The following is a 66,033-nucleotide window of genomic DNA, read 5'->3' on the forward strand; positions in this document are numbered from 1 at the left end:
CTGACAACCCGGATTCCCTCTAATCCCCAAGCAAATTAAAAGACCAAATGTTATTAAGCAATTAATAATGGAACAGCTGCTGCTTGGCTTCTGTGCCTCCACTAAATTTCTGCTTCAACCCCTAAGAACAAAATGGCCATTTCCAATGCCAAGGGCAAAGGAAAATGAGAAGTTCGTAGCACAGTGCCTGACACATACTATTTAGGTATCAATAAATATTTGTTAGGGCTTCCCTGGTAGCCCAGATGGTAAAGTGTCTACCTACAATGTGGGAGACCTGGGTTCAATCCCTGGGTCTGGAAGATCCCCTGAAGAAGGAAATGGCAACCCACTCTAGTATTTTTGCCTGGAAAAATCCCATGGACTGAGGAGCCTGGTAGGCTACAGTCCATGGGGTTGCAAAGAGTCGGACATAACTGAGTGGCTTCACTTTCTTTTCTTTTCACTTTCAAGTATCTGTTGAATGACTGTTGAATGAATGTTGATATCACCTCCCTTAGCCATCTCTGCCTTCTTCTCTCAGCCTGGAAATACACACAGGTAGACATCAGGGCTTCCCATGTGGCTCAGTGATAAAGAATCCACTAGCCAATGTAGGAGGCATAGGAGACAGGGGTTGATCCCTGGGTCAGGAAGATCCCCTGGAGGAGGAAATGGCAACCCAGTCCAGTATTCTTGCCTGGAACATTCTATGGACAAAGGAGGGTAGCCAGCTAAACTGCATGAGGTAACAAAGATTTGGACATGATCCAATGACTGAGAACACACATACATACACCACACAGAATCCACACCTGTTCACTGCAATTCCATTTGTAACCTTGCAAAATTAATGAACATAAGAATTACTAGTATAATACAGATTTCTGGAGGGTACGGACTATTTAAATTTTTTTTTCTTGGCTGCGGGGCATGGCAGGTAGGAGTTCAGTTCTCTCACCAGGGATGGAACCCAGGCCCCCAACATTGGAAGCACAAAGTCTTAACCACTGGACCACCAGGAAAGTCCCCAGAGGGCAGGGATTTTTGTCAGTTTCATTACTGATGTACCTTAAGCACCTAAAAAATGCCTGGCACACAACAGGCTCTCAATGAATATTTGTTGAATGCCAGAATTAAGGGCCTACGAGGTCAGTTTTCATTCCAATCCCAAAGAAAGGCAATGCCAAAGAATGCTCAAACTACCACACAATTGCACTCATCTCACACGCTAGTAAAGTAATGCTCAAAATTCTCCAAGCCAGGCTTCAGCAATACGTGAACCGTGAACTTCCAGTTGTTCAAGCTGGTTTTAGAAAAGGCAGAGGAACCAGAGACCAAATTGCCAACATCCGCTGGATCAACAAAAAAGCAAGAGAGTTCCAGAAAAACATCTATTTCTGCTTTATTGACTATGCCAAAGCCTCTGACTGTGTGGATCACAATAAACTGTGGAAAATTCTGAAAAAGATGGGAATACCAGACCACCTGACCTGCCTCTTGAGAAATTTGTATGCAGGTCAGGAAGCAACAGTTAAAACTGGACATGGAACAACAGACTGGTTCCAAATAGGAAAAGGAGTACGTCAAGGCTGTATATTGTCACTCTGCTTATTTAACTTACATGCAGAGTACATCGTGAGAAACGCTGGGCTGGAAGAAGCACAAGCTGGAATCAAGATTGCCGGGAGAAATATCAAGAACCTCAGATATGCAGATGACACTACCCTTATGGCAGAAAGTGAAGAGGAATTAAAAAGCCTTTTGATGAAAGTGAAAGAGGAGAGTGGAACGTTGGCTTAAAGCTCAACATTCAAAAAATGAAGATGATGGCATCTGGTCCCATCACTTCATGGGAAATAGATGGGGAAACAGTGTCAGACTTTCTTTTGGGGGGCTTCAAAATCACTGCAGATGGTGATTGCAGCCATGATTGCTACTCCTTGGAAGGAAAGTTATGACCAACCTATATAGCATGTTAAAAAGCAGAGATATTACTTTGCCAACAAAGGTCCGTCTAGTTAAGGCTATGGTTTTTCCAGTGGTCATGTATGGATGTGAGAGTTGGACTGTGAAGAAGGCTGAGCGCCGAAGAATTGATGCTTGTGAACTGTGGTGTTGGAGAAGACTCTTGAGAGTCCCTTGGACTGCAAGGAGATCCAACCAGTCCATTCTGAAGGAGATCAGCCCTGGGATTTCTTTGGAAGGAATGACGCTAAAGCTGAAACTCCAATACTTTGGCCACCTCATCGAAGAGTAGACTCATTGGAAAAGACTCTGATGCTGGGAGGGATTGCGGGCAGGAGGAGAAGGGGACGACAGGATGAGATGGCTGGATGGCATCATTGACTCGATGGACGTGAGTCTGAGTGAACTCCGGGAGTTGGTGATGGACAGGGAGGCCTGGCGTGCTGCAATTCATGGGGTCGCAAAGAGTCGGACACGACTGAGCAACTGAACTGAACTGAATTGAATGCGCCAGGCCGCTTTTGTTATTAATAGGTGGACTCCTGCGGGCGCCTTCTTGCCAATCACTTCTACCTGGAGCCAGAAGCGGTCTTGAGTCCTCCTGCCGCCAGGGGTCGCTGTAGGAAACGCCGGGCCTCCTCTCGTTACTTCTATCTCTGCGATACCCTTTGACCTCGTGAAGTATTGCCCCCAGTTAAGATGGCGGCGTCGTTTGCAGCCGCAGCTGGGCGACTTCGGCGGGCCATTCGAAGGTCGCCCTCATGGCGGGGCCTTCGGGCGCTCTCATCGGAGGCCCCTCCAACCCAGGCCGCGGCCGTGCGGGACGCCTTCCTGAGCTTCTTTCGGGACCGCCATGGCCACCGCTTGGTGCCCTCCGCTTCCGTGAGGCCCCGCGGCGACCCCAGTTTGCTTTTCGTCAATGCAGGCATGAACCAGGTAGGGGCTGAACCACGCAGGTCTGGGCGGAGTTTGCAGTTTTTTTCCTTAGAGAAACGCGTTGCGGAATTGGGCAAGAGATGCAAAGGGCGGAGCTCCTACCTTTCGGGGAAAGAGAGCTTGTGCGTGATTGGGCAGAGTTTGGGGTGCAAATTAGGGCTTGGGGAGAACGCGATCGGAAATTTCTGAGTTAAGATTGAGTTTTAGTTCCAGGAATGGCGGGTGAAGGTTGACTTTTATTTCCAGGAATGGCGAGTGTGGAGTCTCATGGGGGCAGACTGGTGGGGGAAGTCTGGGTTCATTTATTAGTTTTCTTAAAATAAAGATATCATTCATTAAAATAAATGTTTGTTGAGTACATGCTACTGTGCTAGCCTGTGTGCTCTAAGCTTTCGACTTTGAGCACCACTTACCCTCTGTAGACTTGCCCTGTTTCTAGCCATCAACACATTCGTTCTCATTTTACTAGCAGAGTCTTTCATGATTTATTTGTCTGCTCAGACACCACCAGAGATGGGTGCTCCCAAGTTGCCCCCCTGGCCAAGACTTCACTGTACTCTCAGGGGGCACGGACAGCCCTCAATCCGAATCACCATCTCTATGCCCACTCCCTGTGTTTCCCTTCTATTAGGATATCTCTCTCCCCCTTCCTGTGTTTCCAGTTCAAGCCAATCTTCCTGGGCACTGTGGATCCACGAAGTGAGATGGCAGGCTTCCGGCGGGTAGCCAACAGCCAGAAATGTGTGAGGGCTGGAGGACGCCACAGCGACCTGGAAGATGTGGGCCGAGACCTTTCCCATCATACCTTCTTTGAGATGCTGGGCAATTGGGCCTTTGGGGGTGAATATTTTAAGGTGAGTCCCCAGGAAGCCCTGGAGCTAGGAAAGGGTCAGTGGTCAGCCAAGAAAGGAGTCAAGGTTAATCCTGTCTCTACTGTTAGAGTCAGCTTAAGCAGGGCCTCATACCAGACACAGAGGCAAAGTGCTCAATGGACACATATAATAGAAATGTGTCTCGCTTTCCTGGTTCGGCTGTAAACTCCTTGAGGACCAGGACTATGCCTCCTGCCTAATGGCTGATCAATAATTATTGTAAAGAAATGGTCCAAATGCAGGAGTTAAAAGTCCTCTCAGGCTGAGGTGGGTAGGGGATTTCATGGAGAAGGTGGTGCCTGAAAGAAAATGGGATTTAGAAGCAAGGACACTTTCTATGCAGGAAAATCTCAGAAGCAGAAAGAGTCATGGCTTGTTCTGAAAACCAGGTGGGCAGTGGAAATGGGCTTGTCTTAAGCTGAGGGTGGAGCTCTTGTGGCTTGATGGGCACTTCAGTGGGGCCTTCTCACCCGTCTTCCTCTTCCCACTGGTTTCCACTACAGGAGGAGGCTTGCAGCATGGCCTGGGAGCTGCTGACTCAGGTCTATGGAATCCCTGAGGACAGGCTCTGGGTCTCCTACTTTGGTGGGGACCCCAAGGCTGGGCTGGGCCCAGACTTGGAGAGCAGGGACATCTGGCTCAGCTTAGGGTGAGTCCACTCCCACTAATGTCCCACTCCTGGAGCACAAGAAAATGGGAAAATAACCAACACCTGAGTTATTAAACGCTCAGAGTCTCAGTGTATCCTGTGATGCTGTAGGGTCAGCCTTGTTCCTCCTCCTGCTGAGCTTAATGGAAGGGCTCTCCTGGCAGATAGTGGGGGTGGGGTGGGGGAGTCCCCGGCCTCTGTCTTTGTCTCCCACCACTCGTCTGGCTTTCTTCTCAGGGTGCCTGCCAGCCGCGTGCTCTCCTTTGGGCCCGAGGAGAACTTCTGGGAGATGGGGGATACTGGGCCTTGTGGGCCCTGCACTGAGATACACTATGACCTGGCCGGTGGGGCAGGGGCCCCCCAGCTGGTGGAGCTTTGGAATCTGGTCTTCATGCAACACAACAGGTAAGGGGTTGCTAGAGGAGGAGGGAAATCCCTGACTGAAAGTGAAGAAGTTGGCAGTCAGGAGACTTTGGTCCATTTGTTATGAGAACAAATACTTAAACAGCATTTGCAATGTGGCAGGCATATTTCTGGGGGCTTTCCTGGTGGCTCAGATTGTAAAGAATCTGCCTATAATGCAGGAGACTTGGGTTCATTCCCTGGGTCAGGAAGATCCCCTGGAGAAGGGAATGGCTACCCACTCCAGTATTCTTGCCTGAAGAATTCCATGGACAGAGGAGCCTGGCGGGCTACAAAGAGTCAGACATGACTGAGCAGCTAACACTTTCACTTTCAGGCATATTTCTAAACACTTTTCAGATAGTAACCAATTTAGTCCTCTTCCTTGCCCGTGACATTGCAACTAGACACTGTGGGTCTTTGGACTCTGCTCTCTTATCACAAGATGGAGTTGAATTTGATAATCTCTTAAGGTTTTCTACCAGCCTTGACGTGCCTCTTTATAAAGCAAAGAACTATGTCCCAGAAAGTGGAGGTCTGGGTCCAGGTGAGGGCCCAATCACCCTTTATGAGAAAGGAGAGGACCCAAGGCTATCATCATCCGCTTTGGGGGATGAGGGGGGCGAGATGATACTGCCCGCTGGTTCCTCTCACTGTTGGCCCCCCGAATCCCCTCCTCATCCCTTTATGCCACTTGAGCATCATACCTGCAATCCTGTGGGGGGCCTCACCTGGCACCCCTTTCCCGTACACCTGGCCAGAGAGGCAGACGGAAGCCTGCAGCCCCTGCCCCAGCGGCACGTGGACACGGGAATGGGCCTGGAAAGGCTGGTGGCCGTGCTGCAAGGCAGGCTCTCCACCTACGACACCGACCTGTTTTCCCCGCTGCTCGACGCCATACACCAGGTAAGCCCGCCTCTTCCCTTCCAGAAGCCACTCTGACCTGCGGTCCTCAGGGCTCACCACCACTGCTTTCTCCCTTTGTTGAGAACTCAAGAGTATTCCCGCCTGCGGGGACAGTGAGCAGCCGAGAATGCGAGGGTGTCACACGTGAGGCTCCAGTTCACGTTTACAGCCTGATTCTGCTCCTCACTCTTTGCTCAGGAGTTGCGGTGCACGGACTTAGCTGTGGCGTGTGGGGTCTTAGTTCCCCAACCAGGGATCGAACCCAGGCCCCTGTATTGACCAGGGAAGTCCCTGATCGCCACTTTTAAAAGACATTCCTGTTGCTGTGCGGAGGATGCGCTGGAGGGCAACTGGAGTAGAAGCTGAGAAATTGGGAGGCTGTTTCATAGTTCAGATAAGACAAGGTGTGGCTTAGGCTGGTAGCAGAGGAAGTGGAGAAAAGTAGATGGATTTGAAAGATCTCTGGAAGTAGATGCAAAAGCCCCTACTGATGGATTAGATGCAGAGAGCAGAGCCAAGTCAAGGCTGGCCCCCAGGTTCTTGACTAATGTGAATGGCAGGGCCAGCAGCCGTGTCTCATCTCCTGCTTCCAGGGTTGCGGGGCACCCCCTTACTCGGGCCGCGTTGGGGCAGCAGATGAGGGGCGCACAGACACAGCATACCGCGTGGTGGCTGATCACATCCGCACACTCAGTGTCTGCATCGCCGACGGCGTCTCCCCTGGGATGTCAGGCGCCCCGTGAGTCTGGAAGGGCTACAGTGAAGGGCAGGGGTTGCTGCAGGCTGCAGGGGAGAGGAGGGAGGGGATGGAGAGGCGAGTGGGGTTGAGATGGCAGGCGGAGGAGGAAGGGAGCATACACTCTGCGTTTTGCCCTCCCTTCTCCCCTCCCTGCTGACCCAGGGCTGCTGGGGGCTCGTGTCTGGGCTCTGACCCCCTCTAGGCTGGTACTTCGTCGGATCCTCCGTCGAGCTGTGCGGTTCTCTACTGAGGTGTTGCGGGCACCACCTGGCTTCCTGGGCAGCCTGGTGCCTGTGGTGGTGGAGACGCTGGTAAGGGCAGAATTTCATCGCCTCCTTGGGCCTCCCAGGGGACTCGGAGAGCCTGTCACTGAACCCAAACAGTGGCCCTGCCTCAGTTCCCCACCCTAAGTGTCTAACCCAGAGTCTTCTCAGCGGGCTTCCAGAAAGCAGGGAGCCTCCTTGCCCAGGCTTCTGAGCCTTTGACTTCGGGACCCCCTTCTGCCTGTATCATGCCCGCCCCTCCCTAAAGAAGCTGATTCCCCATTTGGACCCTCTGCCATCCATCTGCCTCTCTGAGCCCCCAAGGCAGGCATCCCCAGGGAGGGACAGGGTGGAGGTGCAGAGTGTGCTCTGTTGCCTCTGACACTGCCTCGGGCCTCTGCGCTGTCCCCAGGGAGATGCTTACCCAGAATTGCGGAGGAGCTCAGCCCAGGTACTGGACTCGAGTGGGCGAGGGAGGGGCTGACGAGAGTGGTGGGGAGACGCTCTCCCTCTCAGGAGGCCCGGCTCCAGCCCTGCCCTGCCCCTGTTTAGATAGCCAGCCTGGTGTCGGAGGATGAGGCAGCCTTCCTGGCCTCCCTGCAGCGCGGTCGGCGGGTCATCGAGCGGACCCTGAAGCGCCTGGGGCCTTCTGATGTGTTCCCAGGTGAGCAGGACGCCTGGCCATGGTGTGAGGGCCCCACTTAAGTGAGCCAAGCCCAGGCCTCACATCCCCGGCCCGACGTCTCTCTCCCCTGCTCTCTCCACCACACCCTGCTTCTCCTCACTTCTCTACTGCCCAAGCTGGCCCCGCCTCTGGTCTCTACTTTCCAAGGCTGGCTGCAGGCTGAGAATGAACTGCCCTCCTCTGAAATGACATTTGCCAAGGGAGGACCCTGGGCTACCCCCAGCTCTTGCTTTGGAGCCTGAAGGTGACCCTTTTCTGGGGCCTGCCCAGCGCAGGGAGAGGGCCCGTGTGCTTGGCATCCGGTGGCTTCTGTGGTCAGAAAAGCCCTGGCCCATACTTCTCCCCACTCCCTCCCTCAATAGCCCTGACGCCCATCGTCTTCCTTCCTCAAAGCCGAAGTGGCCTGGTCCTTGTCACTGTCTGGGAACCTGGGGCTCCCCCTGGACCTGGTGGAGCTGATGCTGGAGGAGAAGGGGGTGCCGCTGGACACTGCTGGACTGGAGCGGCTGGCCCAGGAGGAGGCCCAGGTACTGGCTGGGCAGCCCCACCAGTTCTGTTGGGTCACAGCCCCTCCCTCAGTCCTGGGATCTTGTGGGAAGAGGGAAACAGGAGGCTGAGGTAGGGTCTGTCCCCTTGCTCAGCCCCCACCCGCAGCCCACAGAGAGGAAGGCCAGTGCAGTGGGCCACACAGAGGAGCAGAAGGGGAGAGGCCAACACGAGTCCTCAGAGGGGCCATCGGGGGCCGCAGTGGGTCCTGGTCCTGAGACCCCTGCATGAGGGAAGGTTCACCAGCCAGCCCAGGGCCTCCAGCAGCCAGCCCAGCCTGAGGGCTTATTCCAGAGGGGATGCGGGATGCACAAGCTGTGTGGTGGAGGCAGGTCTCCACACAACCCCTCCTGCACATATGCCTGTCCCACAGCACCGGGCACTGCAGGCCGAGCCGGTTCAGGAGCAGGGACTGCGACTCAACGTCCATGCCCTGGGGGAGCTGCAGCGCCGAGGGGTGCCCCCAACCGATGATAGCCCCAAGTACAGCTACTCCCTGCAACCAGGTGGTGGTTATGGTGAGAGCCTGGGCTGAGGCGGGTGGCCACGGGCTTGCCTGACCGCCACTGGGAGGACAGACCAGCCACCAGGCCTGTGCCTTCCCCGGGGGAGCCGCCAGGGGTCGCTGTGGGTCCCGGCTGGAAGTGCCCCCCTACCCCTGCCGATTGGCTTCCAGGGAGGCACAGGCCCAAGCCCCTGCCTGGCATTGATAAGCAGTCTCGGCCCTGGCAGAGTTTGGCACCTGTGAGGCCCAGGTGCTCCAGCTGTATACAGAAGATGGGACAGCTGTGGCCTCCGTAGGGGATGGCCAGCGCTGTGGCCTCCTCTTGGACAAAACCAACTTCTACGCTGAACAGGGAGGCCAGGCTTCCGACCGAGGCTACCTGGTGCTGGTGGGCCAGCAGGTGAGCCCCAACGCCCGCCACACAGACACAGACACACACACACACAGACACACACACACAGACACACACACACACACACACGTTCCCCAGTTCTCCTGAGCCAGAAGGAGCCAAGGGGAGGGAGAGGCGGCAGGCACTCAGTGCCTCGGCCCTGCCCTTCCCCAGGACGTGCTCTTCCCAGTGGCCCGGGCCCAGGTCTGCGGAGGCTTCATCCTGCATGAGGTGGCGGCCCTGGAGTGCCTCAGGGTGGGGGACCAGGTGCAGTTGCACCTGGATGAGGTGAGGACCCCACCCCTGCTGTTTGTCCTCCGTGTCCTGCAGCCCCTCCTCTCTCCCCACCCCACCCGCGCCCGGGGCCCTGGGTGACAGAAGTGTTTCAGGCCTGGCGTCTGAGCTGCATGGAGAAGCACACGGCCATCCACCTGCTCAACTGGGCGCTGCGGCAGGCCCTGGGCCCCAGCACAGAGCAGCGAGGCTCCCATCTCAATCCCGAGCGGCTGCGCTTCGACGTGGCCACGCAGGTGAGCTGGGCACGGAGAGGCAGCCTTCACACGAGGCGATGGGCTTAGAGTCTGGTGGTGTGGGAGTTTGACCAGTAAGAGGGCTGGACTCCCCTCGCTCAGTCACTGGGGGAACCTTGAGTGGGGGGGCTTCGCATCAGGCCGCTCCTGCGCCAGTGAGGGTCAGGCGAGCCAGTGTCCAGAGTCCTCTCTTGGCCTCCAGCCGCCCGGCTTCCTTGTCCTTGCTGTCACCCAGGCCACTCTTGCTCAAGCCGAGCTGCCCTCTTCCTTATCTGTCATCCTGTCTCCGTGTCCATCTGGCTCAAATCCTGCAGGAAGTGCTCATTGAATCCCATTCCGCCTGATGATTCCCTCCTTACTCCTGCGTCTCCCCTGTCCTGTATTTCTCTTCCCCTCTCTTGTAAGCTCCTGAAGTACAGAGCCTCTGTCTTCTGTTTTTTTATCAACTTTCAGTGTCTAGCGAAAGGCCTGCTGCTTCCAATAGGCCCAGTTCCCGGGTAGCTTTCTAAGGGAAAGGACTGTCTGCTCCACAAACGTATTGAGTACGTGTTATGTGCTAGGCACAGTTCACTGTTGTGCACTAGCTTGGGGCTGGTTCAGTGAACACTGACTGCTTCTTCACGCATCACTCCCAGGCACGGGGCTGACTGCCTGTCGGTCTATTTCCCCTACAACCCCCCAGGCCCCATTGACCCCAGAGCAGCTCCGGGCCGTGGAGGTCACTGTGCAGAAGGCCGTGGGGCAGGATGAGGCCGTGTACATGGAGGAGGTGGCCCTGGCACGCACTGCCCACGTCCCCGGCCTGCGCTCCCTGGATGAGGTGAGTTGGGGGGGCCCCGTTGGTAGAGATCGTGTGAGTGACCGCTCCCCCCCCCAGCCACAGGCCTGTTAACAGACCTGTGCCTCTCACCGCCAGGTATACCCAGACCCTGTGCGGGTGGTATCAGTGGGGGTGCCCGTAGCCCATGCGCTGGACCCAGCCTCCCAGGCCGCACTGCACACCTCTGTGGAGCTATGCTGCGGGACGTGAGTCACTCCTCTCTGCCCACTCTGGCCTGGGGCCCTGGACCTCCTCCCTTCCCTCGTCCCTGGAGCCACCAGCCCCTGGTTTGGAGCTCCAGCTGCTCTTCTCTCTCGCATCATCACCCAGACCTCCTGCTCCCTCCCTCTGCCCACAGGCACCTGCATCGCACAGGGGCTATAGGAGACCTGGTCATCATCGGAGAGCGCCAGCTCGTCAAGGGCATCACCCGCCTGCTGGCCGTCACTGGGGAGCAGGCCCAGCAGGTCAGCATACCAGTGGGGCCTGGGAGGCTTCTCTGGGTGTGGATGGGTCAGGGAGCATGCAGCTGATGCTCTCGGGCCAGGGAATGCCCAGCAGCAGAACCGGGATTCATACCTGTGCACTAAGCCATACCAGCTGCTGCCAGCTGGCATCTGTTGTCATCATTTGATACCTTGATGAGTCTTGATTGTTAAATGTTTCTAACTTGTCCCTGCCCAGCAATAGGTCAAGAACCCCTGTCTTGGGGAGAGCAGGTATGCCACACTCCCCTGAACATCCTGTGCCCTCTCTACAGGCCCGGGAGGTGGGCCAGAGGCTGGCCCAGGAGGTGGAAGCAGCCGCAGCTCGGCTGAGTCAGGGCAGCCGGCATGTGGCGGAGGCGCATCGGCTGTCCAAGGACATGGGGCGACTTACCGACGTGAGGGCTCCCCCACCGTGGAGCTGCCCCCTCCGCCTGGCCCTGTTCCCCTCCCCAACCCTGCCTGTCTCCCCCCAGCATCCCCAGCCCAGATATTTGTTGTTTGTCTGCAGGGGGGCATGTAGGGGGTGTGACCTCTTCCCTGGCCCCGCTGGTCCCTGCCTCAGGGACCATGACTCAGTGGGGCCAGGGAGTGATATGCTGCTTCTGACCACAGGCCGTGGACACCGCCACGATGCCCCAGTGGCAGCGGCGGGAGCTTCAGGCCACACTGAAGGCGCTGCAGCGGCGTGCCAACACTGCCGTCCGGAAACTGGAAATGGGGCAGGTGAGAGGGGGTGCGGTGCACCCCATGGGGCAGATAGCAGGCACACCTGGCGAGCATCAGAGATGTCTAGCACGCACGCTGAGACACCCCCAGGCCTGGCGGGGAGTGGGGGTGGGTGGCAGTTGCTGCCTCTCCTGCCACCTGGGTGCCACCATCAGGTCATTCCCACACTTCTCTCTGCCAAACTGGGTCTCTCCCCCAACTCCCAAGCCTTTCTCAGACTCTCCCTCCAGGAAGCTGACTTGATTACGCTATTCAGCCCTAATTGCTCCCTGACTGTGGCTCCTCCTCCCTCCGCCCACCTCGCCCATCTGTGCTGCAGCCGCAGTCCCTTCACCTTCAGCGGCCCAGGTGTAGGGGCCTGGAGCTATAACGAAAGGGAGGAGGGAGGGAGGAGAGGAAGGACGCAGAGGGGACCCAAAACAAGGCGGCCATTCTCGGCAGAACCCCTGGCACCTTTGCTGGGGGACGGAGGGCGTGGGAGGGGATTTCTGGGTTGGGGCTCAGTTCAGAAGTGAGGGCTGATTGCTTCCCAGCCCGACCCCTGCGCTGTTCTTCCTGCCTCCTAGGCTGCACAGAAGACCCAGGAGCTGCTCCAGCGGCACACGGAGGGGCCCCTGATTGTGGACACGGTTTCCACGGAGTCCCTCTCTGTAAGCGTTGGGCGTGGGGTGGGCCTAGGGTGTGGGGAGGGGAAAGTCCCGGCGGGGAGGAAGCTGGGAGTTGCGAGGTAGCCATCTGCCCTCCCCCACGCAGATGCTGGTGAAGGTGGTCCGGCAGCTGTGCAAGCAGGCGCCCAGCACATCCGTGCTGCTCCTCAGCCCCCAGCCTCTGGGGCAGGTGCTGTGTGCCTGTCAGGTGGCCCAGGTGAGGGGGGAGGGCAGCCCCCACCCTACTCATCTCCTAGTCCAGCTTGCTGATCCCTTGTCTTTTATTCCTCCCACATAAGAGCCACAGCTGGGTAGAGGTGATCTCTGAGGATACCCCAGGATGGGGACAGGGCCACCTCCTTGTCCCTAACCCACGCCCTCCCACCCCACCCTCAAAGGATTCCCTCAGTTCCTACCACCCCACCCTCCAGGCTGCATATTTCTTACAAATAGGTAGCAGCCATTCATCAACCTCTATACATGCATTCCCGGCCCATCCGTCTCCTGTCTCCTCACCCACTTACCCACCCCCACCATGTGCCCGGCTTGCAAGAGGGCTCTACTCGCTGTGACTCCACTCTCCAGGGTACACTGAGCGGGAGGGGCACAGAGGGCTGCTCTGCATCACTGCCCTTTCTGTTTCTGTCCCCAGAGTGCCACACCGGCCTTCACAGCAGAGGCCTGGGCGCTGGCTGTGTGTAGCCACATGGGGGGCAAAGCCTGGGGCTCTCGAGTGGTGGCCCAGGGCACTGGAAGCACTGCTGACCTGGAAGCTGCCCTCAGCGCAGCACGAGCCTATGCCCTCAACCAGCTCTGAGCAGGCTCATGCAGGGGCTCACACACACTGAAGAGACTGCGGCCAGGGCAGTGCCTGGAGCCCTGAAGGAGCTAGCAGAACCTCCCCGGAGGCGCAGTGGAGGAGTCAAGTCTGGAGGCCAAGCAGCTGAGCCAAGAGGGTGCCCTGGGCTGGGACCTGCACAGACACAAGAAGGTGGGGGCTGGGGAAGGCAGAAGTGAGCCTGATCATAGACCCGGCAAGGTGAAGGTGAAGACATACATGGCTGTTCTGGCTGCAATTGTTCATTAAAAAGTATTTTTCACAGGATAGGAAGCTCCAGAGGGCTTCCCAGGTAGCGCTAATGGTAAAGAACTCACCTGCCAATGCAGAAGACGTAAGAGACCGAGGTTTGATCCCTGGGTCGGGAAGATCCTCTAGAGAAGGGAATGGCTACCCACTCCAGTATTCTTGCCTGGAGAATCACATGGACAGAGGAGCCTGGCGGGCTCTGGTCCATAGGGTTGCAAAGAGCCAGACACGACTGAAGCGACCTGGCACACACACACAGGAAGCTCCAGGACATTCTTTCACCTAAAAAAAGCAGCCTTTCCCGTCTCAGCAACCTGACGTGGGTGCCCCATCCCCAATTTGGCCCTTCACACTGGACCAGAAGGCCACCTGGCATCCAGATCTGAACTCCCCTCGTCACTACCACAAGCACTTGGCCAAGCCCGCTGTGCCAGCCTGTTCCGAGCACCCACAAAGGCCTCCCTAGCCAAGACGGAAAGCTCATGTGAAAGTCATGAGAGCTGGGCAGATCCTCTCTGGTGTCACTTATTTCATTAACAACTTCTCATTTTAATGCAGGCTCTGATGATTTGTTGATAAAATGAGCCAACAGGGACTTCCCTGATGGGGCTGAGACTCCAAGCTCCCAATGCAAAGGGCTTGGGTTTGATCCCTGATCGGGGAACCACGATCCCACATGCCACACTATAAACTGAAGAACCTGCATGCTGCAACTAAGACCCAGCAGAGCCAAACAAATAACCCAGCAGGTACTGATCAGTTGCTGAGACTATGGCAAGAAACGAACAGAACTTCCTGCCCTTGTGGTGCTTTCTTCCTGTGGGAAACAGCAATGAAGAGAAAGAAGAAGGCATCAGATGGGGATGAGGTCTATGGAGAGAGCAGGCGGGTTGGGAGGGTGTGAGCCCCATGGACATCTGAGGGCAGAGTCAGTGCAGAGGCCTGAGGGACAGGTACAGGCCTTGGGGTCAGAAGGGAGCAGAGCCAAAGCAAGCCTACTCTTTTTTTAAACATTTAAAAAAATTTTTATTTGTTGTTGGTTGTGCTGGGTCGTCATTGCTGCCTGCAGGCTTTCTAGTTGGGGCGAGTAGGGGCTACTGTTTGTTGCAGTGGCTTCTCTTGTGGACCACGGGCTCTGGGGCACAAGGGCTTCAGTGTTGCAGCACGTGGGCCCACTCGTGGCGCACGGGCTTCGTTGTTCTGTGACGTGTAGAATCTTCCTGGACCAGGGATTCAACCCACGCATTGGCAGGAGGATTCTCACCCACTGTACCACCAGAGCAGTCCCGAGCCTTCTCTTTTAAAACAACTTGCAAAGCACCTGCCCCAAACCTGAGCTGAAGCTGAAATTGGCAGCTCAGAGCAGGAGGAAGGTGTGGAATGGAGGGCAGTTGTCCTTCCCTCCCAAAGTGAATCCACCCAGGACCAAGCCAGACACCTGAGCTCCACCTGTGTTCGAAGATCTCTGTTGCTGGATGAAGGAAGGAGAACTCGGGGGACCCATCCCCAAGTCAGAGCCTCCCTGGCTGCAAAGTTCTGGGGCCATTTAGTCAAAATTTTAGCGCAGAGCAGGCCTTCCCGACAGCATTTCTTGCGTGATTGCTCATTCTAATTGAGGCAGTGGTGATTAGTTGGTAAATCACTGATGAGGGCTTGAAAGGGGCCTGGAGCCGCTGGCCTCTGGCTGCTTGCAGTCCTGAGAGGTTGCAACTGTGGATCTTAGCAACTGTAGCAGGGGCCACTGTTCAGTACACTGACTGAAAGCCTGGATCTTAACACATAGTCACCACAGTGAGGATACTGGGGGGGGGGGGGGGGGGCGGGGGGGATTGATGAGCTAACTGAGCTTCTAAGGTGGCAATTTATCCAGGATAACCCAGCTAGTAATCATCAGAACTGAAATTTAAGTTCTGCCTCCAGTGAAACTTCCAGCCACCCTTGGTTGCTCTTCCCCTCTTGAAGGATGATTTCCTTTTCTGTGAAAGCTGGTCATTTCACAGAAGCTGGTCATTCCTGGTGTCGGGCTTAGGGCTGTGGAGGGAGCGCTGTGGAGGCCTAGGGTCTTCCTGCCCGGTGCCACTCAGCCTTGCTGACAGCCTGGAGAAAGGACGAGGGTAGCTCCAAAGGGATGCTGCAGCCAGTGGTCAGCCGAAGGCCTCAGGGGAGTTCCAAGAACTGCACGTGCCTTTCCATCGTCCTCTTCCGGAAGGGAATGGCTACTGGCGCTTTTCCTGGACCGTCTTCCCACTCGTCATCCCCACCTCCATTTCCACACAAAAGGCCCGGAGAAGGAAGAGCCCCGTAGCAGTCCAGGAGCCCTGCCCCATCCGCAGCTCCCCGCCTTTCCCCGCAGAAACCCACTGCTCCTAAACATGTCCACAGGACGCACAAACCATGTCCCGCGGTCAGAGTTCCCACTGCCCCCTCTGGGCCCCACACAGTGCCTTAGATGGGGACACGTATTTGCATCGATCTTGGGCCAAGGTGCGCGGCGACAACCATCGAAGTCCGGCAGCCCTGCCCTCGCACAGCACCGAGCACAGTAAACCAGCTAGCCGGAGAACGCATGCGCACCCGCCCTTGAGGGCCCGCCCCGTAGCGACGCACGGCGTCCCTAACAACCGGCGTTCGTGGGGACCTGCGGGAAGGTGAGCGCCCAGGTCTCGGGAACGGTGAGGCAACCTCTGGAGAGAGAACACCCGGCCCCCGTCTCCCCTAGGGGGCTGAGCTCTCTCTGCCCCCACTCCCCCGACAGGGCACGGGAGCACGCCCCAGAGTCAGCCCACCCGGCCGAAATCTGCAGGTGGCCTTGGCTCCCGTGAGAAGGAAGGGCCGGCCTGTACCTATGGGAGGCCCCCCACTCCATATGAAGTTGGCCGTGCCTCCTTCCTCCCTACAGCCACTGTAGACTGTCTCTGCGAGTCAGGGAAGGGTCACCCGAGATGGAGAAGGGGAAAGTGGAGTGAGAGTTGGTCATGGGGAAGAGCAGTCCCTAGTTCCAGGGCCCCAGCCTTCCTGGAAAGACAGACCTCTATTCCCAGCTCCTGGGGCTGCAGTCCTTCCCGCAGGTCTAGACGCTTCTACACTTCGCTCCCTCCCATGACAAGGCTGGTTATCCTTGGTCACCAAGGAGAAGGAGGGCCCCTTCACCTCAGGCGGGTTGAGGGAGGGACTTGCTGGCATTTGGAGCTGAGCTTCCCCGGTGGGGTGTCTGAATCAAAGGTAGGGATGAGGGTGGAGTTCTTTTTTAAGGCAACAGACCTAAGTGGGCAGTTGGGAGGAAAGCCTGGCCCAGGGGTGTGATAAGTGTGCAGACTGTCTCACCAGCAAAAGACCAGGGGTGCTGGGCCAGAGCTCTGTCAGGGAAGCTTTTTTGCCCCTCTTTTGTGATTCCACAAACTCTGAATTCCCAAATGGGAATGACTTGGCCTAAGGGGGAGTCTGACACAGTAGGCAGGATAGGGATTGGGGAAATGTAGACAAAAGCCAGGGCCCTGAGGAGCAGCTGACTGAGAAAGCAGGAAGCACCATCAGAGAAGCTGGGGGATACGGGACATCAAAGCCCAGCCCCCGAAAGGGATGTCCAAGGCCACAGTGGTCCTCACAGAACCTAAGGAAGGCCTGGCACTTCTGCTCAGTTCAGAGGAAGAGAGGTGAGGACCAGAGATGTAGTGAGCAGAAAGAAGAGAGGACTTCCCCCTCCCCTAGCATCTTCAACTTTCCCATTTGGGCAGGCAGGTGGAGCCTCTGCCCAAAGCGTTTGGATTTAACTAGGCACTTGAGAAAAATGGAGGAGGTCGGAGACGTTTCTGAGAGGAGGGAAGGTGCGGGAGACTCGAGCACTGAACCCTAGGTCTGGAAGGAACATGGAGGGCCCAATGTGGGCCACGGGGCAGGAGAGCACAGCTCTGCGGTATCTCTTGGATCCTCTTGGGGCCTCAAAAGCTGAAGTGATCATCAGTTCTGCAGAAGGACCCTGAGACTGCAAGGGACAGGGAGTGAGGGAGCCTGGACTGTTCAGGTCAGCACCGATGAGGGGGACCCCAGGCTCCCACTGGAGAGAGTGGGAGGCGCACTGGAAAAGTGCTATGACAACTGAGTCTGGGCAATTTAGGAAGCAATCCCAAGTGATTTGTCTCTGCTTTTGTGCAGGGAAGTGAGGGACAGCTTTGGACAGACATTGGTTCAGAGCTTAGCTTCTCCATTTACTATGTGATGCTTAGCAAGTTACTTAAGTTCTCTAAGCCTCTGTTTTTCTGTTTGTGAAATGAGGATAATGGTGTTATAATAACAATATTTGTCAAAAATTAGTCTGAAGATTTCATAGGTTTATATAGGTACAGCATCTAACATCTTTGTCATGATATCTAACACCTTGAGTGTTGACTCTGGGCCGAACACTATACAGAATGTCTCACACATGTTTCCTGGTGGCTCAGACAGCAAAGAATCTGCCTCCAATGCAGGAGACGCAGGAGACATAGGTTCAGTCCTTAGGTTGGGAATATCCACTGGACAAGGGCATGGCAACCCACTCCAGTATTCTCGCCAGGGGAATTCCATGGACAGAGGAGCCTGGTGGGCTATCATCCATGGGCTCACCAAGAATCAGTCATGACTGAGTGACTGACACTTTCACTTTAGGGCTTCCCAGGTGGCACGAATGGTAAAGAACCTGACTGCCAGTGCAGAAGACACCAGAGATGCAGGTTCAATCCTTGGGAAGATCCCTGGAAGAGAAAATGGCAACCCACTCCAGTATTCTTGCCTGGAGAATTCCATGGACCGAAGAGCTTGGTGGGCTACAGTACATGGGGTTGCAAAGAGTCAGGCATGACTGAAGCAACTTAGCACGCAAGCATGCACACATATTAGCTCCTTTAATCCTCTGGATAATCTTATGAAGTAGGAACCCCAGTTACTATCCCATATTACAGATAAAGAGATGGAGGCTTAATGGGGTTGCATGACTTGCCAGGTTCTCCCAGATGTTGGGGACAGAGTGGAGATTGGACCTCAGGCGGTGTAACTCCTGAATCCTGAGCTAGCTGTTAGTTATGCTGCCTCCTCCTGTGCACATGCTACTGAGGGCCTGCCGGGCTGCTGCATGCGTGCATGCTCAGTCAAGTCCAACTCTTTGCGACCCCATGCACTGTAGCCCACCAGGCTCCTCTGTCCGTGGAATTCTCAAGGCAACAATACTAGAGTGGGTTACCATGCCCTTCTCCAGGGGATCTTCCTGACCCAGGGATCTACCCTGTGTCTTCTACATTGGCATGTAGATTCTTTACCACTGAGCCACTTGGCCTAGAATACAATAAATCAGAGCTATGTATAGACAAGGAGGTGGTTCACGGAACACTTGTCCACCATCAAAAATGAGGACAACCCTACCCAAACTAGGACATCTCGTCCCTTTCTATTGCCTGTGTTTGGGCATGTAGAGAGCAGACCCTAACACTTAACCCTGTGAGTTAAGAACTGAATGTTATTTCAGGACCTGGATGCTGGTCCTGAGGACACAGCTGGGACCCGGGGAGGGGGAGGAGGAGTCACCTTTCCTCAGGGGTTGTGGCAGGGTTGATGTTGGCGACATAGCATGTGAGGCCCTGTAGGTCCAGGAGATGAAGGGTCACTGGTTGCCCCCACTTGCCCCATCTGAGGGCAGGATGTGCCCTCCGAGGGGCATACCTGATGATGGCACAAGAGGCACTCACTCGGGAATTCCCTGGCAGTCCACTGGTTAGAACCCAACCCTTTCACAGCTGTGGCCTGGCTTCAACCCCTTGGTTCCCTCAGTCGGGAAGCTAAGATCCTGTAAGCCACGCTGTGCAACCACAAAATAAAATTAAATAGCAGTGCAGGGTTCACATAGGGATGTATACACACATGTACGGACTGTTAAGATTTCGTTTCGTTAGGGAGGAAATGCATTTTACTGTGTGTCTTTTGTCAGGGGCCTGAAATTCCCGTCTTGGGGTGCCATGGACCTAGTCGCTCTTCCAGCCTAGGGAGACCCTCCCCGACACATCCTCTCTGCAGTGAAGACAGGACACCTGCTTCCCTGGGAACAAGAACAGGCTTTTTTCTTTTCTAGTGGAAGGTGGAAAAGTGACTGGAAGAGCAGGGCATTGTGGTTAGGGCAGCCAAGCTCCTGATCCGGCCCCAGCCGTCCTATATATCCAGGGGCCAGTTATTTCCCAGTCTGGTCTTCAGTTTCTTCATCCATAAAATGGGGTTGAGAAGCCTGCCCCGACTCCAGTGTAGAATAAGACTGTAACAAGAGAAACGCTCTGAAAGACGCTTGTAACTTTTTTTGTTTTAATATTTATTTGTCTGGCGGCATCCTGTCTTAGTCGCGCTCATGGGCTTAGCTGCTCCACAGCATGTGGGATCCTAGTTCCCTGACCAGGGATCGAACCCATGTCCCCTGCATTGCAGGACATATTCTTAACCACTGGATCAACAGGAAAGTCCCAGAAACTTGTAACTTTTAAGTGCTGAGCTGTTGTACGTTGATGATGCTGTCAGCAAAGAGATGGGAGGTGGGGTTGGAGGCTCGGGTGGTCAGGAGAGGAACAGGCCACCAGAGGTAGACATCAGGAACAGCCAGGCAGCTTCTGGCCATCCTGTTGAACTAGTTCATCTACTGATCTGGGATTGTTCCCATAATTTCATTCACAAAACAGTAAGCCTACCCACATGGTTAGGACCTTTTGGTCACAAAGGGGCAGAAACCCAATTCTTAGCTTCAGCAAGAGAGACTTGCTAGAAGGCCATCAAGTCAGGTCTCAGAACTGAAGGAGGCTGTCAGAGGGCCTTCAGCAATGAGGACTGGGGACGGGAGGTGCCCGGTGCCCTCTGTCCACCTCCCTCTCCTGCTGGTCTCCGCCAGGTGGCACTTCCTCCTGCTGCCGCAGACCGGTCTTTTCCGTGTGAAGGGAAACAGCTTCCAGCAGCAGGGGATCTGTATCCTTCAAGGACATGTGTCCTTCTGCCTACCTCCACTTGGACAAATCCCAGGGAGGACTCTGATTGGCTGATATCAGGTGCACCCCGAACCAATACAGGGCACTCCTATTGGCCAGAATCTGTGATCAGAGGGAGGTGGGGCAGCCCAGAATGGCAGCTGCCTCCCTGGCAGACCTGACACTGGGTTAGGGATTAGAGAGAAAAAAACTAGTAAGAAAGAGGACTTCCCTGGTGGTCCAGTGGCTAAGACTTCACGCTCCCAATGCAGGGTTCCATCCCTAGCTGGGGAACTAAGATCCCACATGCCGCATGGCGCAGTCCAAAAAAAATAGAAATAGTCCTCACACCTGGAGGAGCCCACAATCCAGTGTGGGTGTGAGGAGAGGGTTGTTAGTCCACTGAAGCGACACAGGTACTAGGGATCTGACAAAGGGAAGGGGGAGACAAGAAAAGCCAAAGGCTCCAGAGGGGAAATGGTGCTTGAGTTCAGGCTCAAAATACCAGTGCTGGTCTGCTTCCCTGGGCAGAGACTGCAGGAAAGGCCTTCCAGGCAGAAAGAGTGGCTTGAGCAAAGGCTGGGTGGCGCAGATTAGTCTGCCGTATTCAAGATGCAGAGAGGGGTTTATTTCAAACAGAGCATCCGGCCATGGAGGGCCTTCTGCACTGAGTTGAGGAGCCAGGGGCTTACCCAGAGGCCTGCCAGGACAGCTGTGAGAAGGCTGGGTGCTGGATGACACACCCAGGTGCGGGGCAGCTGCAGCTACAAGGACAATGGACAATGAGGCCCTGAGCTGAGGCCACAGCAGGAAGGGAGAGGAGGGACCGCAGGGGAGGGAGTCAGAACTGAGGGGAAACTGCAGTGACCAGGTTGGGGGGGCTGGTACTGAGGGAGAGAGGTAAGTCCCCAGCTTGCGGGTTCACACACCTGGGTGGCTCCTGGTGCCTCTGGCCAAGGTAAGCAGCCAGGAGGAGGAGAGCCTTGGCGGAGGCACTGAGTGCTCTTGGCGGGCAGACTGAGGCTGCAGGTGCCTCGAGGTGGCCAGCGGCCATGAGTCTGGAGCTCAGAGGGGGTGGGGGAGCTGCAGCCCAGCAAGAGGAGGAACAGGGCAGGCAAGGCTCAACCCTGAGGGGTGGACAGAGTCAGAGGAGCCTGTGTTGGAAGCCTCTGGAGAATGTCCGAGAGGCTGGGGGGAAGAGTTGAGAGAGCGGCAGCCCAGCAGTGGTTGAGAAGAACAGGTTTGGGTGTGTGACTTGATGCCATCTTTGTAACATTAGTAACTGGCAGGCAAAGAGTTCATCGTGCTCATTATCCTTCGAAACATACTCTGTTTTATATTTGATTGATTCTTTTAGGTATGTATATATATTAAAAAAAGAAACATTTGGAACTAAAAGCCTTCTTAGAAGAATCCTCTGTCTGGTAACAATTTGCTTGCCAAAAATATTTCTGTGATGTTGAGTTTTTTTAAAAAAATCAAGACATGATAAGTGAAAACTACCAATCTGACCTTATTATGAGGTTAACATTATCAACATTTGCCTTTGAAATGACATCAGACCTTGGGGTATGGAGGTCTCTGTGAATGTTGCGGGACAGTAGGGATTCTTGTTTATACCAGCCAAGCACATGGAGCACATGCAGGGCCACCGTGTCCCTCCTTCTGAAGCGATGGCTCAGGGCCCTGGACCAAGCCCCAGGCAGGTCGTGCAGCGTCCTACTGGAGAAGGCTCTGGGCTCCAAACAGCGGCCAGGCAGTTAGGACCAGACCTGAGGAGCCAGGTCCTAAGACAGTGAGGCATTAGATGGTGAGAACAGGCCATCCTGTTCCTGGGAGCACCCTGCTAGGCCCCAGGAAGGGTCTCCCAACATATGGCTTCCCGGGAAGCAGAAGGGACCACTGAGCAGGATGGTGAAGCCAGGCAGTTCTGTGAGAGAGGCCTGGGGAGCCACGCTAGGTTCTGCTCCCACAGGCATGGCCCAAAGGCTGTCCTGGGTTGCGTCTGGGACCAAGGGGAATCCCAGAATGTGTTAGACCAGAACTGTGGAGGGCGCCCCAGGCGTCCAGACGCAGAGCTGGCGGGAGCAGGGCTGGCCTGTCATCCCTACCCTCCTCCTCTGGCCCAGTCTGCCAGTCCTCCACCCCACCCCGTCCTGTCCAGACCTGAACACCACCACCACCTTGCCCTCACGTGTCCCCTGGATGAAGGGAAGCACCTCACTCAAAGACACCATCTCAGGTTAGTACTCAGAAGCACGTCTCTAGGGCTTTACCTCCCCAGCCCAAACCTCTGTCCCTCAGAATGTCTCCGTCCACACACCCACTCCAGTACTCCTGCCAAATAGTTTTAAAAATGTTTATTTATTTATTCAGAACACGGTGCCTTTGTTGCCTCCTGCAGGATCTTGTGTTGCGGCACACGGACTCCGTTTTTTGTGGTTTCGCGGGCTTAGTTGCTCCAGAGCACATGGGATCTTAGTTCCCCGACCAGGAATCAAACCTGTGTCCCCTGCATTGCAAGGCGGATTCTTAACCACTGGAACACCAGGGAAGTCCCACTCCTGTCAAATATTATGAATATGATTCAAGTATTATCTCAGGGGAATCTCCACGAAGCCTGCAGAGGAAGATATTACTGTGCCCTTTGATGAATAAGGAAACTGGCACTCAGACCGAGTAACTTGGCCAAGGTCACACAGCAAGTGCCTGGCAGAGCCAGAAATGCAAAGTCATCCGGGGCCTCCAAGCAGCATCCCCTCCCAGCCACACCCTCGGAGGGACCATGAGTCAAAAAGCGCCAGCTGCTTGTCCCACAATGCATGGACCCAATCTGTTTCTCAATTTGCATTTTATTTGCATAAGTGTGTCACCAAAATACATAGATATCTTCCTTACACTGCCCCCTCCTGCTTCTCTCTCTCTCTCTCTCTCTCTCTCTCACACACACACACACACATTCACACAGCCAGGCTCTTCCTCCTTGAGATGCCTGGAGGACTGGGGAGCACCATCTGGTCCCCTCCATCTGCCAAGGACACCTTTGCTAGTTCACAGTGTTCCTGCCCACCGGCCACTACCCAGTGCATGGAGTCGGGGAGCAAACCCAGAGCGGGAGCTCCGTGCTGGGCTGAGCAGACCCAATTCTTCCCGAGGTCCTGGGGAGGGGACACTGAAGCACAGGTGCAGGAATGGACAAACGGGGTGACGGCATGCCCGGATATATCCTCTGTCCTCAGCCCCAGATTTAGCTGCCTTGTAGCCTCCCACACTTTCCCGCTGCTGCTGTCTGGAATGCCCAGAGCCTGGGAGAAATAGGAAGACTGGGATGGGGAGATTGAGGAAGGGGCAAGCTAAAGCCCACTGAGGGAAGAGGAGAAGGTGCTGATGCCCTGGGCAGGGTATGGGTCTGGTTTCCCTAGCCTTCCCTTCTGGCCTGCACTGCCCAAAACAGTAGTCACTAGCCATCAGATTTTGAAGGTTTAAATACATATACCTAATAATTATATATATATTAATTTTTATATTGATTACATGTTTAAATATTTTGGACATATTGGGTTAAACATAAAGTTAATTTCACTTGTTTTCTCTTTCCTTTCTTAGTGTCTATAGGAGAAGTTTTTAAATAGTCTGTGTGGCTTGCATTTGGGCAGCCATTCTATTTCTATTTCTATACTTCAATTGGCAAGTACTGTTCTTCATCCCCTCCTCCTGGTTAGGCAGTTGTTTTTCTGTAAAATGCTTAGTGGCAGGGAGCTGTTTTGAACTAAATGTTCATCATACCTCAGCCTTTTGGCTGAACTTGATAGACTGAGTTGTTGTTGTTGTATTTATGTACCAATTTTTGGCTGTATGGGGTCTTTGTTTCTGTACGGGGTCTTTGGGGCTTTCTCTAGCTGTGGAGAGTGGGCACACGGGCTTAGCTACCCTGTGGAATGTGGGATCTTCCCCAACCAAGGATAGAACCCATATACCCTGCACTGGCAGGCAGATTCTTAACCACGGGACCACCAAGGAAGTCCCAATAGACTGAGTTTTAATCCACCTTTGTTATATATAAGCTGTGTAACTTTAGGCAACTCAGTTAACCTCTCTGAGCTTCAGTTTCACATCAGAAAAAAATTAGTCCATCAGCGCCTATCTCAAAAAGGCTTCTGTGAGAATCAAATGAGCTGATATACATAAAAAACTAAAAAAAGGGACAGCATGCAGCAATTGCTTGTAATTACTGCGTAGCTATTATTGTCTGAAATGTGGTTCTGCTGCTTCCTACAGCTTCGTGTGTCACAGAAAGCTATGCCTCTTCGGATGCATTATTTTAGTCACTCTTCCCAATCATCTTATTGGTAACTGCTATCCTCATTTCACAGGGGAAGCATCTGAAACTCAAAACGCTTCAATAACCGGCCCAAGGCCACCCAGCTGCTGGGGTGTGTACCTGGACCTGCTCTAGTCTGGAGACTGGCCCTTCAGAACCACCCTGTGCTATGTCTGTTGGTAAATGCCCACCGAAACCCTCCAAAATAACAACCCTTCCTGCTCCCCTTTCTCCAGGTTCCTGCCAGCACCCGGGATCTGCCTGTCTGAGAAGCTCCCCGTCACGAGCCATCACCAAGGGGCCACCTGTCCCTGTGTTGCCAAGCCCCAGCATGCAGGATACCCAGACAACAGAGTCACCGTCAATCCCCAGCCGGTCCTCAACCTCCACCCAGGACCGGTCTTCCACTGTGGGCCAAACTTCGAGCATAGCCCCACAGCCCTCAAAGCCCACCCCGATTATCCCACCCCTGGCTAAGTCCACGGGCCCAGGTTCTGGGTCTGGGGTCCGGCGGATGCGCAGGATCATCGCTGAGGATGCTGAGTGGTCGCTGGCCATCGTGCCCCTCCTCACAGAGCTCTGCATTCAGCACATTGTCAAGAACTTCCAGAGTGAGTCTGTCCCCTCCTCATTTGGGAGCAAGAAGGCCAGGAGTGGGGCAGAGCGGGAGGGGACTGCCTTGAGGCCAGGCCTCAGAACTGGGTCTGGGGGCAGCCCCTGCCTTCTCCTACAATGTCCTCTTGTCTTGTTCAGTCCCTTGGTCATGTCCGAATCTTTGCAAACCCGTGGACTGCAGCACGCCAGGTTTCCCTGTCCTTCACCATCTCCCAGAGCTTGCCCAAACTCACGTCCATCGAGTTGGTGATGCCATCCAACCATCTCACCCTCTGTCATCCCCTTCTCCTGCCTTCAATCTTTGCCAGCATCAGGGTCTTTTCTAATGAGTCAGCTCTTTGCATCAGCTGGCCAACGTATTGGAGCTTCAGCTTCAGCATCAGTCCTCCCAATGAATATTCAGGACTGATTTCCTGTGGGAAAATGTCCTTATCCCCACTCACCTCCTCCCTTCCGCCTACCCTGAGGCCAAGTCAGTTTCTCCAGCCATCCCCCCTCCCAGGCCCCACCAGACCCCTCCCCCATCCCGCTCTGTGCCCTATACATCTAGGCCCTCTCCTTCCTTTTCCCACTCTCTCCAGCAAAGCCTGGCCCAAACCACATCTACCTCCTCCGCTAGAAAGCCCTCCCTGGTTGACCATCCTCCACTCTCTCTTCTATGGGCATGTATAGATCCTTGGTTTGTCCCATACATTAGTCTCTGTTAATGTTTATCCTTTTCAAAGATGAGTCGGCAACCTCTCCTACCAGAGGGGGAGCTCTCTGAGGACAGGGCCATCGTGTTGTCTACGGCACCTGTCACCACCAGGCCTACAATATATTCATTAGACCTGTTTACAGTCTGCCTCCGCTAGTAAGATGGAGTGCCTCCCTCGGTTTTGTTCACTCTTGTATCCTCAGCACTTAGGGTGCAAGGATAGTACGCGGTACGTAGTGTGTGTGTGTATGCTCAGTCACTTCAGTCGTGTCTGACTCCTTGTGACCCTATGGACTGTCGCACTTCAGACTCCTCTGTCCATGGGATTCTCCAGGCAAGAATGCTGGAGTGGGTTGCCACGCCCTCCTCCAAGGAATCTTCCTGACTTGGGAATCAAACCCATGTCTCTGCCTCTTTTATGTCTCCTGCATTGGCAGGCAGGTTCTTTATCACTAGCACCAACTAGGAAGCCTGTGGTACATAGTAGGTGCTCAAAAAAAGAAAAAGTTTTTGTTTTGAAATGAATGAATCAAATCACATTGGGAGCCTCTGAAGTCAGGAGTTACCTCCTCTGCTAGATTAAGAAAACACTGAGGGCTGGACCTGGGATTCTGTCTCAGACAGAGAGCTCCCTGAGACCAGATGCTAAGATGTCCGCCTTCAACCAGGACCACCCCAGATCAGGGATGGTGTGTCCCTCCTCAGATCGGGCCTCCCTGGGAATGAAGGCTATCTCTTCTCACAGACTGGGGCTCCCTGAAGGCAGAGGAGGGTCTTTCCCTTTCCTGGGTGCCCCCAGACAGACAAGCTGAGCCCAGGGTACCACAGTGCAGTGTCCCCAACACTGTGCCTCCTATTTGCCTATTCTTGCTCCCAAAGACAACCCCATCCTGAAACAGCTGCTCCCAGAGCATCAGAAGAAGGTCCTGAACCACCTGTCTCCTGACCTGCCGCTGGCTGTGACCGCCAACCTGATCGATGATGAGAGTTACTGGCGCCGCTGCTGCACGCAGCGGTGGCCCGTGTGCCACGTGGACAATCACGGCGGTAGCTGGAAGCGCATGTTCTTTGAGCTGCACCTGGAGAACCTGCTGAAACACTTCATCCCGAACACCACCGACCCCGCGGTGATCCTCAACCTGCTGCCGCTCTGCAGGAACTACGTGCGCGCCATCCGGGTGGATCAGTTCCTTCCGCCCGTGCAGCTCCCGGCCCCGCCCCGCGGCGGGGATCAATCCGATTCCGGCAGCGAAGGGGAGATGGAGGAACCGGCCATGGACCACTACCAACTGGACAACCTGGTGGCTGGCCTGAGCCATCTGGAGGAGCTGGACCTGGTATACGGTGTGAAGGACTGTGGCATGAACTTCGAGTGGAACCTCTTCCTCTTCACCTACCGCGACTGCTACTCCCTGGCGGCCACCATCAAGGCCTGCCACACCCTCAAGGTACCACCTACCCCCAGCCTCCCCCTACCTCCCATTCTCAGCATCTCTCTGAGTCCCTCTCCCCTTCCCCTCCTCCTCCATCACCGCCTTCTTGCTCCTATTTCCTTCTCGCTCGTTGACCAAGTGTCCTTGGTGGCCCTGGACCAAGCTGGGTTCTGGGAATGCAGAAACTCAGAAGGTTCCGCCGGGCCCATTCACCAGCTATTAATCCAACAGGCGACTGCACCCCGGGCCCTGTCCTAGGTGCTGAAGATTCCGCAGTGAGCGCAATTAGACCATTTGTGCCCTCCAGCTGACAGTCTGGTGGGGATAAAAGGCACTAATCAGCAATCATATAAAAGTGAAATTGCAACTCAAATAGGGTTTACCAATAAAAATACGGGATGTCCAGTTAAATCTGAATTTCAGATACACAATGAATTTTTTTTTTTTTTTAGGTTAAGTATGTCCAAAATAGTCTGGTTGGAAGAAGGAGAGCATGCCAAGAATCAGAGGAGGAAAAGGAGGACATGACATTGTATCATAGAGTCCAGGGAGGGAGGCGTTTCAAGAAGAGGGGTGAGCAGCAGTGGGGTGGGATGGAGCTGAGGACCAGATGTAGCAAACTTGGAGGTCACTGAGGGGAAGCTATGTCGATGGAGTGCCAGGAGCAGAGTCCAGATCAGAGGCATTTGTGGAAAGAGTGAGAGGTGAGGAGACAGATCAGCTTTTTCAAGAACTTGGCTGTGAAAGAGAGAAAGGTAGAGCAGTAACAGATGAGGGGTTTGGGTTTCCTTAAGAAGAAACTTGCATGTGTTTAAAACCAATGTATAAAAACAAAACCAAATGGATCCTAATCAAATGCATAAGCTTTTGCACAGCAAAGGAAACCGTAAAACAAAGAAACAACCTTCAGACTGGGAAAAATATTTGCAAACAATGCAACAGACAAGGCTTAATTTCCATAACATACAAGCAGCTCATACAACTCACTAACAACAACAAAACAACCCAATCCAAAAATGTCCAGAAGACCTACACATTTCTCCAGAGATGGCCAACAGGCACTTGAAAAGATGCTCAACTTAGCTAATTGTTAGAGAAATGCAAATCAAAACTAGAGTGGGGTATCACCTCACAAAAGTCTAGGAGGGTGCAGCGAAGGGCTGACTCATCCAACAGACCTGGATTCAAAACCTGCGTCCACGGCTTAGTCACCGTGTGACTCTGGGCAAATGAAGTTTCCACTCAAAGCCTCCATTTTCTCCTGTAAAATGCAGAGGACTTGTTCAATCTCACTAGGATGCCAAGGGTTAGAGATCATGGCTATGGAATGTTGCAGCAGCATGCCCAGCACGTAGTCATTACTCAATAAGTGGTAGTTTTTTCCCTACCAGTCGCCACCAAATCTGCACCACTATCATGCTGGGTAGACCTGTCCTGTCCAAAAGCCAGCCAGGTGGTCGAATCCTTTATCCCTTACTGCTCCACCTCTCTCCCCCTTCCCAGCCAAGTTCTTCTCTCTCTCTTTTTACTATTTATTTATTAGGGTGGGTCCCATATGCAGCATGGGCTTCCCTGATGACTCAAGCAGTAAAGAATCCTGCAATGCAGGAGACACAGGAGATGTGGGTTTGATCCCTGGGTTGGGAGAATCCCCTGAAGGAAGGCATGGCAACCCACGCCAGTATTCTTGCCAGGAGAATCCCACAGACAGAGAAGTCTGGTGGAGTACAAGTCATAGGGTCACAAAGAGTTGGACACGACTGAAGGGACTGAGCACACACACACAGCTGCAGCATTCGGGATCTTCTATCTTTATTGCTGCATGTGGGATCCACCTCCCATACCAGGGATCTAATCTGAGCCCCCTGCACTGGGAGCTCGGAACCCCAGCCACTGGACAGCCAGGGAAGACGTCCCCCTAGCCAGGTTCTTGAAAGAGCAGAACCTCCGCTGTTTCTGGGGCTCCCTCCTCTACCTGGGGGAGGTATGTAGGCAGGCACATTCTTCCTGCTGCCCACAGATCTTCAGGCTGACCCGAAGCAAGGTGGATGACGACAAGGCACGCATCCTAATCCGCAGCCTCCTGGACCACCCGGCCCTGGAGGAGCTGGACCTGTCGCACAACCTCATCGGGGACCGGGGTGCGCGCGCTGCCGCCAAGCTGCTGAGCCACAGCCGCCTGCGCGTGCTCAACCTCGCCAACAACCAGGTGCGTGCGCCCGGCGCCCATTCGCTGGCTCACGCCCTGGGGCACAACAGCAACCTCATCTCCCTCAACCTGCGCCTCAACTGCATCGAGGATGAGGGCGGCCAGGCGCTCGCCCACGCCCTGCATACCAACAAGTGCCTCACCACGCTGCACCTCGGGGGCAACGAGCTGTCCGAGCCCACTGCGACCCTCCTGTCCCAAGTGCTCACCATCAACACCACGCTCACCAGCATCAACCTGTCCTGCAACCACATCGGGCTGGTGAGCCAGGGCTTCTGGGGCACGCAGGGCCAAGGGGAAGCCCTGGGGGCTTGGGCGGAGGGCTTGGAATCTGACTGCTGCCGGTGCTTACCGGGAAATTGCTAGGACCACAGGCTTTATCCAGTTCTCACCCCAGCTCTGCCATTTAGCACTTGGTTGAAGTTACTTAACCTTTGGGACCTCCATTTCCCCATCTGTAAAACGCAAATAGTAATAGCATCTACCTCTAAGTGTGGTTAATGGAAGGATTAAACGAGTTATAACTGTAAAGCAGTTAACCATTGCAGATACTGGCTAGGTCCTCAGTATTTACTAGTTGTTGCTACTACTCGGGATTCTATACTATGCTAGGCACCCAGTATCTGTTAGTTTTTCTTTAGCCCTCAACTTATCTAGTAAAATAGCCCCCACTTTATAGATGGAAAATAGTCTCAGAGAGGTTAGTGAGTTGCCCAAGAGCATCCAGTCAGGTTGAAAGCCTGGGTCCTTCCCAACAGACAGTGTCTTTCAAATCTTGACCAAGTCTCAGAGTAAGAAATGCAATTTGCATGAGCACCTAGTGAACACATACATCGATATAATGTAATTGACATGTAACTTGCACTGCTTGTGATATATGCTGATGTTTTCCTGTATAATGTCTGCTATCTTTAAAAAAGATGCTTCAGTGACCCGTTGAGTTGACTTTGCAACATACAGTTTTGTCACAACCATAGAAAACCAGCATTCTGCCTCCCAACAGGAAATTTTTCTTACTGGGCGAGGGCCACCCAACCCAGAAGGGGCTGGAACTGTGAGGCCTAGAGAAGAGGGCCCTCCATGCACTCCAGCTAGGGCCTTGCACCCTCTACCAAGCCTCCCCAGAGGACAGTCGGACTCACAGACACTGACTCCAGAGAGAGTGCTCTTGGCTACAAGTAACAGAAAGCTTGAATGGGAAATGGCTTAAACAAGAGGAATGTTCACTGTGTCCCATAATCAGAAGCCTGGGAGAAGGGGGTTCTGGGGTTGGTGGGTTCCTTGGCTCAGTGCTTCTGAGCCACCTCTGCTCCGCCTACCCAGCCCCACGGCCCTGTTGTCTCTTGTGTGACTCTCATGGGCCCAAGATGGCGGCTGTACTTCCCACAGGGCTACACTCAGAGGCAGAAAAAAAGGAGACCACTCCTCTCTTTTCTTCTCTTTTACGAGAAAAAGCTTTGCAGATGCCACTCCCTCCAAACTTCTTCCTTATATCTCACGAGCCAGATGTGTCTCCCGTGCTCGTGGCTGAACCAGAAGAATGGAGCACCACGTTTTTCAAACCACTGGGGCTGAAAAGCCAATGTAGTGAATATCAAGCACCATTTTTCTCAGAGAATAAGATGGAACAGGATAGAAAACGCTACACAAAGTAGGAATCGTGTTGTGAAGTTGTTCCCGTCACGTCTGTATATCAGTATGTGTACGTGTGCACACATCTGCCCATGTGTGTGTGGTCCTGAGTCATGGTGGAAAGTGACACTTTCCCTTGTATTCCTGACCCAGGATGGCGGGAAGCAGCTCCTGGAAGGCATGTCAGACAACAAGACCCTCCTGGAGTTTGATTTGCGCCTGTCAGACATCGCCCAGGAGAGCGAGTACCTCATCGGCCAGGCCCTCTGTGCCAACCGCGAAGCAGCCCGCCAGCGGGCCCTGAATCCCAGCCACTTCATGTCCCCAGTCACTGCCAAGGGCCCTGAGAACCCTGCGGGATAAAACGGGAACAGGGCTGGGGCAGTGGCCAGACCTGGGTCACTGCCCCAGCCCCACCCCTCATTTCATGCCCCTGCCATGCCTGCTCTTGAGGGTCACCCCGGTCCCGAGGGCGGGGGAGGGGAGACCAAGACTATCCTTGGGGTGAGCGATTGAGGTTCTGCAGGGATCTGTGAGGAGAGGAAGGAGCCTGGGATAGAGGTAGAAAGTGGGATTTAGCCCTGGTACCTAGGGAGAGGATATGAACGGACTCACTGAAATGACTGACTTCTTCCAAGAATACAGAAAACTGACCCTTCAAGACTGTGAGGCCCAGACTCTCCTCCAGGGGCTGCCCATCTCCCCAATCACCCTCCTCCCCACCATTGTTCTCTCTACCAAACAGATCCTTGACTTCTTGACCTTCAAACACACACTCTCTCCTCCACCCCAGGCTTCAGCAGAGCTCTGCCTGGCTCTTCCACCCTCACCCTGCAGATGCCACCTCCCTCTTACTTGACTCTGCTTAAGTCTTCCAGTTCTGCAGGTCATGCCACCCCTAGTCCACCCCACCCCCAACCTGGGCAGGAGGAAACAAAGGTGACGGGAGGGGCTCAGACCCATCAGCCTCCCCAAAGAGCTGCTCACACAACTGGGAGATGGTGAGAGAGGTGTGACCCTGGGAGGGAGGTCAGTGAGTCATCCGCAACTTTATTATCCACCAGTTTGATTTATACAATCTTTGCGCTTGGAAATCCACTACAGAAAGGCCACAGTGTGATGCACCCAGTTGACAGAGACCTGTCTTCTCCCCAGCCAGGCCCAGCCCACCCCACAAACCCTTGTCCCAGGACACATGAAACCCTCCAGGCATCCTCCAGGAGTCCCCATCACTATGACCGCCCGCCCTGGGGCCACACCCACAGGAATCACATCTCCCCATGAGGCCATGAGAGGATCTCCTGATGGATTCAGGCTGAGCCCCAGGGCCCATCCTCTGCAGACCAAACCCCCAGCCCGGTTTGCAAAGGGTGGGTCACAGGCTGCAACCACAGCCTAGGAGCGCTTTCCAGGGACTCCTTCCAACAAGCAGGCACGGAGCAGAGCACCAAAGGGGGCTTGGGAGTGACCGCACGTGTGTACCTGTCTGGGCAACTTCAAGTCTGTCTGTGCCTGACACCCTCTGACAGTTCCGGAGTGCAAACTTATAGGTGTGAGGGTGTGTGTGAGTGTGAGAGTGTACATAGCCACAGCTGCTAGCAGAGGTTCTAATTAGAGAAACAAGAACATTCAGTGTAAAGTTTAATTTTAGAGATTAATTTTTCTGGTTTTCGTTTTCCCTGGCAATCAATAAAGCTACCAAGAAAATAGACCAAAGACTTGGTTTCTCTAAGTCTGTGCATATGTGGGAGGTGTGAGGCTGTCAGTGTGAGAAGACCTAGGCAGAAATGGTCAATACAGGCAAAAATAATCACAGCCCCTCCCGTCTCCCTTCCTCCCAGCTCAGGCTCTGTCTCAGGCATCTGCCTGAGGCAGGGAGCTGAGTTCCTCCCTTCCCCAGAGCCATGAGGTGGCCAGGATGCCCCAGACAAGGGTGTGACATCCGGGTGCCAGCTGGCCAAGAACTGGGTGCCAAGGCCACAGCTTGCCACCTGTACCTCGCAGACATCCATTCAAAGGAAAGAGGGGCACTCCAACCCCCAGGCCCCTGAAGAGCACAGTGCTGACAGGTAGGTGGGCACTGCTGCCCAGGGAAACCTAGTGGGCAGCTGTCCCCTCCTGCCCAAGCCTCCCCTTCTCCGGCCTCCTCCCCTTCTCACTCAGCCATCTCCACCTGAAAGTTAAGCTCAACCCCAATGCGCCACAGGCCATGGTGTCCCCACAATCTGTGCCCCCGCCAACTCCCCAGGGAAGGGGAGCAGGGGAGCCAGAGGAGATGTTGCATAGGTGGAGGCCACGCCCCGGGCGGTGCGGGCCTGGCCAGGCTGGAGGAAGAGGGGAGAGGAGAGGCTCTGATGGCTCAGATGAAGTGAGAAGCATCAGGGGCGAGCCTCAAGGCCGAGGGTTATCTTCTCCGGCTGCAAACGTGAGCTCACTCCCTGGGCACTAAGTCAGCTGGGAAAACATTAGCCAGGGGAGCTGGGCGGGCAGGGGTTTTGTACACAGACATGCACACGGAAGCACATCAGGGAAGGAGTGGTGGGGGACAGCACATGGGGCCAGCGCCCTGGGGTGGCGACAGCATGTCCCTTTGAAGACCCTGGGACACACAGCAGGGCTTCAGCTCACGGGCTAGCGGAGGACAGAGGGATCGGGCAAGATTTAGAGAATGCCTGCCTCTGACCCCGCCACGGAAACGGAGCTTCCAGCTGGGCTCGAGACAAGGTCCTCAGCCCCTCAGAGCCTCAGCTTGCGGATGACCACTATCCACTCCTCCCCACCAACACAGGGGAGCCCAGGGGCGGCCCCCATGGACACCCCCACCTTTGAGGGTCTTTTCGTGACCCTCTCCTCTTCGACTCCCACTTGCTTCCTGAGTTCTCTGTCTTCACCCAGGCCTGTTCCTAGTCTCCCCGCTGAGTCGTACGCCTTGGTCAGCGTGAAGGAATGCCACCCGAAGGAGGTGCCCTCCCAGAACCTAGGCAAGGAGGCTGAAGTTTAAATGACTGAGGTGCACTGCCCTCCACAGTTTGCCTTCCTCCTCACCCTGGCAACAGCTCTTCAGAGCCAGGGAGCAGGCTGGGGAAGGAGAGCTGTGGTGAGTACGGTCCCCCCAGGACGCAACCTCCCGGGGGCCCAGGGAGATAAACAACAGCGGTGAGAGTGGCGTAAAGGAAACCCCGATCTTCAGATCTTGTCGGGGCCAGCGCCAAGAAGAGGAAAGCAACATCTCCAGGGCTTTGAGATGGAGTACCACGGCTGACACCTGGGCCCGGCCTCAGACCCACTGAATTCATTAGCTTGGCTGAAAGCCAGCCCTGCTGTTCTCCGAACCACTGCCCCCTTGGTAGAGAGAGGCTCCGGCAGGATCAGGCTGCAGCGAGGAAAGAGAGCCGGGCGGCCCTTCCCCCCTGGCCACCAAACCTCCCCAGATGCACAGCCAGGGCCTCTCCCTGGAGACGGAGCCCAAGGCGGGTCCCAGGGCGCAGTTGCCACATAACAGTCATTGGATCCATTGAAAGGCGGGACAGGGAATCTCCAATGTGCGAGTGTGTGTGTCGGAAAGGGAGGTGACCCCCTAGGAACTCAGGGGCGGGCAGGCCTGGAAGAGACGGCTCTGCCGGGGTGGGATTCTCTCCCCTCCCCCCAGCTGTTTCTTTATGTACAGGAAGGTGTGGGGGGGTGGTATCTGATCGGCCCCATCTGAGTCTGGCCCACGCCCCCTCGCCTCCCACCTCCCCACTCCCACCGTTCCCAGCACGGCCTAGGCCACACTGGTGACTCCCCCTACCCCACCCGCGGGACGCGCCGTCCGGCAAGGGGCAGGGAAGGAGACCGTCGGGCCGGTCCCGGGACCCGGGGTCACAGTGAAGTCTCTACGCAGGAGCCGTGGCGGTGCAGCGGCCGGTGGCTGTGGCCCAGACACCCCTCCTGACGGTGCACAATGAGCACCGGGAAGTAGAGGGCGTCGTGGTAGGGCGGCGGCGGCCCGGCCTCCTCCTCGTCGTCGTCCTCCTCGTCGTCCCCCATGCTGGCCTGGCTGGACAGTCGCGTCTGCTCGGTAGGGCAGCTAGCCTCGTTGACGCTCCCGCTCCGGCTGCGCCACAGGCAGCTGCGCCGGGAGCCGTAGAGGCGGCCGAGTGAGAAGCGGCTGCCCCCGCAGCCCGCCCCAACTCCTCCGGGCCCGGGGGCGGCCCGCGGGCTGGCGCAGATGCTCAGGGCGCTGCGCGAGAAGATGGACGAGCTACTGACGGCGCGCTGGCAGTGCTCGCAGCTGCGCCGGTACGGGGCCAGGCCCGCCGCTCCCGGTCCACCCACTCCGCCGTAGCGGCAGGTGGGGGCGTAGCCCCCGGCCGCGCCCCCAGCGCAGCGCGCGCCCAGCCCCGCCAGGTCCATGAGCACTGCCTCCGAGTAGCTGGGCACCAGCTGCTGGTTGGAGCGGATGTGCCACTCGAGCTCCGTGCTGTCCACCGTGTTGACCCGCGGCAGGCGGTGCGTGAGCGGCGGCAGCAGCTCGTCGCTGGGACTGAGGCCGCCGCCGCCGGCGCTGCCACCCGCCGAGCCCGGGCCCTCCAGGCCAAAGAGCTTCTCTACGTGGTAGTGCGCGTAGGCCGTGCGGTACTCGGCCAGCACGCGTAGCGGCCACGACAGCGTGAGCAGCGCCGCGGCCCAGAAGGCGGACGAACAGGCGTACCAGGGCGGCCTGGCCGGGTCGGGGAAGGCCACCATGAACTCGCGGAAGTCTACGTTCTTGAGATGCATGCCCTCGCGCGCCTCCATGTAGTCGTCCAGGCCCTCGTTCTCGGCGAAGAAGCGCGCGCGCTGGCACAGGTACGCGTTCTCGGCCTCCACGCTGGCGAAACTGAAGCACTTGGTGAAGCGCAGTCGTGTGGCCGGCGCGCCTTCCAGCCCCACCAGCGCCTTGGACACATCGCGGACGCCACAGCGCGCGTAGTCGAACTCAGCCTCGGCCACGTGCGTGTTCACGCGCTCATGGTAGACCTGCGGCGCCAGGGAAGGGGGTCGCTTCAGTCCGCTCACCCTCGTCCGCCCCATGGCGGCTCTCGGCGCCTGATGGAACCCCTCAGCCTGTCCTGGCTTAGCTCCCGGTTGGAGCCAGGTAGGATCTTATCATCTCCAGAGACAGACCCTGGAGTCAACACTGCCGGGCTTCGAATCCCAGCTCCACCATATACTAGCTGTTTGACTTTGATATTGGTTAAGTACTTAGAGCAGAACCTGTCTGCTAATGTTTGCTGTTATTATTATGGTGGTGGTTATTGCTCTCCTGTGGCAGTGCCCACAAGAGCTCACTGCTGTGCTCTCCCTGGGGACAGTCGGTCAGGGTCCCAGCAACCACCCCCCTCCCATCTGGACGACCAGCCTGTGCTCCCCTTCAGCTCCTCACCTGGGTGGTGGTGTAGGCATCTCCATTGCGGTATCGGGTGACTTGGCGCGTGCGGCGGACGTAGTGGTAGCTGATGGCCTTCCACCAGATACAGGGCGTGGCCTGCTGCATGCGGCCCACGCGCTCTCGCACGCTGCTCACGTCCACCCGGTGCTGCAGCTCGTGGCGGGCTTGGCAATGCCAGCACTCCACCAGGTAGACGGCATACAGCATGAGCAGGAAGGCCAGGGGGATGTAGACATAGCCGTTGGAGCAAGGGCTGTCGTGGTACATGAGGCTGTTGCCCTGGTAGGCGCTGCTGAAGGTGAGGCGGGTCACCGTGGTGACGTGGCACCAGGCCACCGCCCCCAGGCAGCCGTACATGAGCAGCGAGAGCAGCAGGCACTTCCAGTGGGACTCACGGCAGAGGGACTTGGTGAAAGAGGGCTGGATGGGACGCTGCTGCTCAGATGGGCAGGCAAAGGGCCGAGATGATTGGGGAGTGAGACGGAGTGGCAAGGACCCAGTACAGAGATGAATGCGGGAAGGGAGGGCCAGAGGCCAGCACCCGAAATGACAGGCAGAGACAGACAAGGATGTGCAGAGAAGAGTCAGACCAAGATGGGAGGCCAGGACCAGAGATAAACACAGAAGTGACCCAGCGTGAGCCATGAGGACAGGAAAAAGGAACAGAATGCCAGTTTGGGGAAGTGCAGAGAGAGATACCCCGAGAGGCAGAGGGATCAGAGCCAGGGATGGAGGGAGAAGGCACAGGTAGCAAAGAAGACACAGATGGATAGGATGGCACCCAGAGGAATAGTCCAAAGACAGATAAAAAGATGGCAGTGAAACAGGAGAAGGTGTGGGTAGGGAAGACAAGGAGGACAGACAGGCATCAGCGAAGGCAGGTCCCCAGCCCAGACCCCTTCCAGGTATTCTAGGAAAGGAGGGAGGGGCCCACTGACATCCCCTTCCCACTTTATAGGTGGGGCCCTCCCTTCTTCCAGGAGGAGCCACTTCCTTGGACCCATCCACCTCCCTCATACCTCCCAGGAAACCCCAAGTGCTGTCTCCTTCCCCACACTCTGGACCCCAGGTCCCTAGCAAGTCTCCCTAACATCCTACCCCTGTTCTAAGATGGAAAGCAGTGGGTTTGTGTCCCTGAGCAGCAGGTGGTCCAGGAGGAAATATCCAGATGGGCAGAGGCATATGGCTGGGGAGAGGGGATGGGAGACAGGGGTGGGAGTGGGAGGCAAGGAGGAAGATATTTGCGGCCCAGCCCTTTGTCAAGAGAAAACAGTTCTCAGTACCCAGGCACTAAAGCACTAAATCATGTTCTGCCCTGCGGTGGTCCTGGTGAGTTGTTTATGTGTCTGGCTCCTCCACTAGACAGGTGCTTTAGAAAGCAGGGCCTCATTCTCTTTACATTCTGGGTGCTGGCACCCACAGCCACTCAAGGACAAGTATACTGAGTCAGATGTCTGGTGGCAGCCTGGGCTTTCCCTCTGCTCCCCCCACCGTCTAGCTTTAGGAACCCTCCACACACCCTCCTGCTGAGATCCTGACTTATTCTTTCCATTCCCCTGCCTGGACCTGGAAGCTCCCCAGGGGAAGGGAGAGAAGGTGGAGAGAGGAAAGGCACAATAACAGGCAGTGGGCCCTGGACTGGTGTGAAATCCAAGGAAAGATCTGGAAGTACAGATAGGTGGCTGGGTTAGGAAATAGTACTCAGCACATGCAGACAAGATTAGGGTGCATGTGCCTTTGTGGGAGCCTCACCCCTGGGGAGTGCATATGTGCCCCTTTGCATGCCCACTTGAGTGTGTGCTTGTCCCAGTGAGAGTGCGTGTGAAAGGGGCCCTCCCTGCAGTCCTGCCTGTGTGCTTCTGCCCTAGGGCAGTGTGCAGTGTGTGCACGAGCGTGCATGGGAGATTGGGGAGCCCCTGGTACTTTCCTTCATCGGTTTGTCTCCAGGTTGAGTATGCCCCCAACGAGGGGTAGGTATGCTCGGTACCAACACCTGGAAGGATTTCTGGGAGTCCTCTGGAGGGGGATGCTACACGGACGTTGGATGAGAGAGGCGCACATCCCCCACACAAACCGTCCCAGTGACCTCAGGGGGGATGGCCTCTGCACACATTTGACCTTCTTAGGACCCCAGCTCAGGTAACACCACCGTTTCCTCCGTGGACCTGGCGGGTACTCTCCTGCCTTCCTGCCTTCCACAGCACCTCCAAGTCACCCTTCCTGGCCTTCTAGAGAGCATCTCCCTCCGCGAGATAGGATCCCGGCTACCGTCCCCACCCCCACTCACCCGGGGTCCGCGAGGCTCCGCCCCTAGGCCCCTCCCCCTGCCCGGGACCCCCCCCCCCAGCCCCGCCCCCGGCGCGGCCCCTTCCCCGACACCGCGGACAGCTCCGGCCGCCGGGCGGGGGCAGCGGCGCGGGACTGCGGCTGCGGCTGCCGGCTCGGGGTGCGGGGCGCCGGGCGCGCTGCGGCGGAACCGGCGGGGGAAGGGGCACCACGCCCGGGGAAGGGACGACCGCGCCCGGGGAAGGGGTGCCACCGGCTCTCACCTCCTCTCGGGCGGGGCCCTCGTCCGTAGCCGCCGCCGCCGTGGGCTCCTCCGGGACCCCGGGGCCGCCACCGCCGCCGCCGCCACCGCCGCCGCTCTCTCCCGCGGCCGAGCCAGGGGGGGACATGGCGTAGAGGGGGCGCGTCGAGCTCAGGGCCTCCCGGGGGGCTGCCGGGGGCCGGGGGCATCCTGCGCCGGCCCTGGGGAGGGGGGCAAAGGGGGCGGGGCCCTCGCTGCTCCCCACCCCCCGCCGGGGGGAGGGGGCCTGGAAAGGGCACCACGGGTAAGGGGCTTGGGGATGGGGATGGGGAGGCGGGCTTGGGGGCCGGGCTGGGGGGGCCGGGGCCGGGGGCGGGTGTCACCTTGAGGCCCTCGCGGCGCCGCTCCGCCTCCCGCCCGCTCCCGCCGCCGCCTTTTGTCTGAGCGGAGCTGGAGCCAGCGCGCCCCCCCTCTTCCTCCCAGCACAGGAGCCCCGCCCCCGGCCCCCCAAACTCCGCCTTCCCCAAGCCTACCTAACAGCCACCCCAAAGGGGACAAGCAACAGGGGCTCCCGGCACCCCTTCCTCTCTCCCAGCCCCGCTCACTACCCGCATCCCCGCCATCCTTCTTCCGAGGAGGAGAAACTAAGCCCAAACTCTCCGTCTATTCACGGAGGGGGCGCCAGCGGCCAGCTAACATCCCTCCCCACCGTTGGTTCTCGCAAGTTCCCAGGGCTGAGGGTGGGGAGAGGAAATTGAGTTTGGGAACCCTAGGCAAGATCCTCATTCCCAGTTGGATGGTAAAGGGTTAAGGCATGAGCCAGACTTTAGAGGCCGGACCGAGCTGAACAACGTTGGGAAAGGCTGAAAAGGAACGGATCGGAGCTGGATGTGAGGAAGGACTAGCAGAGGGCAGAAAAGAGGATATTGAAACCAGCCTCCACTGAACTAGCTCTCTATCCTAGAAGAAAAGCCCCAGAGAAGCAATGAAGTGTGTATATTGCCCTAGACCGGAGATCAGGAAACCTGAAAAGAGATTCTTAATCCTGTCTCTGTCATTAGCTGTGTGACCTTGGGCAAATGCCTTCCCCTCTCCGAGCCTTAGTTTCCCCATTTGTGCAGTGAGAAAGTTGACTGAACAATCTCTAAAGCTCTGACTTTGGGTGTAGGAGGCCAAGTCATAGGTCACAGGCCAGGCTGAGTGATTGCAGGTCGCCTGTCCCTTCATGTCATCCACCCACAGTGCTCTTTCCCACCCCAGTTAGGGGCAGAAAGAAAGCTGCCATTCATTCATTCCTGAATGCACCCATTCAATAAAAAAGTATTAAGAACCTACTGTGCCCTGTATAGAAAGGCAAAATACAATTTCCCATCTTCAAGGAGCACAAAGTCTAACGGGGAAGAAGGACGTGGAAGCCTGTCATTATGAAAGAATAAGATGAAGGCTGTGCTTGATCCATCTGTGTGCACAGCCCCAAGGAAGGCTGTTGTGTGTCATATGCTACATTAGTCTTTGACATATAGTGGCTTTCCCCATTTACCCACAAGGAACCAAGGCAGAGAGGAGGTGAGGGGCTTACTCAAGGTCACCTGCTGATACTCACAGAGTGGTCCTAGAATCCAGACCTTTCCCATTCAAAAGTCCATGGGGATCTTCAGGGGTCGTAGGTCAGCTTGAGGCAAAACCTGGATATCTGATCTTTGGGAATAGAGGACAAGCCCACTGCTCTGCCGACAGTCCTGCCCCTCATCTGGGGCAGAAGAGCCTCTGCCTTCACCCACACACCCACCCCTCTACTCTTGGTCCTGTCTCCATGTTGCTACTCTTCTCTTTCCAGGGAAGGTGAAGGGGGCTCTCAGTCTGCCTGTCACCTCAGTACTACCCAGCCTGTGTGATCTTCCCCAGGTCAGTGAGTCCATCCTCCCTGCCCAAACCAAGGGAGAGTATGGTCCCAAAAGGCATAGTTCTCCTTCATCCCCATGGCAGAGGAGGAATCTCACTTGCTGGCTCATTTCAACGTCTCTCTCCTACCCATAATTTTTGAGAAGTCCTGCCCACAACTAATTCTAACTCCTCTTCTGGTTTCAGTTCATTTCACCTAATTCAGTACTTACTGCAGATAGAGAGCAGAGGTCCAAATCCTGGACTTTCCTAACCCAGATAGGATCTTCACACTCCCCATTTAGTTGTTCTAATCTTCCTCCTGTCCTCCAGCCCCACTGCCTTCCTGGCTCCACTTCAGGGGGCTTTGGAAGAGAGATAGCTCAACTTCTTTTGGCCAACCCCAGAGCTTTCAAGAGATAAAAGACCACCTCCCCTTTCTCCATACACATGCATTACCCCTCCTTGGAAGCCCAGAGAAAAAAGGGGGCTGTGGAAGGAGCCAGCTGACCAGCTGGTCACCATGGCAACTGGGCCTGTTTCCTGAAGATGAGTCTGGCTGGAGTGGGCAGAGATGGGGAGTGGGAGCGTGACAAAGGGAACCAGAAAACAAGAGAGAGAAGAGGACCTTGGAGAAGACTGGGTGGGACTGAGGGAATGAAGTCAGGACCTGGATCATGCTGTGACTTGAGTCAAAGTCCCCAGGTCATCTTTCCAGATGACACTGCCATGATCCCTGTCCCCATTCCTAAATTGTACTGAGAAGGGCTTCCTATTGGAGTGCAGACTAGGTGCTGGAAGCAGTCAGTGACTCAATGCTGACCTCATGTGGCCAGAAAAGGGGCTGCCACATACGTGTTAGGATTTAGAGCCAGACACGGGTAGGTTTCTGGCTAGGTTAATGGGGTAGGTTTTTCCTTAAAATCAGCCTGTGGGTATAACAGAGGTGCTCACTGCACACCCTTGAGTTCTTGTGTCCTTGGAAAGGGCTCGGATGCCCCCAACTTCTTAGACCTTAATGAAGGAAAGAAAGTCACTGAAAACATTGTTTTTATTTGGCTGCACCTGCACCGGGGCTTAGTTGTGGCATGCAGGATCTAGTTCCTTGACAAGGAATCGAACTTGAGCCCCCTGAACTGGCAGCTCAAAGTCTTAACCCTTGGACTACCAGGGAAGTCCCTCACTGAAAACACTTTTAAAGTTTTGTATCAGGAACAGGAAAACACAGCTCTATACTTTCAGATTGTTTGACCTTGGGCAAGTCAACTCACCTTTCTGGGCCTCAGCTTCCCAGCTTTAAAATGGAGATGATTTTGAAGCAGTTAAGGTTTGTATTTTTGCTCCAGCCTTTGAGATTGGGAGAGGAACAGGTTGGGGGAGGAAGTTGAGGATGTCTGAAGTCACAGTGACCCCAAGGGAAGGAGATGCCTCATTTTCCTTGGGCTTTCCCCTCATGGCTCTTCACCCTCTCATGCTCAAAACATCCTCCCCACTCCAGCCTTCAGTGGGGGATGGAGACCAGTGGGTCACCTCCTCCCATCTGTCCAACCCTCTCCCTTCTCCCTCCCACTCACCGCCTTCCCAGAGACTAGGTACTTCTTCCCAGCCCTCTTCCTTTCCCATTTCCAGTTTAAATGGAACCCCCTCTACCGCTCACCCCATTGGGTAGTTGGCCCCATGTTGTACCCCTCCAGCATCCTGTTCTCACTCCTATCTTAGCACAATCACTCTGTGTTGTAACTGCTAGAGGGTTTTGAAGGCTGGAACCATGGGACAGGTTTTTTTGTTTGTTTGTTTGTTTGTTTGAAGCGGGGGTGGGGGGTGGTAGTTGTTGGTTATTACTGTTACTGTGAGCCTCCGTTTTGCTTCCAACAGAGAGAACAATGTCAGGCATATAGAAGAAGCTTCTTATGTGTCTATCAAATGGATGAATAAAATGAGGTTTCATGGGGAGGGTGGGAGGGAAACTGGTTAGTAGCTGCGTGTTCACACCCCAGCTTCCTTCCTTCAAAGCCAGAGTTGGGAAAGGGAGATGTTTTCTTGGGGGTGATTTTTCTAAGAGCATTTCTGGAACTTGGGGTAGGGGATAAATCTTGGGCAGCTGATTTGGGGCTCACCCCGTGGGTGGGATTTGCCTACAGCCTCCTGAGGCTAGGCCCAGGGAAAATAGGGATGGGGAAGGGGAAAAGATGTGTTGGTATTAGGGCTGAGGCTGCCAAGGGGACCTCGGCAGAGTGCTGCCCAGAATGTCTGGGGCCTCCCCATCCTGGCCCCACCATGAGGAACTACACTTCCCCAACCAGATGCTGTTACTGTCTGAGACCAGTATTTTATCCCTGTGAGGAATGACCACTCTGCTTTTTTAGACCACAGTCTTTTCAACAGAAAAACCACTTGCGAAAAGCACATCCTCATGTCCAATTCTATGTGATCTGAAAAACTGACACAGGAGACTCTGTATTCAGAACCCAAAGGGAGAACTCCTTTAAAGACATGGGTGTCCCCTTTGTCTCCGGGAAAAGCAAGAGAAATTGCGAGTAGTGGGCCGGGGACAGGTAGCAACGCTTCCCCGTCCCACCTCCCATGTGCCCTCCCCAGAAGACGCCCAGCTTGTGCAGATGATTAACATATGTTCCTCTTAAACGAAAGAATACATGAATGGGAAAATGAATGAAGAAAACAGAGGAAGTGAAGGAAGGAAAGAAAGAATGCATGGAATTAATACATGGAATGAAGGGAGGGGGAAAGAGTGAATGAATGGACGGTTGGTTGAATGAATGAATGGGTGAGTTAACGCAAGAGTGAGTCAGGACCGGGGAACCCCTGACTAGGAGCCAAAGCAGAGGGCGGGGTAAGGGGGATTCCGAAGGGCGGGGCCTCCGTCCGGAAGCGCGGCGCCTGCCGGGGGCGGGGCCTGAGGGCGGGGCGAGCGAGCGCGTCTGACTGGGCTGCCCAGCTGCCCCGAGTAGCGGCTGCCGCGGACCCCGCCGGCGCTCCGAACCTCGTCCACGCTTCTCGCCGAGCCCCTCAGGCCCCCCCGCAGCCCGGGAAGGAGGCCATTCGGGTCCCGCACCCGCTCTGTGAGGCGGACCTGCAACCCGGAAAGGCGGCGAGGAGTCGGATCCTGCTGGGACCGGGCCCGGCGGGCCGGCGCCGCGGGGATGTCGGAGGCGCGGAAGGGGCCGGACGAGACCGATGAAAGCCAGTATGACTCGGGCATCGAGTCTCTGCGCTCCCTGCGCTCCCTGCCCGAGTCCACCCCGCGCCCAGCCTCGGGGCCCTCAGACGGCGGGGGCCCCCAGCCCTGGATTCATCCTCCGGGAACCGCCAAGGAGCCAGAGGAGAAGGAAGACACGGACGGGGAGCGGGCTGACTCCACCTACGGCTCCTCATCACTCACCGAGCCCCTGTCCTTGTCGGGAGACCCCAGGACCGAGGACGCAGTTCCAGACTCACCGCTCCCCGCCGCCGGGGCGCTGAGCCCTCAGCAGCTGGAAGCACTCACGTACATTTCCGAGGACGGAGACACGTGAGTATGGGGGCTAGGCTAAGAGAGGACCCCTTCCTCCCTCCCGATGCCAACTCGGGGCCTTCCCCAGGAGCCGCAACAGGCCGGGCATTCCCTATGTGGGGATCCCTAAAGGCACCAGCTCTGGAAGGGGCGGTCCCCACTCTCTCTTTCAAACTGAACTCTCAACCCACTTTTGAGCTGTAGCCAGACCCAGTCCAGAGGACCTGGCATCGTCTGTCTGCCCCACCTTTTGGCAGGGCCCTTACCAGGCACCTGGAACCCCAGCTAGCATCTTGGAAATCTACCAGTAACCCATCCTGGGGAAGGGAAAATTCCCCTGACCAGCCCAGTTTTGTTTTGTTTTGTTTTTTTCGCTGGAGGACAGGGCATCCTTGTTTGCTTAATATCTGGGATTCCCGGCCTCTGACCTCAGAATGCCCTGTCTCAAAGAACAAGAGGGGCCAGTGACAGGCTGCCAGTGGGCCCAGGAAGCTAGGGTCCGAGGTGCTGCCAGGGGTGCATGGCTGAGGCTGGCCTGTGGAGTAAGTGAGCCAGGCTGGGGCATTCTTGCCCCAGCAGACAGATAGGCGGCTGGTTACCCCAGCTAACTTCCTCCTCTGTTGAGAAAGGGGAAGTGAGGGCTAGAGTCAGCCTTACCGACACTCTCCACCTCCTGAGCCCTGCAAATCCCCCTCACTGTCCTATGTGACCCCTTCACTTCATCCTTCCTCCCCAGGCCCAGGTGGAGCTTGGTGGAGACTGGGCTGGGGCGGGGCCGGGGGGAGGGGTGGTCAGAGAGGCAGTTGAAGTAAGAGGCAGTTGTGTGGTAGGGGCTGGCCAGGTGAGGATTTGCCCCTCAGGAAGAAAAGATGGACAAGAGAGGGGGTGGCTGGGATTTGGGGATGGGAAACAGAGTGGAGGGGGGATGGGGTCCTGGATCTGGGCTGCTGGAATGAACTGGGAGGAGAAGGCAGAAGCTATCTGTCTTGATCTGCTTTATTGGAAATGCAGAGGTCCTGGGTGGCCTCTGACAGACACACTCTGGACCCACTGGGTGACCCTAGGCCTTTTTGTCCTCTGTGCCTAGAGATCACCAGCCCTCAGGCCCACAACCAAGATTGTGCGGGCTCTGTGCAGAATACCTGTGGTTGACCTTTGACCCAGGGAGTGGAGGCTTTGGCCCTGCCCCTCTTGCTTAGCCTCTCAGCCCCAGCTTTAATCGCCTCTAGTTAGAGACAGATGTGGAATCTAGACCTGGTGCTCGGGGGGAGGGAGGTGTCAAGACCCCCCAGGGGGTTCCCTGAGAGGAGCGGGCTCTTTCTTCCCTCCGGAGGTGTTTGGGCTGTGGACATATGGAAATGGGAAGAGGAAGTGGGAGGAGGGAGACTGAGGGAGAGAGGGAGGTGGCTGCAGGAATGTGACCAGAGAGCAGGCCCTGGCCGAGGGGATTTCCAGTGCGGTTCCTCCCTCCCTCCCTCCCTCCGTCACTCTCTCCTGGGCCTCGCCAGCCACCAAAGCCCGCCCCCCCTCCTGCCCCAAGCAGCCCCCTCCCCAGCCCAGACGGGTCTTTCAGCCAGGCTTCCCCCTGATGAATGCCCCAGCAGCTGCCCGCCCCGGCCTAGACCCTCTGGCTCTGGCTTTCATTTTCCCCACCTGACGTGGGGAAACCCCAGGGCTGGAACTTCCCCTCCTGGCCGCCCCAGGTTAAGGCTCTTTATCCCCCACCCCAGGCACACATTTTCTGCACTGCACAGTCCTCCCCGCAAAGGCACACACAGGAGTGGGGCCCCAGCTCAGGCCCCGGCCCAGCCCTGCAGAATGGCCTCTGGCTGTCCCCTGGAGGGCAGCAGGGCGGGGTGCTGCCCTGTCTCCTTGCTCCTCTTCCAAGAGCTTCTGTCTCCTCTCTTTTGGGAGGTGTTCCTGAGGGGACAGAGGGTGACCCCACCCCTGCCCTCTCTGCCCTCCCCATTGAGGGGGCAGAGGTGGGGAGCCCAGCCCTGGAAACCACCTCTGTGCTACCCCAGCAGCTTTCAGTTTGGCTTTGAGCTGCAGCTGCCTGGTGGGGGCCCCAGGGGGCCAGGGGGGAGCGGGGTGTAGGCAGGGTGGACAGGAAGGACCTTGTCCCGTCAGCACCCTGCCCACATTCTCACTCAGCCAAGGCCCTCCCAAAGGCCAGAGATGGGAACTTGGAGCTTCCACCCTCAGGATCCTGGCTTCCCGCAGCAACCCTCACTTCCTGGCCCAAACTCTCACTTCCTGCACCTACCCTCTGGGTGGCAACTTAGACATTGATGTGTTCCTTCTAACCCCAGAACCCCAGCCCACTCTGTCTGGCCTGAGCCCTGACCCCAAACCTTGCCTCTGCCTCCCAGGCTGATCCACCTGGCAGTGATTCACGAGGCCCCCGCCGTGCTGCTATATTGCCTGGCTCTGCTGCCCCAGGAAGTCTTGGACATTCAGAACAACCTTTACCAGGTGGGTGGAGATGGTGGGCTCAGCCCAGATACCTATGTCTGCCCCAGCAGCCATCCCCAGCCACCAGACAGCATCCTTTGGCTGCTCCCTCAGGGAACCATATGCCAGACACTGGGCAAGAAGCTGAGGACAGAGAGACAGTAGGAATCAGACTCTGCCCACAAGGTGCTCGAGCCTGAGCTAGAGGACTCGTGTCAACACCTAATGACACAGCACGGTGACGAGAGTCGTGATAGAGACACATACCGGCTGCTGTGGGAACCACTGTCTGTGGGAAGCAGCCAGGGAAGGTGTTAGTACAGGACATGATGTCTGCAGGGAGCATTCAAGGAGGAGTGTGCTGGGCAGAGCCTGCCGGATGCCTCTATCGCCTCCCCCTGAGACCTCAGCCCCTCACCTAGGATAACAGGCCTCCCCAGAGGATGACAAGCTAGATTCTGCTCCCACCATCACCATCACGCCCTGTCCCTCCCTGCCCCAGCTCTGTCCTTTCTCCAGGGTAGGGGGGCAGGGGCGGCGCTAAGGGGACTTCAAGAATAGCAGAGGGCCACTTGCCTTACCCTACCTCCAGAATTGGGGCCCCGAGAGTTTGATAGGGGACAACAGAAGGAAGACCAGGGCCATAGCCTTTATAGGCAGTCCTCAAAGAAGGGGCTGGCTGCTGGCAATTCCCGTGCCCACCCCAGCAGGTTCCCAGAGGTTGCAGCACGTTGCAGCCACCCTGTGACCCTCTCTCTGTGCCTGCAGACAGCACTTCATCTGGCTGTACATCTGGACCAGCCAGGTGCAGTTCGGGCCCTGGTGCTGAAGGGGGCCAGCCGGGTGCTGCAGGACCGACATGGTGACACAGCCCTGCATGTAGCCTGCCAGCGCCAACACCTGGCCTGTGCCCGCTGCCTACTGGAGGGGCAGCCAGAGCCTGGCAGAGGACCACCTCACTCCTTGGACCTCCAGCTGCAAAACTGGCAAGGTACAGGTGGCCTCAGGGCCCATGGGAGGAGGAGGGGACAGGAGACAGGGACCTCACTCTCAGGGAAGGGAGGGCCACAGCTTGTCTATTGATGCAGCTCCAGTTCTAAGCACACAGGTACTCAGAATACCTTTGTTGAATGAAGGAGTGAATTAATGCATGGATTCTGGTTAGAATTTATGGAGAACCTATTATATGCTAAGCAGAAGAGCTCAACTTTGCCTCCAAGATGTACAGTTTGGGGGGCTTCCCTAGTGGCTCAGTGGTAAAGAATCCACCTGCCAGTGCAGGAGACACGGGTTCAATCCCTGATCCAGGAAGATCCCCTATGTCGTGGAGCAACTAAGCCCAAGCGCAACTACTGAGACTGTGCTTCAGAGCCTGGGAACTGCAACTGTTGAGCCCACGTGCCACAGCTACCGAGGTCCGCGTGCCCTAGAGCCTGTGCTCTGCAACAAGAGAAGCCACCACGATAAGAAGCTGTAACACTGGAACTAGGAGAGCAACCTCGGTTCACCACAACTAGAGAAAAGCCCGTGCAGCAACGAAGACCCCAGCACAGCCAAAAACAAATCAATAAATACAATTATAAAAAAAAAGAAAAAATATATTCAGTTCGACAGAGATTAGATGAACTCATTAATTCATTTAACAAAAATGAACTGAGAACTTTCTCTGTACCAGACATTATTGTAGGAGCCAGACTTGTGTCTGTGAGCAAAACAAGATAATGTCTGAAGCAAACAATGAACATAAGAAGTGAGTTCTCTGGCAGGTTAACAGGCAGTCACTGCTGTGGGGACGGGAGAGCTAGGTGAGGGGACTGAAGTGGGGGGTGGGGCTTGATGGGATTTTTAGTCTTTGTGCTTGCTCCTTGCTGGCCCGGGTGCCCCTCTTCTTAAAAAACTCGATGCAAATTCACATCCTTCATCTCTTTCAAGTCTCTGCTCAAATGTCCCTGCTCCATGAGGGTCTCCCTGACCACTCTGTTTTAAAATGAACTAATGAATTAGTTCATTAATTCATTCATTAATTCAGGGGCTGGGGGCCTGAGGATCCCTAGAGCTCTGAGGAAGGTGACTTTTAGAAGGGGCCTGAAGGCAGGTAGAGTTTTACAAAAAGACTGTGTATGTGTGCGGACAGGGGAGGCAGCATGTGGTGGGGGAGGGTGTGTGTATGGGGGGGTGTCACTCAGCAACCTGACTCCCGAAGCGTGAAAGTTTCAATAACATGACTGAAAAGGTGGAAACTTTGAGTTCCTTTCCCCCCAGACTTTTGAGGGGGTTTTTGGGTTTGTGTTTTAACAGTCTTGTGATCAGGGGCACTGAGTAGGCAGGGACGGGGCGGGGGGGTCCCTTGGGGCTGAGAGGTAAGGGAGGTCCCTGAAGAAAGGGAGAGCGAGCTGGTAGATGCAACCCCCATCCTCACCCCATTTCAGGTCTGGCCTGTCTCCACATCGCCACCCTGCAGAGGAACCGGCCACTCATGGAACTGCTGCTTCAGAACGGAGCTGACATTGATGTGCAGGTGAGGTGGCCCATCAGAGAGCTGCCAGGCCCAGGGCCCAGGCAGGGGCCCCTCTTCTCAGAGGCATGCCTCCTCTGAGGGCCTTGGCTGACATCCTTCTCTCCCCCAGGAGGGCACGAGTGGGAAGACAGCGCTGCACCTGGCCGTGGAGACCCAGGAGCGGGGTCTGGTGCAATTCCTCCTCCAGGCGGGGGCGCGGGTGGACGCCCGCATGCTCAATGGGTGCACGCCTCTGCACCTGGCGGCGGGCCGGGGCCTCAGCAGCATCTCGTCCACCCTGTGCGAGGCAGGTGCCGACTCCCTGCTGCGAAACGTGGAGGATGAGACTCCCCAGGACCTGGCTGAGGATGTAAGAGGCGGACACTCAGCTCTGCTGTCCAGGGCCTCCCACATCCCTAGTGGAGACAGGAGCTAGCACAGCTGAAAGGGCCAAGGAGTTAGGAGCCTGGGGTTGTAATCCACGACTCTGCTACTCTCTCAGCCTGTGTTCTCAGGACCCGGGGCCCGAACTTGGGACTCCTGCAGGAGCCATGCAGCTAAAGCGGGCTGGGTGTGGACAGCCAGGTGCTGGGGCCTGCGGGAAACCAAACACTTTTTTGTCTGAGGGTCACTTGCTCTACTCAGCTTCAGCCGATTCTTGCAGAGGAGGAAGACGGACCCAGTATTTCCAGATCTTGGATTTTTTGAGAGAGATGAAACCTAGATTTTCTGTAGAGTCTTTCCCATTTTTAAATATGTGATGTAAAAAGAAATTCAAAATGTTTTGTGAGTGCCCTTTCCCACCCTCCATTCCCAAAACGAAAGCAAAAACAGCCCCCAGTTGCCCTGAGGGACCACTGTTTTGGGGATTAGTAGGAAGATTTGCTCCCTGATGTCCTTCAGGGATCACTTGGTGGGGAGGAAAGGGCCTAATGGGCCTCCCAGCTCCCGCCTCTGTCCACGGGCCCTAATCTTGCTTCTCTCCATTCCTGTCCTCAGCCCTTTGCCCTGTTGCCTTTCGACGACCTGAAGATCTCCGGGAAGCCACTGCTGTGTGCAGACTGAAGCCGGGACAGGCCCTCGGGCCCCGGATGCTCCCCCTCTTCCCATCTGGAAGCTGGAGCCACAGCTGCTGCAGTCTGGATCCAGGCCGTGTGTCCTGGGAACTGCTGAGGCCAGAGCCTGGGGCCAGCGCAGTCCTGAGCTGAGAGGAACCATCCCAAGTGAGAGAGCCAGTCTGGAAGGAAGAGCTTCGGGGTGGATAGAAGATTCCTCAAAGCCCCAGGCAGCGTGGGCAAAGCCTGTTGACCTCTGTCGAAGATGGCGGGGTTCTCATCTCTTCCCATGTGGGGTCAGGCTGAAGCTGCCAACCAGTTAAGACAACATGGACTCTCCCAAATGAGGAGAGATACTGAACTGTGAGTGAGCAGGGCTCCGGAAGGGTTCCAGCTCTCTGCCAAGGAGGACTCTGAAACACTGTTGCTTAAAGACTTCACACAGAAGGCCCTGAACTTCTGGGGAAGGGGAAGTTTCAATAACATGACACTAAAACGGCAGAGACTTTTAACTCCCACCCCCACCCCCAGTTGTTTTGCGTGTGCCTGCGTGCGTGCCTGTGTGCACTGGGGATTTCTAGACAGACCTGTCCTGTGACCTTGTGGTGAAGGCAGAGAGAAGGAAATTGGTACTTGAGCAGTGTAGGGCCTTGCCAGGGAGGGTAGGGAGGCTGATGGTCCTCAGGCCTCTCTGTCCAGACCAGACTCTTGCCCTTTCTGTGGAAATGCAGAGGATGGAGGAAGAGAAAGAGGAGTGAGAAGATGCAAGTGGGAGGCCTCATCACGGCCCTGGAAGAGCCTGGGGAGAAGGGCTAGCCTGTGAAGAGTACACAAGGGAGCGTGGCTTTGTATGTTTTTTCCTCTCATTCCACATATGTTTGAGGCATCTGTTAGGTCAGGTCTGTGTTGTGATAGAATTTGGGGAATAAATCAGTACAGTTTCTGACCATTTAGAGATTATAGTCTAGTGAGTGGGACAGATTTTTATGTTTAAAATCATAAACATCTAAATAAATATGTAATTGCAAGTTGCAATGGAAGGAAAAGCTCATGGGAGGGAGAACGATGGACTGGGTGGAGGGCCATACTTGGTAGTCAGGGGAGGCCTGGGTAGGGGACACGTCCTCTGTTGCTCGGTCATGTCCGACTCTTTGTGACCCCATGTACTGTAGTCCACCAGGCTCCTTTCCATGGGATTCTCCAGGCAAGAATGCTGGAGTGGGTTGTCATTTCCTCCTCCAGGGGATCTTCCTGAGCCAGGGATCGAACCTGCATCTCCTGTGTCTCGACTTGCATTGGCATGTGGGTTCTTTACCACTGAGCCACCTGGGAAGCTTCAGGAGGGGACAGGGAGAGCTTCCCTGGGGAAAGGTTTTTTGGTGATTTAGTAGAACCGGGAGCAGGCCAGTAGGAATCTGCAGGGAATGGATGAGTGGCCGAGGTACACGGGGGACAGGTCATGCACATCCTCAAAGGTCATGGGGATAGGGGGGACAAAACTGCTAGCCCAAGCCCCCAAACCAAGTAGACATCTTCCTGCCAGAAAACGGGGAAGCGGTAACATAAGGGGGATGTTAAAACGGTAACATAACGGGAATATACTTGGAATGCAGAACCTCCATATCCGCGTCCCTAGGATGGCAGTGGTCACCGCCACCTCCAGACCGGTGGACAGGGCTGCGGGCGATAACGAAGCGGAGGCGGCACCGGGCTGGAGCTCCCGCTTCCCCAGCGACACAGCAGCCGGGCTCCCGCGCGCTGAGCCGCGGCTCCCGCCGGGCCGCGAGGGGGCGCTATGGCACAGCGGCGGCCCAGGGCGCTGCGTGGTCACGGCCGGGGGCGGAGTGGGGGCCGCGGGAGGGAGGCGGGAAGAGCGTTGCACTTCCGCTGGCCGGCGGCTCCTGGAGGCCACAGTGGGAGCGGAGGGAGCGCGCGGCCCGGGGCCCCGCAGTCCCCGGCCCCTCCTCCGCCCCACGCAGCCGGGACCATGGACCCCAGGTGGGGACTAGAGGGTGGGGGGAGCGGCGAGCCCACGTGACCGAGCCCCGCGACACGTGACCGCCGCTCCTCCGAGCGCGCGGGGGGCCGGGCGGGGTCCTGGCTCCCGGGCCGGTGGCCGGCCTAGAGCCGCCCGGAGCCTGCGCGGGTGGGGGTGCGCCGTGGCCTTGTGCTCCTCGGGGGCTCCAGGAGGGTCGGGAGAGAAGTCGCGGGAGGGACCCTGGAGCTTCGGGAGCCCCGAGGGCGGGGCCGGGGGGCGCCGCGCCTCTAACCGGAGCGGCCGGCGGGCGCTGGAGGGAACAGAGGGAACCTGTGTGGCCGGAGGGGCGGGTCCGCTCTTGGGGACGGAGGGAGCCCAGCCTGGCCCGCGCCGCCCCCCCACCCCCGCCCCCAGGAGAGAGAGAGGCTCTTTGTCCGTGCTGGGCTGCAGCTGAGGGGGGCGGGGAGGAGGCTCCGGGCCCTTCTCCGGTGTCGTCCCCCTGGAGGGCCCAGAGGGTGAGGAGCTGTACTCTGATCTTTGTGCCCGCCGTGCCCGCAGGTGGTGGGCAGTGGTGGTGCTGGCTGCGCTCCCCTCCCTGGGGGCAGGTGGGGAGAAGAACCCCGAAGCCCCTCCGGAGTCGTGGACTCAGCTCTGGTTCTTCCGCTTTTTGGTGAACGCGGCTGGCTATGCAAGCTTTATGGTGCCTGGCTACCTGCTGGTGCAGTACTTCAGGCGGAAGAACTACCTGGAAACAGGTGTGTGGGGAAAGGGTGGGGAAGTGTGCTTACTCTAGATTAAAAATTAGGAGAGTTGGCCGGCGGTGCAAAGGGGATGTGCTTTGGCAAGCGAGGCAGGGCGGGCTGGCAGCAGTGGGGAAGCTGCAGTGCTAGGGAAAAGCTTCGGTTTCCCCTTGTGTACTTTCTCCAGGTAGGGGTCTCTGCTTCCCCCTGGTGAAAACTTGTGTGTTTGGCAATGAGCCCAAGGCCCCGGATGAGATTCCCCTGGCTGCCCGGGCAGATCCAGCGGAGACCAGTCCCACTTGGCAGGCCCTGAAGCTGCTGTTCTGTGCCTCGGGGCTCCAGGTAGGTAGGTGGGCTCTGCGGCTTTCCCTGGGTGGGGTCCCCGAGGAGCCAGCGGTCTCACCCCTCCAGTCCCAACAGTTCGCTGGTGGCTGTGTTGTGTGTTCTCCCAGAGGCATACCATCATCTTAGGGGTGGTTGGAGGAAGCACTGTCTTTTCTTTCCTCCTCTCTCTACCCTCCGTGATTTCTCCCTTCCTCTTGTAAATATACCGTAAATGGACTGATAAAATTTTCAGCCTTCCCCCACTACTGCATGTGAGAGGGACACTAACCCCACGGCATGTTGGAGTGGACACTTCTGTTTCCAATATGCTAAGTTGAACTCACGGGTGTCCGATCTTCGTTAAGAAGTCTAGACCCCCAGAATTGGTTGGAAATAGAAAAGAAAATACTTGGATGGAGTCAGCTCTGACATACCCTACTCTGGGGACAAACAGGGTCTGGTCAGTCTTAAAGCATTAGTCATTGTGTTTCACACAACACTTGATTCTCAACAAGGTGAGTCCAGGTTTGGGAGAGAAGAGGCAAGTAACTTGTAGTTACTACAGAGAGCTATCTGTCCATTTGAATAATTCTCAACATCATCCTGAGAAAGGAGGAGGTTGTCAGGATGCTTTGGGGCCTGCCTGCTGTTTCCTTCTCTTGAGTATCTTCTCTGCTGTCTCTGCCCTGCCCCATCAAGGTGTCTTATCTGACGTGGGGAGTGCTGCAGGAAAGAGTGATGACCCGCAGCTACGGGGCCACGGCCACATCTCCAGGCGAGCGCTTCTCGGACTCTCAGTTCCTGGTGCTCATGAACCGCATCCTGGCCCTGATGGTGGCTGGCGTCTACTGCATCTTATGCAAGCAGCCCCGACATGGGGCACCCATGTACCGGTACTCCTTTGCCAGCCTGTCAAATGTGCTCAGCAGCTGGTGCCAATACGAAGCCCTCAAGTTCGTCAGCTTCCCCACCCAGGTGCTGGCCAAGGCCTCCAAGGTGATCCCTGTTATGCTGATGGGAAAATTGGTGTCTCGGCGCAGCTATGAGCACTGGGAATATCTGACAGCTGGCCTCATCTCCATTGGGGTCAGCATGTTCCTGCTGTCCAGCGGACCGGAGCCCCACAGCTCCCCGGCCACCACGCTCTCAGGCCTCATCCTGTTGGCAGGCTACATTGCCTTCGACAGCTTCACCTCCAACTGGCAGGACGCCCTGTTCGCCTATAAGATGTCATCGGTGCAGATGATGTTTGGGGTCAACCTCTTCTCCTGCCTCTTCACGGTGGGCTCCCTGCTGGAGCAGGGGGCCCTCCTGGAGGGCATCCGCTTCATGGGGCGACACAGCGAGTTTGCAGCGCACACCCTGCTGCTCTCCATCTGCTCTGCGTGTGGCCAGCTCTTCATCTTCTACACCATCGGGCAGTTTGGGGCTGCCGTCTTCACCATCATCATGACCCTCCGCCAGGCCTTCGCCATCCTCCTTTCCTGCCTCCTCTATGGCCACACTGTCACTGTGGTGGGGGGCCTGGGAGTGGCTGTGGTCTTTGCTGCCCTCCTGCTCCGGGTCTATGCCCGGGGCCGTCTAAAGCAGCGGGGAAAGAAGGCCATGCCAGTCGAGTCATCTGTGCAGAAGGTTTGAGGGCCCAAGGGATGACTGGGACCCGCTTACTGTACCAGTTTTTCCTCTCCTACTGTCTCTCCTTGGAGGCAGCTGGCCCCCCGGGCAAAATGCAGGTTTCTCGACCAGCGCTGCAGCAGGGGGCAGGGAGCCCAGGAGGCGGCCTTCCCTGTTGCCTTGTCACCCAGCCTCCAGTGGGCAGGATTCTCCCCAGGGTGGAGAGAACAGTGGGGGACTGAGAAGGTGGAGGCGCCTTCCGAAGCCCCTCCCTCCTCTGGTTCCGCGAAGTCTTGCCCTGGAGGCTCTGCTAGTGCCTCACCTGTGCTTGTCCCCTACCTTGACTACTACCCTTTCAGACTCTGAGACATGCATTTCTTCCTCTGGTGAGAGAAGCACAAGTGTAGGCTCCCGATGCTGCTTTCCCAGGAGAGAAAGTGAATGATGGTGCTGTGCTGGGCGAGGGGTTGGGAATCCTGCCCAGCACCACCAGCCCCCCTGCTCCTGGATCCCTAGGCTCTGCCCTATGAATCAGTTGCAGGTTTTGGTACTTTGGAAATATAACTTTTGCTCTTATTTTATTAAATTAAATTGCTGCAGTGGGTTTGGTCCTGTGTTTTGGTTGACCAAGTACAAACATTCAACTTCAGATACTTAAAACTTCCATTAGCTCAGAACAGCCTACAGTCTCTGTTTTACAAGTGTCAAATGTTTAACTTGTTTAAATACTGAAAGTGAACAACACAGTGGTTGTTAACATGTGCCATTTCTTTGTCCTTTTTTGTGGCCTGGTGGCTGACTGGAAACTGCAGCTCAGTGCCCAGCACCACCAGTGAAGCTACCTCATACTGTCAGCCCAGGGAAAGATCAACTCAGAAAGCACTGAATGTATGCTTTTGTACTACCATAGTAAACTCAAATTGAGTGGAAAATTGTCTGTATATGCTAAGCTTAGGAAAGGGACTTTTGAAAGTCTTCTGTGCTAAGTTGCTTCAGTTGTGTTCAATTCTTTGTGACCCTATGGACCATAGCCCGCCAGGTTCCTCTATCCATGTAATTCTCCAAGCAGCAATACTGGAGTGGGTGGCCATTCCCTCCTCCAGGGGATCTTCCCAACCCAGGGATTGGATTCACGTTTCTTACCGTCTCCTGCATTGGCAGGTGGGTTCTTTACCACTATACCACTTAAATTCAGTGTTTATCATTATTTTGAAAAAATTGTAGCTAATTCACAATGTTAATTTCTGCTGTACAGCAGTGACTGTTTTACAGTATTTTTCCCCATATGGTTTATAAGATACTGAATATAGTTCTCTGTAGGACTTCTACATAGGAACACTTTGGCCAGCTGACGGTAATGCCCCCACTCAACCACCAGTCTGTTGTTCATGACTTAATTCAGATTCATGTTGTATTTTCCACATATATCCCACACAGGTGGTTATCAAGTGCTATGTCTTCCCTATTAGTATAACCTCCAGTGGCATCCATGTTGCTGCAGATGGCGTCACTTCATTCCCAATGGCTGAGTAGCATTCCACAGTGTACATCTTCCTTACCAGTGACCACGCGTCCACTCTTGACTACTGTCCATAGCTGCTGTGAACGCAGAGGTGTAGGTTTTTTATTTGATGTTTTCTCTGGATGTTATGTCCACGAGTGGGATTGCCTTTTTTAGTTTTCTGAGGAACGTTTTCCACTGTGGCTGCACCAACTTTGGACCAAGAGAATCCAGTCCCACCTGTAGCATAGGAAGGTTCCCTTTTCTCTACACTCTCTCCAGCATGTTACTGCAGCTTTTAAATGATGGCCATTCAGACCCATTTGTGATAGTACATGTACAATTTTGTTTTACATTTCTCAAACTAGCATCTTGAACATCTTTTCATGCATCTACTGGCCACCTATGTCTTAAGAGAAATGTCTATTTAGTTCTTTGCCCGTTTTTTGACTGCATTGAGTTCAATGAGCTATTTTAGAAATTTAGCTTATGTCTGTTGCATCATTTGCAATTATTTTCTCCCACTTTGTGTCTCATTTTGTTTTTATGACTTCTGAATTTACTGGTGATGGTTTTAATATCTTCCTATGTACCATAATTGGGCTTCCCTGGTGGCTCAGCTGATAAAAAGTATCTGCATATAATGCAGGAGACCTGGGTTGGGAAGATCCCCTGGAGAAGGGGACGGCTTACCCACTCCAATATTCTGGCCTTGAGAATTCCATGGAGTGTATATTCCTGGGGGTCTCAAGAGTCAGACAAAAGTGAGCAGACATGGCTGAGCAACACTGACTTTCACTTTATGTACCATGTTATCTACTCAGAATAATGGCAGGTTAAGATTTGTGAAGGGATACATAAAGGATAACTCCAAAGGCAGCACTGTATATACTTAAATCTACGAGAGCAGAACTGTGTAAAAAACCTGCATCTTCTTTAATACTTTAATTTCAGAACAAAATAAACAAAAAAAAACACAACACACAACATTCAAACCCCATGTCAAACGTGGAAGGATAGGGCTTGAGGTCCATGTATCCTGCCTTAGAAGGACAGAAATAAAACCACTAGACATCGGCAGAGGGAACCACATGGGCCAGGGCCACTGGGGCTGCTGCTGCTGCAGGAGCCATGGGGACGCTATACAGAGGGAGCAGTCTGCAGGTGGAAACTCCTAATCTACTTCTTCCATGCGAGAGGCGTCCTCGTCACCCTCAAGGGGGGGAATCTCATCAGGAACAGCAGCGCTGGGCTCCTCTGCCGTCACTTCATCTTCATCGATGCCTAAGAGCAGGAAAGAAACCACTTCAGATACGCCCCAAAAGCCTTCAAATGCGCCCGATACACCTTGCTACTTGAAAGGACAAGGGCACTCACCCAGGCCGAGCTTTATCATGCGGTAGATGCGGTTGGAGTGGGTCTGGGGATCCTCAAGCGAGAAGCCAGAGGAGAGCAGTGCAGTTTCGAACAGCAGCACCACCAGGTCCTTGACGGCCTTGTCGTTTTTGTCCGCCTCTGCCTTCTGCCGCAGGGTCTCCACGATGGGGTGGTCAGGGTTGATCTCCAGGTGCTTTTTGGCCATCATGTAGCCCATGGTCGAGTTGTCGCGAAGCGCCTGGGCTTTCATGATGCGCTCCATGTTGGCAGTCCAGCCATAGGTGCTGGTCACGATGCAGCAGGGTGACGACACGAGCCTGTTGGAGATCGTCACCTGAGGGCAGTCAGAAAAACTCGTTACATTTCCAATTACCACCTCAAGGCCAAGATGCTTCTGTCTACTTTTTGGGGAAACGATGCCTTATCTTTGGTAAGTTCTATAAAAATACCAACCTTAGAATAAAAAGTAGGAGGGCACTGAACAAATTAGGCTGCCTAAACCACTAACTAGCAGCCAAAGATGGAAGGAAACCACTCTGAAGGCATCTCTAACAAGATAGCTTCATAACGGCTTACCTTCTCCACCTTCTTATCCAGGATCTCCTTCATGAGTTTGCAGAGGTTCTCAAACTTTGCCTTGCTCTCCTCCATCTTCTTCTTCTCCTCCTCGTCCTCGGGCAGCTCCAGGCCCTCCTTGGTCACAGAGACCAGACTCTTCCCATCAAACTCCTTCAGCTGCTGTACACAGTACTCATCGATGGGCTCCGTCATGTACACCACCTCAAAGCCCCGCTTCCGCACGCGCTCCACAAATGCGGAGTTGGCAACCTGCTCTTTGCTCTCACCTGTAGGATTACTCAGTGTGACTCAAGGGCCAAAATGCCTCATCCTGCCAGTTCCCCAGGACCCTTAAGTGTTCTCCCCACACCTATAAAAAAAGGCTTTGATCAGACCCAGGTTCCAACTCACCAGTGATGTAATAGATGGACTTCTGGGTCTCCTTCATGCGAGACACATATTCTGAGAGAGAAGTCATCTCGTCTCCAGACTGGGACGTGTGATAGCGCAGCAGCTCAGAAAGGCGTCGCCGGTTAGTGGAGTCCTCATGGATTCCAAGCTTTATGGGTAGCGGAAAAAAATCATTTTGTTAGGAAATAACTTCTTATCCTCTAACCGAATGAAAAAAAACTATTAAGCTAGTACTTGCTGCTTACTTTCAGATTTTTAGAGAATGCCTCGTAGAACTTCTTATAGTTCTCCTTGTCTTCCGCTAGCTCAGAGAAGAGCTCAAGGCACTTCTTAACAATGTTCTTACGAATAACCTTCAAAATTTTGCTCTGCTGGAGCATTTCTCGGGAGATGTTCAGGGGAAGGTCTTCAGAGTCAACCACCCCACGGATGAAGTCTGAAATCAAAATATGGAAGCTGGGTTTTAAAGATACAGGAGTGGCGGGGATAAAGATAAAAGGTACATAAGGTCGTCTGGATTCAACAGAAGGACCGATTTTCTCACCAAACTTTCACTTGTTGGGCTGCAAAGGATCCTTAATCTAAGGTAAAGACTCCAGTCCCCCTGAGAACGCTGAAACAAACTACATTAGGGCAAAAAGATACTCACTGAGATATTCCGGAATCAACTCATCACAGCTGTCCATGATGAACACACGGCGGACATACAGTTTGATGTTGTTCTTTTTCTTTTTGTTCTCGAAGAGGTCAAAAGGAGCCCGACGGGGGATGAACAGCAGTGCTCTGAATTCCAGTTGACCTTCTACAGAGAAGTGCTGAAAGAAATCCAAGATAAGCCAACTATGTACTCAAGAGTGGCTTTTGGTCCCAATACCAAAATGTCCAGTTATTTGAAACAAAAACCTTCTTATCCCCGTAGAGAAAATTTAAGCCCTAATGCCCTAAGTGAATCTAACTACCAGCACTGTATAACCTTTGGGTCAAAGACTCCAGGTGGGTAAAGCCGCCAGAGACAGGTCACGGGGAAGATGTCATTTCTCCACCCTGGAAGGATCCATTAGCAAATAAACTCAGCATTCACAGTTCCCAGCTAGCAACCAGTTGGGTAAGTTCCATTTGTCCGTATCAGCACCTCCTATTGAGCCAACAAGCCAGACTTCTTACCTTCACTGCCAAGTGATCTTCCCAGTCATTGGTAAGACTCTTGTAGAACTCTCCATATTCCTCCTGGGTGATGTCATCAGGGTTCCTGGTCCAAATGGGCTTGGTCTTGTTCAGTTCTTCCTGATCAATGTACTTCTCCTTTATCTTCTTTGTCTTCTTTTTCTTATCTTTGCCACTATCATCCTCCTCGTCTGAGCCCACATCTTCAATCTTAGGCTTCTCTTCATCATCTTTATCTTCCTCTTCTTTCTCACCTTTCTCTTCTTCAGCCTCATCATCACTGATTTCCTTCTCACGTTCTTTCTCCAGCTGTAAGTATCAAAGATGACAGTTTCAGAGTACAAAAAGGCAAAAAAAACCCCCCAAAGTCCATGCAATTCTCTAAAGCATCAGTTACCTGCACCTGAGTTACCAGTCCATACTCACATAAAGTGTGATGGGATAGCCTATGAACTGAGAGTGCTTCTTCACCACTTCTTTGACCCGCCTCTCTTCCAAGTACTCTGTTTGGTCTTCCTTCAGGTGGAGAATCACTTTGGTACCGCGGCCAATAGGCTCACCTAGAAAAAATTAATCAGAACAATATAAAAAACTAAATAAATAAACGCAAAACTATAACTGCTTTACACATACAATACTCAAGATCTTCATTTCTGTTTCCCCAGAATTCTAATCCAGACACTTTAACAGGAAAGCCAACTTACCATGGTCAGCACGGACAGTGAAGGAACCTCCAGCAGAAGACTCCCAAGCATACTGTTCATCATCGTTATGCTTTGTGATCACAACCACTTTCTCTGCCACTAGGTAGGCAGAGTAGAAGCCCACACCAAATTGCCCAATCATGGAGATGTCTGCACCAGCCTGCCAAAGTTAAAAAAAGTCAAACTCAAGTTTCAAAGAAATGGCAAAGCAAACACCAATAACATAAATGGGGTGTGCCTAACCAACCACGTACCTGAAGAGCCTCCATAAATGCTTTAGTGCCAGACTTGGCAATGGTTCCCAAATTATTTACAAGATCAGCTTTGGTCATGCCAATGCCTGTGTCTACCAGAGTCAGAGTACGCTCCTGGGGGTTTGGGATGATGTCAATTTTCAGCTCTTTACCACTGTCCAATTTGGAAGGGTCTGTCAGGCTCTCATAGCGAATCTTGTCCAAGGCCTGAAAGTACAAAATTGCAGTTTTACAATTCTGCTTCCTCAAAACCCATCTCACCCAAAAGAAATTTTTTTAAATTCCCCAAATACCCTAATTCTGATTACTCCTTTAGCTTGTAGGTTGAGAATGACATCCAGTGGGTTACAGTATCCTATCTATCCACAGAAAGCAAGGCAATACTTTTTGGAACGGCAGTTAAGTTTGTATCACCTTTATCAGTAACACCACAAAATGCCAAACCACCCCCACTTTCCCTCTCTTGGAGTACTTGAGAAACAAAAAACCAACGTCAATGAAGACATTCAGGGCACTCACATCAGAAGCATTACTGATCAACTCCCGAAGAAAAATTTCCTTGTTGGAATAGAAGGTGTTGATAATAAGAGACATGAGTTGGGCAATTTCTGCCTGGAAGGCAAATGTCTCCACCTCCTCCTCTCCATGGTGCACTTCCTCAGGCATCTAAAATAAAAAGGCAAGAATTTAAGACTCCTCAAGTTCACCATCAGCCACGATACACATGAAGAGACTCTATTCAAACTGTTTTGAGCTGGGTACTAAGACTGGAAAATCTTCCCCTCTATCAATTTCAGGCAGCACCCTTAGAAACAATGGGGCAAGGGGCGCGCCTAACACATTGAACAAATTGCATTAATGTTTCTTGTAAGGTATTTTGAAGCCAAACTCCTGTTAAGTGAATCATAGATCAGCACAATCTAGTTTGTTAGGCATTCCAACCCAGGTATCTCGAAAGCAGGTAAATTCACACATATTTAAATACGCAAATTACTGACTCTAGTTCCACCTTCAAGGTTAACAGGTTTCACATTAAAGGGCAATGATTTAAAACTGTCCTCCCATTAGGTAACTCCAAGGAGATAATACGGTACTGCTGCTTCCCGTAGTAGGGACAGCTAACTCGAGATTGGCGGGATGCCTATCCAGGTGGGCTATACAGACAAAGAACCGATAAAGAAAGGGCTCCATCGTGACCCCTCTGCACACGTGACTGAAGCTCAAGACCAAACCAAACACTAAGATGGTGCCCTTAGTCTGCGGGGCCGACTCTCGTCACGGCTGGACATGCGTCGACCACGCGAGGAGGGGGCGCCACCGCGCAGCCTCCCTTCGCCCCAACATCCGGGCACCAGGGCGGGGCGCCGGGCTCCAGAAGCTTCCAGAACAATCTCAGCTCTCGGAGAGGGGCGGGGGAAAGGACGTGCCCACGAATCCCAGAGCCTGCCCCCTCCGCTCAACAGCCCCTCCTCCACCGAGACGAAGGAAAGATCTAGAAGGATGGAAGAAGCAAGATATACGCCGCCGGCGACCGAAAACGGAGCTCTTCGCAGACCCTCACGGAAAAGCCCCGAACAAAAGGACTTTAAAAAAATTGTGTCCGATAGAACAAGTGGCAAAACCTGGTAATGACCAGCCTTGCTGAGTCACAGCGGGCGCGCCCACCCACCCCGTTCGGGGACCCTCCGGCGCCCCGTAGCCGCGTCCGGAAGTGGAGAGGCAAGCATGGCAGCGTCCCGGGCCGGCGCGGCCACCACGTGCAGTGCCTACCCCGCGCCCCATTCTGCGGCCCCACAAAACAACGCTTAATAGCTGCGGAAAAGCAGCCCCGCCGCCAACCACAGAAACGAGTGTAAACTCAATAGCTCGCTCCAAGCCCTCCCCCAAGAGAAGAAATGGGAGCGCTACGCCAGAATCCGCCCCAACACGAGATGTAGGTCTCGGAAAGGACGAGTGGGCCGAAAGCAACGCGAAAGAACAAGCTAACCTGAAAAGCCCAAATGAGACCGAAGCCTTACCTTCAAGGATAAGAATCACAGGTACTAAAGACCACCAAGCGGGCAATAGCTGCCTCGGGCTCACGCACCGCAAGAAGGCTGCGCGGGGGTGACTCAAGAGAACGGCTGTGTGCCCCCAATCGGCTTATATAAGGCGAAGCACCACCCAGCTGCCCGCCCCCGGATCCCTCCGCCTTAAAGGAGGATGCCTGTCGGCCGCGCACCTGCCGCCGCCCGCCCGCCCATCTTGACGTCACGGTCCAAAATAGGGGAGGGGACCGTGAAAGGCGGGAGCCGCCGGCCCTGAGAGTACACGTATTTACTCTTGTTCACAGCCCCGTCTCCGCGCTCCTAAAACAGGACACCATCAGAAACATATGTTGGGAGTGCTCATATAACATAAGCGGTGGAACTAAAGGCGAGGATTCCCCCACTAACCTCTGTAAAAACCTGCAGGGCAGGCGTCTCCACTCCCGAGAGTCCCAGCCTCGGGACTAAGGTCCAAGCCTAAACAGGGGTCACCCTCTCCCCCCTACGCTCCGCGGCTCGACCTCCTCATTAGAAGCTGCCCTACAGATACTCCAATTGCCTGATACGGGAAAGGGGTCTTTCCCGCGAGCGTTGCGGAATTAAAGAGGTCCCACTTCGTGGGCATGCCCAGAATACAGGCCCTCGCGGGGGCGGGCCAGCGTTTCGCCGTGAGGCGTGGCTCCTGCTGCGGGTCGGGCGCTGGCTCCAGCCGGCAAGGGGACTCTTTGCCTGCACACGCGGCGGAAGGAGCCAGGGCGGCGGTGCTGCGACACTTCCAGCAGCTTCCAGACCGGCCAGGGCGGCCCTGCCCCGCCCCTTCCCTCGAGGCCCCGCCCCGCCCTCTGCGGCCTGGGCTGTGCCTCTGCGGCGGCTCCGCCCCGCAACCGCACTGCTGGGAGCCTGGGGGCCAAGTGGGCTATACCCTCATTTCCTCCAGGAAACTGCAGAGGTGGCGCATTACCCTACCCGCCAGGCCCAGCTAGCCCGGCACTGCGTCCGGGGTAGGGTGGAGCCGGGATGACCCCACTTCTCCCCCTTTCGATCACACAGCACACCGGCCGGTGGGGCGGTTCTGAGGGTACCACCTTCAGAGAGCAGACTCTGGGGATGGGGTCGCTTATCCGACGGACCGCTCCCACCCCCCACCCCCAGCTTCTGCAGCCGCCCACAGGTGAGGGAGCGCAGAGACTTGCATATCGAGTTGTTTCTCAATTTGGCTTCCTTTTTCTATTTTTTTCCCACCCTCTTCCCTCCTCCTGCAGCTGCCTAGATCTGGGAAGTCGGGTCTCCCAGGACTCCTGCAGGATGGCAGGAGTTCTTGGAGGCAGCATGAGGACGCTGATCAGAGTGTGGCCCGCTCCAGGTGCCAGAACCAAGTCGTTCCCCTTCGGCTGTGGCGCCGGAGCCTCAAGGCCATGGGCCTGCCCAGGGAGTGCCAGAGGGACGCCCTCCTCTGATGTCTCTGCCCCGTTTGCGTGCCCTCCAGCTGGTGAGCTGGCCTTACTTTTCCAAGGCCTTATATCTGAAGCCTCCTTTACGCAGATTCCCCTCCAGAAGAGAATGGCCCCTCCCTACGCTGTGACCTTGTGGATGTCCAGCAACTCCCTTCGTGGCCTGCTTTGTCGGTGCCTGGCATCCTGGGGAGAGGTTCCCCCACCACCCACCCGCGGACCTCCCTTAGCAGCCCTGGCGCCCAGTCTCATTCTTTCACATTTTCTTTGTTCATATGTTGAGTTCCAGGGAACAAAGGACCCTTCCTTCCCTTCTCCTTGGCCCACACTCCAGACCTCAACAGCTCCGCCCCCATTACCTCAATTTCATCTCTCCATAGACTTCTACTTCTCTTCATTACGGTCTGGGAGAAGCCTGTGGCTGGGAGAAGTCAGTGAGTGTGGGAAGGGGCGTGGGCGCTGCTGCTAGGAGGGGCCCCCGGCTGCTCTGTTCCTGATGGAAACCTCAAACCAGGAGCATCACCCCCACCAGTGCACCTGCCCTTCCTATGTACAGAAGGGGTTGGTTAATTAAACACCTGCTCCCTGGTTCACAACAGCATGCACAGTATTTCACAGTCCTGTTTAGAGGTGGGAGTGAGTCTGCACACCTAGAAAGTGGGAGAGGAAGGCTTTAGAGAGTACCCCTGGGTGGGTCAGCTCAGAGCCTTTTCTCCACTAACTCCCGTGCCCCCTGCTGCAGAAGTCCAGTAGTGCGGATGCTGTTTCCCAGACTTAAGCCGGAAGCAGAACAAAGATCACTCCTGTGGACCAGTGTCGGGACCAAAATTCCTCAGGGGGTTCCTAATGGGAAAATCTCAAGTCTCATCACCAGCACAGAAATTCTGATTTCTCTTTTGGAAGCCTCCCAGGATGACCTCTCCAGCTCACCGAAACTCACTAAGCCCCACTTGTAAGCCTTGCCTTACCACGCGGAGATGTGGAAACAAGACAAGAAGCCGTCAGCCCACTGGGGGGAGCTGCAGCAGACCAGTTGTGAATCAGAGCAGCTAAAAGCAGGGGAGAAACCTGAGTTCCCAGCTCAGCCTGGGGAAGGTGGCTGGCACAGGTCTACCCCCAGCACAGGGAAAGCATGGGGAAGGCACAGCCCTGACAGAAGGACCAGGAACCCTCAAGGGAGGCAAAGTAAAAGTGAAAGAAAGTGAAGTTGCTCAGTCGTGTCCCATTCTTTGCTACTCATAGCCCACCAGGCTCCTCTGTCCATGGGATTCTCCAGGCAAGAATACTGGAGTGGGTTGCCATTTCCTTCTCCAGGGGATCTTCCCAACCCAGGGATTGAACCTGGGTCTCCCGCATTGCAGGCAGACGCTCTACCATCTGAGCCCAGGACTACCAGGGAAGCCCAGAGAGGCAGGGGTCACTGAAAGTGGCCCAGCAGGCAGGAATCAGGTCACATAGGGTCACAATGCCATGCTGAGTAGTTCTGACCTTAACTTAGGGTCAGGGAAGCCACTGAAGGCTGTTAAAGATGACTTGACCGCCCCCAACCCCCGATCCCCAGAAGTCTGTTCTCAGCAG

At 55.3% G+C, this 66,033-nt stretch overlaps 6 protein-coding genes and 1 long non-coding RNA gene across 14 annotated transcripts in view; 5 read left to right on the forward strand and 2 right to left on the reverse strand.

The window, feature by feature from the left end:
• Positions 1–2,480: 2,480 nt before the first annotated feature.
• On the forward strand, positions 2,481–13,157 carry AARS2 (alanyl-tRNA synthetase 2, mitochondrial). 3 transcript variants are annotated; one of them, XM_025269077.3, is made up of 22 exons: positions 2,481–2,883; positions 3,546–3,737; positions 4,259–4,404; positions 4,642–4,809; positions 5,568–5,712; positions 6,306–6,451; positions 6,654–6,762; positions 7,127–7,165; positions 7,267–7,378; positions 7,793–7,926; positions 8,319–8,463; positions 8,663–8,850; positions 9,016–9,129; positions 9,231–9,371; positions 10,054–10,191; positions 10,288–10,397; positions 10,550–10,658; positions 10,952–11,074; positions 11,292–11,402; positions 11,972–12,055; positions 12,159–12,269; positions 12,705–13,157. In XM_025269077.3, exons 1-22 carry the CDS (start codon positions 2,647–2,649, stop codon positions 12,867–12,869), a joined length of 2,967 nt encoding a protein of 988 aa, XP_025124862.2. In that variant the 5' UTR covers positions 2,481–2,646; the 3' UTR covers positions 12,870–13,157. The 3 variants fall into 3 exon arrangements, with proteins under 3 accessions (XP_025124862.2, XP_006069371.2, XP_044785374.2); XM_006069309.4 differs by having other exon boundaries at positions 2,485–2,883; positions 8,678–8,850; XM_044929439.2 differs by lacking the exon at positions 4,259–4,404 and having other exon boundaries at positions 2,744–2,883.
• A 2,584-nt stretch (positions 13,158–15,741) lies between these two features.
• TCTE1 (t-complex-associated-testis-expressed 1) lies at positions 15,742–31,896 on the forward strand. 3 transcript variants are annotated; one of them, XM_006069304.3, is made up of 5 exons: positions 15,742–15,787; positions 24,665–25,039; positions 26,620–27,188; positions 29,194–29,643; positions 31,168–31,896. In XM_006069304.3, the coding sequence occupies exons 2-5, from the start codon at positions 24,760–24,762 to the stop codon at positions 31,375–31,377; spliced, it is 1,509 nt and encodes a 502-aa protein (XP_006069366.1). In that variant the 5' UTR covers positions 15,742–15,787; positions 24,665–24,759; the 3' UTR covers positions 31,378–31,896. The 3 variants fall into 3 exon arrangements, with proteins under 3 accessions (XP_006069366.1, XP_006069367.1, XP_006069365.1); XM_006069305.3 differs by having other exon boundaries at positions 15,745–15,811; XM_006069303.3 differs by lacking the exon at positions 15,742–15,787 and adding an exon at positions 20,990–22,349.
• Positions 31,897–32,044: 148 nt separating this feature from the next.
• On the reverse strand, positions 32,045–41,644 carry TMEM151B (transmembrane protein 151B). 2 transcript variants are annotated; one of them, XM_025269088.3, is made up of 3 exons: positions 38,977–41,644; positions 36,422–36,862; positions 32,045–36,015 (listed from the first exon to the last, which is right to left on the reverse strand). In XM_025269088.3, the coding sequence occupies exons 1-3, from the start codon at positions 39,100–39,102 to the stop codon at positions 34,876–34,878; spliced, it is 1,707 nt and encodes a 568-aa protein (XP_025124873.1). In that variant the 5' UTR covers positions 39,103–41,644; the 3' UTR covers positions 32,045–34,875. The 2 variants fall into 2 exon arrangements, with proteins under 2 accessions (XP_025124873.1, XP_006069370.3); XM_006069308.4 differs by lacking the exon at positions 38,977–41,644 and having other exon boundaries at positions 36,422–37,238.
• Positions 41,645–43,737: 2,093 nt separating this feature from the next.
• Positions 43,738–51,387, forward strand: NFKBIE (NFKB inhibitor epsilon). The gene is made up of 6 exons (XM_006069301.4): positions 43,738–44,364; positions 46,719–46,821; positions 47,569–47,791; positions 49,230–49,318; positions 49,428–49,667; positions 50,297–51,387. Exons 1-6 carry the CDS (start codon positions 43,997–43,999, stop codon positions 50,360–50,362), a joined length of 1,089 nt encoding a protein of 362 aa, XP_006069363.1. The 5' UTR covers positions 43,738–43,996; the 3' UTR covers positions 50,363–51,387.
• An 809-nt stretch (positions 51,388–52,196) lies between these two features.
• SLC35B2 (solute carrier family 35 member B2) lies at positions 52,197–55,607 on the forward strand. Of its 2 annotated transcripts, none has more exons than XM_025269104.3 (4): positions 52,197–52,350; positions 52,889–53,085; positions 53,258–53,412; positions 54,094–55,607. In XM_025269104.3, the coding sequence occupies exons 1-4, from the start codon at positions 52,340–52,342 to the stop codon at positions 55,030–55,032; spliced, it is 1,302 nt and encodes a 433-aa protein (XP_025124889.2). In that variant the 5' UTR covers positions 52,197–52,339; the 3' UTR covers positions 55,033–55,607. The 2 variants fall into 2 exon arrangements, with proteins under 2 accessions (XP_025124889.2, XP_025124894.2); XM_025269109.3 differs by lacking the exon at positions 52,197–52,350 and adding an exon at positions 52,416–52,498.
• Positions 55,608–57,422: 1,815 nt separating this feature from the next.
• Positions 57,423–63,153, reverse strand: HSP90AB1 (heat shock protein 90 alpha family class B member 1). Its single transcript, XM_006069300.4, has 12 exons — positions 62,996–63,153; positions 61,497–61,643; positions 60,978–61,184; positions 60,724–60,883; positions 60,446–60,579; positions 60,020–60,328; positions 59,505–59,670; positions 59,101–59,291; positions 58,856–59,003; positions 58,463–58,731; positions 57,887–58,220; positions 57,423–57,793 (listed from the first exon to the last, which is right to left on the reverse strand). Exons 2-12 carry the CDS (start codon positions 61,641–61,643, stop codon positions 57,684–57,686), a joined length of 2,175 nt encoding a protein of 724 aa, XP_006069362.2. The 5' UTR covers positions 62,996–63,153; the 3' UTR covers positions 57,423–57,683.
• Positions 63,154–63,571: 418 nt separating this feature from the next.
• Positions 63,572–66,033, forward strand: part of LOC123329777 — a 2,808-nt gene continuing 346 nt past the window's right edge. The window contains exons 1-3 of one of the 2 annotated variants that reach the window (XR_006545326.1): positions 63,572–64,493; positions 64,836–64,889; positions 65,198–66,033. The exon at positions 65,198–66,033 is cut by the window's right edge and continues 346 nt beyond it. This is a non-coding gene — a long non-coding RNA (uncharacterized LOC123329777). Of the gene's footprint in view, positions 64,890–65,197 lie in introns of both variants that reach the window. The other variant, XR_006545325.2, reaches the window with a different exon arrangement.

Source organism: Bubalus bubalis, chromosome 2 (genome assembly GCF_019923935.1).
Source record: "Bubalus bubalis isolate 160015118507 breed Murrah chromosome 2, NDDB_SH_1, whole genome shotgun sequence".
NCBI classification, from domain to species: domain Eukaryota; kingdom Metazoa; phylum Chordata; class Mammalia; order Artiodactyla; family Bovidae; genus Bubalus; species Bubalus bubalis.

Excerpts from the sequence above, each read along its gene's own strand:
- TCTE1 (XM_006069303.3), top strand. The coding sequence starts at position 22,313 with ATGAAGGGAAGCACCTCACTCAAAGACACCATCTCAG. Across the intron at positions 27,189-29,193 it reads AGGCCTGCCACACCCTCAAG|ATCTTCAGGCTGACCCGAAG; the intron begins GTACCACCTACC and ends TGCTGCCCACAG. Across the intron at positions 29,644-31,167 it reads CCTGCAACCACATCGGGCTG|GATGGCGGGAAGCAGCTCCT; the intron begins GTGAGCCAGGGC and ends TTCCTGACCCAG.
- HSP90AB1 (XM_006069300.4), bottom strand. The coding sequence starts at position 61,643 with ATGCCTGAGGAAGTGCACCATGGAGAGGAGGAGGTGGAGACATTTGCC. Across the intron at positions 60,884-60,977 it reads CATTTATGGAGGCTCTTCAG|GCTGGTGCAGACATCTCCAT; the intron begins GTACGTGGTTGG and ends TAACTTTGGCAG. Across the intron at positions 59,292-59,504 it reads GTTGATTCCGGAATATCTCA|ACTTCATCCGTGGGGTGGTT; the intron begins GTGAGTATCTTT and ends TTTTGATTTCAG.
- TMEM151B (XM_006069308.4), bottom strand. The coding sequence starts at position 37,072 with ATGGCTCACGCTGGGTCACTTCTGTGTTTATCTCTGGTCCTGGCCTCC. Across the intron at positions 36,016-36,421 it reads ATGCCTACACCACCACCCAG|GTCTACCATGAGCGCGTGAA; the intron begins GTGAGGAGCTGA and ends CTGGCGCCGCAG.
- NFKBIE (XM_006069301.4), top strand. The coding sequence starts at position 43,997 with ATGTCGGAGGCGCGGAAGGGGCCGGACGAGACCGATGAAAGCCAGTAT. Across the intron at positions 44,365-46,718 it reads ATTTCCGAGGACGGAGACAC|GCTGATCCACCTGGCAGTGA; the intron begins GTGAGTATGGGG and ends TCTGCCTCCCAG. Across the intron at positions 49,319-49,427 it reads GAGCTGACATTGATGTGCAG|GAGGGCACGAGTGGGAAGAC; the intron begins GTGAGGTGGCCC and ends TCTCTCCCCCAG.
- AARS2 (XM_025269077.3), top strand. The coding sequence starts at position 2,647 with ATGGCGGCGTCGTTTGCAGCCGCAGCTGGGCGACTTCGGCGGGCCATT. Across the intron at positions 3,738-4,258 it reads TTGGGGGTGAATATTTTAAG|GAGGAGGCTTGCAGCATGGC; the intron begins GTGAGTCCCCAG and ends TTTCCACTACAG. Across the intron at positions 10,398-10,549 it reads GTGGAGCTATGCTGCGGGAC|GCACCTGCATCGCACAGGGG; the intron begins GTGAGTCACTCC and ends CTCTGCCCACAG.
- SLC35B2 (XM_025269104.3), top strand. Across the intron at positions 53,086-53,257 it reads GAAGAACTACCTGGAAACAG|GTAGGGGTCTCTGCTTCCCC; the intron begins GTGTGTGGGGAA and ends TACTTTCTCCAG. Across the intron at positions 53,413-54,093 it reads TCTGTGCCTCGGGGCTCCAG|GTGTCTTATCTGACGTGGGG; the intron begins GTAGGTAGGTGG and ends TGCCCCATCAAG.